Source organism: Setaria viridis, chromosome 8, assembly GCF_005286985.2.
Source record: "Setaria viridis chromosome 8, Setaria_viridis_v4.0, whole genome shotgun sequence".
In the NCBI taxonomy this organism is placed as follows: domain Eukaryota; kingdom Viridiplantae; phylum Streptophyta; class Magnoliopsida; order Poales; family Poaceae; genus Setaria; species Setaria viridis.
In genome coordinates, this window is record NC_048270.2 from 9,174,118 (window position 1) to 9,246,206 (window position 72,089).

The window sequence follows — 72,089 nt, forward strand, 5'->3', positions numbered from 1 at the left end:
CCAGAAAATATCTTCAACTTCAAAAATTCATAACTAGTTCATTGTGATTCCAAAATTTATGAAACCAGTTTCAAATTTTTTTTAAAATCATGCAACACGCGTTAGGCTAGGCTTTGATCTTGTTTGGTTCTTCTATGGATCTCTTTGTGGTTTACTTTGCAACTAGACCTCGGTAATTATGGTAATTGCGTAATTAGAAGCTGCCGGAGACTCGGAGCTGAACCCGAAGCTGGAGCCGTTCGAGGACTACTACGAGGAGGAAAACTACTTAGGCTCACGCCAATTCAATTTGAATACCCATTAGGCATTGCAAATTAGTATGCTAGCGCTTTATTCCTCACATAATGATGATAAACCCTGCATAGCCTTCTTTATGCCTTATACCCTTGTTTGACCTACTACTATGCTACTTATATATGCAATGTGCGATGCTTGCATGTGTATTGGATGTTGTGATTAGAATTCTTGGCGTGTGTGGAGTTAAAATCGGCAGGAGGTGTTTTTAGGATACTTCACAGGAATATGTTAAACATGCATGCCACTCGCCGAATTATGGGTTTAGGCTCGGGTCGAGACTGGCAAGTGCGGTACCATACCTACCGTAGGATAGAGTATTAGTGTAGGGGGGAGTGGTGTTGACCTTTTGCCCCCGATTGGCGCCGGTTGGAGTGCTTCACAGTTCCGGGGTGGTCCTCTGTGGGGGATCGCATCCCAGCCCGGATGCAGGATAGGATCATAACTCCCAGGTTCTTCGCTCGGTAGGGTGATGTTCAGTCGACTGATCTCCGGTTGTCTCACTCCGAGATGGGTCCAGGTGTACACACTCTACAGAGTAAAAACTATACGTATAGCTGCGTCCTTGGTCATGGACAACCTTGTGTCATGATGACTCTCCATTGTTTTTGGGAAATCTCTACCTCCCCTTTTAGCTACTTGTGTGTTGTGAGCCGCAATTGCAGTCGGGAAGAGAGGAAGTTGCTCCCTTTCCCTTTAGAATCCAACTGTAGTTGTTGAGAGGTGAAGAGAGGGAGTCTTCACCTCGACCCTAGTATGGAGTTAGGATGTTGGTGATAGGGACTCTATCGAGACAGGTGTACCCGATGTGCTGAGAGATTGGGATGATGGATATGGAGTTTTGTTCTTTATGCTTGCTGCTGCATAGGAAGCCCGAGCCTCTTCCTTGACTACATTTTTTACCACTAGTAATAGGCTACTTAAAGCTTGCATATAGGTGCTGACGTGAACCTGTCCCAATCCTTGGGGATAGCTTGTGAGTTTGCAGGTTACGAGTCCAACTTCGACAGCAACCACGACGGTTGGTACAATTGAGGATTGAGGTGCTACGCTCAAGGATGCCTGTGGAGGTGATCGTGATGATGGAGAAGCTTCCAGAAGCTAGCTACTGCTGCGTTGGTTTTGTTCAGGTCGTTTAGCCCAAGGGGCATATACCAGATCGTACTCTCACATTCTGGGATGTAATAAATCAAATTGTACTATTATCATGGTATGGATGTGATATTATGCTGAAATGAGTTCTGTATGTGATAGCTACCGATCCAGGAGCTATCACGAGGATACAGGGAGTCGGATTCTCCTCATGGAAATCTGGTTCGTTTCAACCACCTTGTTGGCCTTTGATTTCCGATGCCCTACACTTGCAGTAGATCTGACCTTAGAGCGTCTCCAACGGTATAAGTTTGTTGATAGCTCATAGTTGATATGGGTCCCATGTATATAGCAGATTTGAAGATCGTGTTGTGAGAGAGAGTTGTATCGAAAAGTGAGAGAGTTGTATCCAAAAGTGAGAGAGTTGCATCGAAAAGTGAACGATACTAGCTCTTCACTCCTAGCTAGTCTCATACTTGTTATCATGTTCAACAAATAAAAAATTTATTGAGTTAGCTCTTAAACACCCTCATTCCCCTTCCACATTTTTTCATTATTTTCTCGCACAAGCTGGCTACCAATTTAAAGGCGAGCTGCTACTGACATGAAAAATAAGGAGACTAATTAAGTAGCCACAGCCCACAGCCATGTACGTGTGTACTGGTCCGCTGGATGAGTAAGGGGGTGTTTGGTTCCCACCCCTAAACTTTAGCACCTGTCACATCGAATATTTTAATACTAATTAGAAGTATTAAACATAGACTATTTACAAAACCTATTGCACAGATCGAGGCTAAACGGCGAGACGAATTTATTAAGCCTAATTAGTCCATGATTTGACAATATGCTGCTACAGTAACCATTTGCTAATGATGGACTAACTAGGCTTAATAGATTCATCTCGCCGTTTAGCCTCCATATGTGCAATTAGTTTTATAATTAACTCATATTTAGTCCTCCTAATTAGCCTCTGAAGATTCGATGTGACATGGACTAAACTTTAGCTAAGGAATCGAACACCGCCTAAGTAACCTAATCGATTCATTCTCTCCACGCAAGCAGTGAATGAGCACATATTTTCTCTCTCCAGTACAAATCGCCATCAATCTACCCATTGCAAAATAAAAAACTATTTCCCTTCTTACCGCGTCCTTCTCACAGGTATAGCAGCAATCGTCCTTTTTTCTTTCTTTATTCAGAATGAATCGACTCAAAAATATGATTCGGATCTATCTCTCTCCTCCATGAATCGGCTGATTCCAGTGGTCATGATCCGATTGATTGGCTCCACATTGGCTCATGCACCGGCCAGTCTGCCATCGGAGAAGCCCTAAGATACGTCATCGACCAGGTATTCCATGTTTCACCAATTGCTAATAGATCTATTCATCTTGCTACGTGTAGTACATTAGCTAAATGGAGATTGTTCATCTTTGCACAAGGTGTTATGAGGACAAGAGGAGGATTCATGATCGGCACATGGTAATTGGTGTGAATCAATTAAGGCTGCACGTGAAACGACGAGATTTTATATAATTCTGTAATTACAACTCCTTTTTTTCCCTAGAACGTGGCCCCTGTAATCTTTCTAGTACTTTACAAACGTGTTGCAAGTCTTTAATCTAACCTTTGTATAGCGAATATGACCCTAACAAGGTTATATTGGGAATTTTGTGACTTAAGTAATAAGACAGTGATCAATAGTACTGTTATGAACAATTTGGCATCCGACAAGAACCCCCTACTGTGAGGGCCGAACCCATAAGGAGTTAGAAGATGAGTTCCTCAGGCTTCAATCATCTTACACTTATAGTCGAGGGAAAAAACTTGCATGGGAACGGAACCCATAACCATCGCTGTGCGGCCCCGTCTGGATTTGTGCCGCGTGTGATGTCCAGCGATTGTGCGCTCCAATCCGCCAGGGGCTCGCTCGCTCGGCTCCATGCACGTGGGAATCGCTCGCTCGGCTCCGTCCAGTCTCAGCTCTCAGCTTGGCTCCAGGCGATCGTGCGCATGGATCCGGGCGATCGTGCGAGTGGGAATGGCCCACTCAGCTATGATGTTCGTGCGCTTAGGCCCAACGCGTGGCTCGGTTCCCGGAACCCCTAGATGAGCACCGCAGTTCGCCGCCATCTGTATCCGTTTTGTCACCTCCATCGTCCGCCGCTGCATCCTCCATCATCCGTCACCGCAAAGAAGGACAGCCGCCATAGAAATCTTCGATGAGCATCGCAGATGTAGCAGCCATCATGGGAGAAGGAGACCAGAAGGATAGTAGTTTGGACTCCACGGCAGGAGAAGCCTCCCCACATATCGCAGCTGCAATGGCGATAGGAAGCTAGCAGAAGGACAACGTTCTCGACTCGTCGCCTATGGTGTCGTCTGTGCCTGCCCTAACACACAACGGAATGCAGCCAACGCAGATACATATTTTTTTTCACATTCTTTGATCATCATCAGTTTTCACGTGTGTGTTTGACCGTGTTACATGACCTCCACCTCCACTGATTTGTGACCATATATATGCTAGATTGCACATAACTACTCCGGCAATAACATCAGAGTTTGTTGCATAATACCTGAAGAAACAGCAGATGAAGCACAAGATAAGGTAACTAAATTACAAATAATTTATTTAACTGAGAGCGTAATTTATTTCGTATCGTAAAGGTAAGTCACATTAATTCTTGACTTAATGTACAACAGATGGCTGATGAAGTTGTGCAACCTATGATCGTTCCTGAAGTTGGAATGCCTTTCGAATCAAAGGATAAAGCTTATGAGATGTACAACATCTATGCTGGCAAGATTGGGTTTAGTATTAGAAAGAGCCATACATAGCGATGAGGAGATGGGACTACGTCAGAAATATTTGGTTTGCAGTAATGAAGGTCATCGAGAAACTGAGTCAGCAAGGCACACTACAAGGACGGATTGCGATACTCGTGTTCAGTTTAGTGTTAGTAAAGAGGTGATTTGGACAGTGCAAAAGGTTATACTTGATTACAACTATTACCTTGCTAGTCCAAATAAAAGGGACAAGCTGAGGTCCCAACAAAGTGTTCAAGAAGCGAACAGGAAGCTAATTGGGTAGATGAGGGAATCCGGGATGAAGCCAGCCTAGGTTTTTGAGTTTATGAAGGAGTTTTATGAAGGAGCCGACAAAGTGCCATTCTCATGGATGGATTGCAACAATGAGATTGGCCGTGAGCGTAAGAAGTACTTGGAATCCAATGACGCAGAAACACTACTGGAATACTTGAAGCATAAGCAGATAGAGGATCCAACATTTTTTATGCCATGCAAATAGACAAGAAAGATGGTCGGATAGCTAATTTCTTTTGGGCAGATGGCCAATCTATCATGGATTATGCATGCTTTGAAGATGCTCTGTCATTTGATACAACGTTTTAGACTAATAAGTTTGAAATACCTTTTGCTCTATTCCTTGGAACCAACCATCACAAGCATACTATCATTTTTGGGGCTGCATTGTTGTTTGACGAGACTATACCATCATTTGTTTCGCTATTTGAAACCTGTCTAACAGCAATGTCAGGCAAACGTCCTAGCACAGTCTTCATTGATCAAGATGCGGCCATGGCAGGAGCAATTGCTTATGTATTTCCAAGCACAAGTCATCGCCTCTGTTTATGGCATATTTACCTTAATGCTGCTAAGCATCTCGGCCATGTAATTCAAAAGCATCCTGACAAGTTTCTACCTGATTTTAAGAGATGTGTCTATGAAGATAGATCGGAGTTTTACTTCAAAAAGAAGTGGGATGAATTGTTGCGTGACTACAACCTTGAGGATAACAAATGGATGGCAAACCTATATGATTTGAGGGCAACATAGGCTGCTGTGTATCGTGACTCATTTACAGCTGATATGAACTCGACCCAAAGAAGCGAAGGTATGAATAATGTATTCAAGAAAAGATTTCGTAGAAAATTGGGTCTTTCGGAACTCCTTGAAGAATGTGAGAAGGTTTCCAGTAGTCTTCGTAATAATGAGTTGGATGAAGATTTAATTCACATCGAAAGAGCCCAATTACTCATATTCCTCTGTTAAAGACCGCAGCTGAGTCATATATAGGGAGGATGTATAAAGAGTTTGAGGAAAAATTTAACAAACAATTTCATTCTCTTGTAAGTTGTTGCAAGCCGAAGGGTCAATTTTGACATATACGATTACGCATATGCATTCTGATTATGGAGCAACTGTCATATTCAACAAAGCAAATAGTACCATTACATGTGCTTGCACAAAGTACGAATCCATAGGTACGTATATATTCAAATTTGAAATTGCAATAATACAACATCTAATACAAATTGATAAAACATGGCATTCATATCTGATAGGTATATTGTGCAAGCATGCCTTCAAAGTCTTCAATGTCAACGATGTTTTCATTTTTCCTTCGTAATATATCCATCACAGATGGACAAAATATGCAAAAAGAAGATTTTATATTCAGAAATAAGGATCTAAGGAGGAAAGTTTAAAAACCCATGCCGCGCGTATCTCACGGAAGGAAACATCTATTGCATTGAAGTGTTCTAAGTCAAAAGAACTTCTTGATCTTTTGGAGGAAGCCATGGATAAGTTGGATTTGGATGCAGATAATTGTCTAAGCAAGATGGAAGAACAATTCAATGAGGCTCCTCTTGTTTCAGCTGACTTCGCAACAGATACATTTAAAGGTACAATATCGTTTAGAGTTCCTGAGGTGGTAAAAGGTGCAAAGAGTAAATGAGGGATGATCTCTCTTGAAAAGAATACAAGCAAGAAGAAGAAAACTGTTAAAAAGAAAGGTATTGATTGTACCAATTCTAGCATTATTGTTTTATTATATGCTTGTATTATTAACTATAAGTGTTTGGCTATAGGAGAAGAATCAAAGAATGTAGCGGAAAATAGATATGAATGTGCTAGTCCAGATAAATTTATTGTAAGACTTTTAGCTTCGACTGCATTTATTTTTCATATTTATTTGCTTACATACTATTTTTATCAACATTTTCATATTCTATGACGAGACCTAAATGATGGTAGCATTGATGCTAACAGTACAATGCCACACTTCAATATGTACAGAAATTCTTCTGTCATGAGCATTCCATATATTAGAGGAGGATACACAAGTCTCTTACTTGGGGTTGATCAAAGCTGCCACAATGCAGCTGCTTGCTAGAAAATTGGATTTTGATGGACCGACAAATAAAGGAAGTACAATGCCACACTTCAATATGCACAGAAATTCTTCTGTCATGAGCGTTCCATCTAATATATATTAGAGGAGGATACACAAGTCTCTTACTTGGGGTTGATCAAAGCTGCCACAATGCAGCTGCCTGCTAGAAAATTGGATTTTGATGGACCGACAAATAAAGGAAATATGTAACCTTGTTGTGTTACAGCAGAAATTTATTTTCACTGATGCTTATTTTTCATCTAAGTAGCGTCGGTTGGGACATGTGAACTTATCTATAATGTTTTAGAAGAACCAGCCATTTATGGGATCATATAATTTGTTTTTTCAGATTACCATATTGCACTCTGTTCTGCTGTCATTTTTCTTCTTTTTTTATACCACATAAGAGGATTTGAAACAGCCATCACATTCCAGAATTTGAAACAACCATATATATATATTTCATATCAAAAGAAAAGGTGATACATTGATCATCTCAAGAAAAGGTGATACATTGATCATCTCAAGAAAAGGTGATACATTGATCATCTCTATACATCTGTGATTACTACAGAGTACAAACTACAACATCAAATATTTACACTCCGGACTGCTCCACGAACTTGACTTCCAACTAGGTGGTGAGCTCAATCTCGTCGAGGACAATATCACTGCAGACTAAGCCTAACAACTTGACCAAACTCCGGTGGTGTAAACGTCCCAGCATCTCAACCTCAGCCAAGAACTCTCGCTCACCCTGGCCATCATATCTCTTAAGGACCTTCACCACAACTGTCGTTCCATCTTCAAGTGTGCCCAGATAGACACATCTGAAGCCACCTTCGCCAAGTACTTTTGAATCATCAAAGCCGTTTGTGGCCTTGTCAATCTCAGCAAATTTGCATGTTTTTGCCTGCCCTGCGTACATTGCGATGCTTTAGCCTAGTGAACCAGACGGACCTGAAGGTGAACTACAGCGACCAACACCAGCTAAAAGCGTGTGACCTGTGCCTGCAATCATTTGAGACGGTTCAGAAGGAAAAACTAGTACTGGCTAAAGTGCACATATTATTCTAGCAAGGACATGTACATGATGAGATATTGCAGAGAAAGCCTTTGAACTGAGAAGTTATTGCAAGCACTGTTGACTGGCATTTCAAATAAATAATATTTTCTTATTGACTATAAATTCATGGTGAATTTCAATAGCAAATTGGCACCACTTCACTAGACAATTAGCAAACTATGGGAATTAGCAGGTTAGGTACACATACCAGATGACCTACAAAATTTCGGAAGTACACTATGTGGAAATCCTTGAGCTGTGTCACTTGGGCCCCTGAATCTTAGTATGAGCAACCATGCAGCAAGACAGCAAATAATCAATGCTATAACGGTAGACAAAACAGCAATAGCGATTAGGCTGCCATTCACTTTTCTCTTGGGTCTTCTTACATCAACCCCAAGAGGTTTCGTGCCCTCGCATTTCTGTTGTTGCCAAATGCCCCATCACCAACACCTTCTGGTGCTGAAGGTGGTGGAGGAGGAAGACCTGCATAAAGTTCATATTTCTTGGTGAGAACTAGTGGTGCAGAATTTCAACATGTTCAATAAATGAGATGGTGCATGACTTATTTGATGCTGCATTCTCCACTGTGTGCATATGCGATTGAATGTCAATAATAGATTTGATGGGCAAAAGATGCACTGATCAGCAACAGAATAACAAATGGAAAGAATGAATAAAGGTCAACACTTAGACGAATTCCAACTCTGATTGGTAGAACACATGCACATGGGGCTCCCGCAGGTGGATCTGTTAGAGGCTCAGGGCATGATAATGGATTGCAATCTGCATTTCACAGGCGCACCATGTAAGCAATCACCGATATCACACACCACACCGGTAATATTAGATCCAATTTCAAATGATAAACGTATGAGAACAAATATGCAAAATCTGTACCTGAATTAGGTGGTGGCGGAGGCAATGTCCAAATAGGATGAGCTTGAGGGAGACGGCGGCGGGGGCGGCTGGCGGCGGACGACGGAGGATGGCGGCGGCGGATGACGGGCACGAGTGGTGGCCCCTCGCGGACGAGGGAAACGGCGGCGGTCACGCCGGCAGCTTGGCGACGGCGGCGGCGCGGCGCAGGCTGGCGCGCGCCTCGTCGACCACCACGCTCGTATCATTACCACGGTGGCGCGGCCCGATTTCAATGAGCCTGGTGATGAGCCTGAGGTGCACGAGCTAACCGTTGAACCCACCGGAGGGAACACCAACATGGCAACATGGTCAAGTGCTTCCGCCCTCACCTTCCTGGTTATCTAGTGATTCTATCCACTGTAGGCAGGCAAAATAATGACGCATTCCATGAATTATCCTTTAAAAAACACATAGGAATAGGCAATGTGCTGAACAAAAGGCATATTGGAACTCCATGAGATGAACATTGCACGATGGATTCTTCGTGAACCACCATGAGAAACAAAATCAGCAGCCATAAAGAAATGAAAAGTTCTCTCCAAGAGCTGCAGCGGACACCTCAGAAGTTTATAAACGGCATTGGCAAGCAATGATACGAGAACGAATTACATAAACCTACAATCTACTGTTAACACTAGTAGGATAAAGAACTGAGCAGGTTCCTCTAATCATTTATGTGCCCTCACAACTCCACCGGGTAATTCTTGAAATGTCTGCTACAATCGACAGCTCATTTCACCTCGAGAAAAAAAAAATTGAATACTGCACAAAACAATCAGAAAAAGGAAAATCTTCTTCGTAGAATCTATTGTAACACATCTACATGGATTCTACGCTTAGAATCCATGTAGATGTGTTACAATAGATTCTACATGGATTAACGCTTAGAATCCATGTAGATGTGTTACAATAGATTCTACATGGATTCTTTTGTGGCTTGATGAGCCTTGCCTTTCCTTTTAGCATCTAGAGCCTGTCAACCATGAAAATCAAACAAAAGGAAACATGTAACCACATAATATAAACAGATATGTGACAGTTTGAGATCAGAAATGCCATATAAAGGGATACCTTTTTCTGGAAAGTTCTCATTACCAATACAATTAGGTCACGTAACCTACATCAGTCAGATAATCAGATATATGGTTTTTATTTGCTTTGCAAACATGAAAAAGAAAATGTGCTGTAGAAAAGTTTGATAGGGAGGTACGGTGATGGTACCTAACATCATAGGCCTCATTGTATGGGTCTGATAGTCCCTCTGTTTTAAATGGTAGATATGCGCCCGTAGAATTTACTAAAACAAATTGAGTAGTGCGCCCAAGCGGAAGTTTTGTCTGAGGACAAATTGAATATAGGACAGTCAAATAAACATGTTGGATTAATCAAATAGTTACTGTAGATTTTGTCAGCTAGCCATTCAGAATTACTAAAATGACCAACTTCGCATGGAAAAAGTATACCTGTAGATATGAAGAGTACTTCTCATCAATTATAACTTCACCAGTATGCTTTAACTTAATCTGATAGCTAGGTCGTGTAAGCACCAATGTAGCCAGTTCCCATCTAGAATATGCATGCTGCACAAAAGAAGGTAGAAATCAGCCTATATTGTTCAGTCAGACTTTCAGTAGAACATATGGCATGACACCACCGTAGTGCAATCAAGTATCAAACAATTGTTCAGCTAGCAGCACCAGATGGTTGCTAGGAGACAGAAGTGTAGGAGCTGCCCGAAGGAGAACAGGCGTACTTTTCCCAGAAAAGATCACAATATCCAAATACTCTACCCAACTGTTTTTCTTGAACAGTAGGTTGCATAAACTATTCTGCACAGGGAAAAAGTACACATCCAGACACCAACTACACAAACCAAACAATAAAATAAGCTTGAACATTTAATATCGCATTGCTGTCTTCCTAGCACTGTAAAGAGATCAAATTGAGTGCCTTCAAGTCTTTTAAGTATGTCAAAGAATACAAGATGTATGTCTTTTTAAATAGTAACTCAATAATTCATCACGGGCAAATTGCAGTAGTAAGCAGTATACATGGGAGTTACAACTACATTAGCAACAATATAATGCTTGTCACCATGATAAAGATTCTTGGAGAAGATGCCTTCCAATTAAACATCATGTTATCTTCATAGGGCAGTATCAAACACTAATTAGCACAGGCATATTGACGGAGCAATAAACATTTTAAGACATACCAGGACAAAAACTTCAAATTCAGCTTTCCCATTCAAAATGCATGCATCAATATGATTCTGCATCTCTGGATCTGCATATGTAAGATGGAACTTTAATTATATAGGAAACAAATTGCAAAAAAGATGATGGTTAAATACAGCTAAGGCTAATGGAGAGTTGGGGGTGGTTTGGAAACAGGGAGCACAGCACACTAAAATCTTCAGGATTTCAGCAACAGCCACGTGAAGCATCAGTCATGGCAAAATACACATCAGGCAAATTTTAAAGCAGCTATGGTGATATACACATTTTAAAATGACATCTGATAGGTAAAGAAGCAAGTAGAAACACTATTATAAAAGCACCTTCGTGCCTTTTTGTTCAAGTTGTTAAAGCCATGACTTTTAGAAACAACTGCATGACCTGTCCTTCAGGTAACTGTGACACGATTTCTCAGCGGATTAGTTTTAAAAATTGAATAACAAGAGAAAATGCATAGGTATTTGGAAATTTATATAAAAAAATCGAAATTACAGTGATATTTTCTTTTTCTGAAGCAATAGCACATGACAGCCCTACCTTGGGCCACATGAATAGCAAGGGATGCAATCATGCAAAAAGGTCAAAACCACAAATGCTGTCTATAGATAATTTTCCTTAGTTCAGGGTTGTACCGAGATTAATTTTATTATTATTAATTGATTAATGTAAGTAAAGATGGCCTTTCAGCTTTCTCCAACAGCAAAACTCTTACTATTACCTAGTAATAAATGTCTAACTTTTTTTGGAAAAAAAAATAGAGGAAACCCTAGCAATGTGTTGTTTCTCCTACAACCTTTTTAAAGCATGGCATGAGAATATGTAAGTTCTAATAAGTTAATCCAATTATATTGAAGAAATCATTACAATGTTGTAATCCATGAGATCAGCAATCAAACAATGCAGCAACATTGCAGTAAAAACTCACCACAGGTCACAAAATTCCCATTGTTAGCAAATTTTGTCACTAAATTACCCTGAAAAAAAAAGGAGACTTCTTACACTAGGATAATGGCACTGTAGGTGGAATTCTATTCAAAACAGGCCATATCAGATGCTCATCAGCTCAGTATTCAAAACAACACATGTATAAGGTAAAGATCTCAAGTACAGTCCTATTGTCTACATATTAAGCATGACATTCTCAAATTATGAAAAGGGAAACCAGTAGCCCATGTCTTCCAAATGTACAATTTAGCACATACTATTATTGAGACAGAATTGAGAGCAGAAACTTATCATAATAGTGTTTCTACTCCCTCCTGTATAACAAATAACACTTTAAAATGTGTTAAGTGAAAAACATTGGACCTGATCATTGACATATACAGAAAAAACTTAGATGAGCGTGCAACCTACAGCTAAAGAAACTGCTTAAATGTTTTATATTCTGAATAATAACCTGACGGTCATTAACATCCATAGGTGTGCAGTCTACAGCAAGAAGAGTGCCAACATCATCTGCAGTAACCACATAGTCATACATCGTAGCATCTGGATTTCAAAATATAAAGAACTAGTCAGCAAACTTAAATTTTCTCTGACAATATATCATATAATGTAAAACAAATTCCCCAAGTTACCTTCGATAGACTGCCTGGTACCATTTTCAAGATGGCGAACCCACTAGAATAGCAACATCATGGGATGAAAGGTTTTGCTCACAAGATTTAACCATTAAGAGCAATTACAAAGAAACATAATTAGAAGTCAGAAAACAACATACCTGAAAATTGCAAAGGGTAGTACCATTTGTAGGGAAACCACATGCTGTTAATATAGATCCTAGTCTAGGCTCGCCAACAATTTGAAAATCCTCAATACCAGGTAAGGGATCACCTAAATTAAATGCGCGAATACATCAATAGATATATTCTGGAATCTTTTTTAGTTATAGAATTAGCTCCGTAGTTACCATCAGCTGGGTAATCCTGATTTTCATGCCTGTACAACTGTGAGTCACCATCTACTCTTGCTTCTCCATTACGAACATTTTCCTCAAAATAATTAGAAGGTGTGCCCACAATATCCCTGAAATAAAGGGGCGGCCAAGAAACAGATGTCAAAATATTTTCATACAGAACACAGGTTAGAATGGATGGCAACAAATGATAATTAGATATTCAGATCTTGAGCATACTGCTGAAAATGGGATCCATGGTACATTTGCTCAACATGCCGATCACTTGAAACTTGAGCATACCGAAGAGTATTCCTATTTGCATCCTGTAAACAAGAACCAATTAACCAATTAAGTATGACGTTGTGGTTTTAGGAAAGTTAGGTACAGGACCACATTACCATATTATAAGATGGGGAAGGTTCATTTCTCGACGGAGTCATATCACCTAAACTGTCCTGGATCTGTACAATCAACTAAGTGTCTCAAAAAGGATAGCTTGAGTTACATCAAAATGCTAGCAATAGGTAAACTGGTTGTAGCAACATCCAACAAAAGACAAGAGCTATATGCAGTCGTGCAGAGGCATACTGGCACACAATCAACTACATGATACACAAGCTATACAGGTGGTTAACACACTGAAAAAGCAGTTGCCCGAATATTTCAAAGCACAATTCGGCAAACTCTTGAACATGTCAATTATCTAGTATTCTTAGTTTACTCAGGTAAACTAATGATCAACAGTGGAGTTATATCAAGAGACACGTATGTAAGTCCAAGCAATCATATAAATCATAGCTGCCCCCATTGAAATTATGTAAATTCTAAAAGAGAGATCGTTGAACATTTCTTTTCTTGTGACCCACCCACCCGAAACTGCATATGATTAAAGAAGATAGTTTAGGGCCTATTTGACATTGAGGAAACAGGAAAGTTAAAAAAATTAACGGAAAGGAAACATAATTCTTTATCTAAGCTGATCACAGTAGCCCATAAACTAAACCAAAATGAGATATATCAGTAGTTTCATTACTTTTTTTTGAGCCAAAATCTGTTGAGACACATTCAGTGGATCAATAGAATACAAAAAAGTGCATTTATAACTAGTTAGCTACCCATATTTAGAATCTAGAACGGCATGAGATTTTTCCAAAGTCATCTTGCCACTGTGCCACAGATATTATTTTGCAAGTTAAAGACCCAAAACAAAACAGTATCAAACATTTCAGTATTTCACAATCTTAAGGATGCACAATTGTGAACACTTACATTTAAAGATCTGATCTTCCAATACAACTGCTGGTACAAGCGCTGAAAATTGTGGCCAAAAGAAATTGTTACACCCTCATGTTAGACAGTGAGCACAAGGAACATAAAGGAACTAGTCAACAGGTGATTTTTAAAGACTATGTAGGCATACTGCAGCAACGATATGATTATGAACTGATCAAGGCACTAGAGGATAGGAGGAATGAAGGAAAAAAATTGAAGAATTGAGCTAACTAAACTGCCAAAACAACTTCAGTTCGGTACGAGATTATGATGGCAGCTAGCCATGTAATGAGCCATGGCAACCGATGTGTCTTTGATGGGGCCTCTCCAAGTGTTACCAGAGCTTTGTTGTCAGCCAGTGAGGAGTTACATTTGTGGGGTATGGCTGGAGTTCTAGGAGTTAATCACCTCCTTGCTCTAGTGCCAACTGAGGAGTGAAGGTTTAGGTTGAGGTCGGCTGTTTTTTCTATAGAAAAGGATTTGTTGGTATGGTTCTGTAATGGTGTGTGTGTGTTTGTGTGTTGTAAGGTTTGTTATCCCTTTTTTTCTTCTTAATATTATGATCCGCAGCTCTCCTGCGTGTTCGAGAAAAAAAAAGAAAGATTCTCAAAGGTCATGCCATGAAGACTCATTTGTAAACAATATAGCAGCTAGCCATTGCCACACTAACTAACATGTTATACAAAGTGTCAGAGTACATTCTTATCGGTAAGTCTGTGCAAGCAGGTCAAGAAGTCTATTAGAAAACGTCTTGCTCGTAGGGTACAGTTTTGGCAAATGAGTAAATCTAGTAATATTTGAGCAAGGAGAGATATATACAGTGAAAATCCAAATTTCAAATAAACTGTAATTTCATCAAGAATTACTGACACGGTTAACATTGTTACAAATCTTTGACTCTGTCAACCAGTAGCTAGATCAATTAAATTTTGTTTCTTCTCAGACCCAGATAGTATCATCATAAGCATAAACCACATTTATGTATGATTATCACAGAAGAAACAAAGGGAATGACTTGGACCACAACATAGTAAATGCTCCAGAGCAAGGACAATTCAAACATGTTGATGCAATAAGAATTACCTTTGTACCAGTTGTAATGGTGGAAGCATTTATTTGAGGTGGGCAGACATTGTATTCTGCTAGCATGCTAAGCAATGATGAAGTGAAAAGGTATAGCTCTTCTTCCTCAGCCTAGAAGAATTCCATATTAGTTTAGAAGTTCCCAGAAACACAATAGAAAAGCATGTAATCAATTCATACAAAGCAGCTGACAACATCAAGCAAAAGTGTAGCCAAATGCAGAAAACTAGAGGTAATATTTTACATGAATGCCACATAAAATCATGTGGTTTAGAAAAAAATTATACTTGATATCTCATTAATATGTAGGCCAAGGAGTTAGGAACCACATATTATATTCAGTGCAAAGCATTTTTTAATCAAAATCTTTGGAGTGGCGTGCAAATAAAAATCCCATGATGAAATAACATGAGAATAAAACATCTAAACAGGGCATTGCATACGGAGATTTTGAGCATACATTCTTGAAATGTACAATATATAGCACCATACTTTTAGATCATTTGCCAGTCTCATATTTCCCTCAATATGGTTTTTCTTCTGGTTCAGTTGTTTAGCACCAGATATAGCTTCTTCCTGCTTCTCGTCAACAGCCTAGCAAAGTAAGATTTAAATTAATGCATAGTTCTAGAAATGGAACATAAAGCAGAGTGACATGTCATGGTCAGCTGACTCTGACGAACTTTGGAAAATTCAAGAAAATTTTCTGTTCTTGGTAGTCCATGGCTTGTTTTTTCTTGTGGAGAAAACACCAATGGTCTATTCACCTACCTCTGCCATTGAGCATAAGTTTGTCATGATTATCACGGTCAGGCAAAAAGATGGATATCTCTCCTAAAGCAATGCCTGACCACTGTCTCTTTATACATCTTGCTTACTTTCTCCTCTCTCTTTTTGACTTGTGACATTTAGCCCGTTCAAAAATTAGGACAAGTTTTAGCCATGCATGAGAGTGTTAGAGATTTAGTCCCACCTTGTTTGGCTAGCTTAAACTTGATAAAAAATATAATCCTAGCTAGATACTCTTAAACTAGAAACTTAGGCTAAAACTTTCACACGAAGTGAGAGGATGAAAGAGTAAGCAAGATGGTATGAGTGAATGTGTGGTTTACCTAGCATGCCTGTGAATCTAGTACAGTTCTAGGTGCTCCAATACCACAAACTTAGGTTAACCTCTTTACATACAGGATAGAAAAGTGTAAGTGGGTTGGTGCGAGTATGTGATTTACCCAACATGTGGGTAAACTATACACTAATTTGGATTGTGGAGTGTTAAAAAGAGATGTGTTGTTTAAGTATTAGTAAAGACCTCCATTTTTTAATAGACTCTTTTTTGCCCTTTATAATCGGTCATATATGAGATATTTCTATATTTTACCTCTGAAGTAAAGTGCATCTTTCCAGGGTTCATCCTGCCAGGCTGCTGAATTGAGTTGGATCCCTACAAGGTAAGTTATAGAACCAAATGGAAATTTGCCAGTTGAGATCATGAAGGAATGACTGCACATGTACCTGTTCTAGTGAAGGCCTTGCATCATCTTTCATGCTTTCCTTCACATTAAGCATGTCAATGATATTATCTATAGTAGGTCTTCTTTGCTGATCGGGATCCACACACAGTTGTGCTATTTTAATGCATCTCTTCATTTGTGGACAGTCTTTATCTGCTGATTTATGCAACTACAAGATTCAAACTCAAGGTGAGAAACAAAGCTCACATATACTGTTTCAATTTCCTAGAATTTCTGCATGACCACTATACATACATGTAAAGAAAGCACCAACTCGAGTAATATCTTAATGAGAAAGGTTAATAGCAAATAAAACCATCTCATAACACTGCGTTGGGGCTACAAGTAATATAGAAATAACTGCGTTAGCCAACCTGGGTTCAAATTATCATGGTTCTCGCATCTAATCCCTAGCGTTACTATAATTTGGAGGGCAAGCATCGTCCGGGCATATCATAGAGAGAATCTAATCCCTAGCGTCCAGGTGATGCAAACTGGCCCTGCATCTTTGTGTCATACTTCATGCCCCATTGAATTGCAAAGATCTAGAGGTCTAGTTCTCTATTATTATAGCATGTAAGGTAAAAACTAACAACTTAATATGAGAGGAAAAAAGGGTTAAAATTTTTTCTTACGCCTTCGAAATCAAATAAATCATCATTCCTTCCCATCAATAGTTTCATGATTATGATCCCCAAGCTATAAATGTCGGTTTTGAAAGATATTTCACCTTTGTTTAAATATTCTGGTGCAATATATCCCCTGCATTGCAATAAGATAGTTTGAAGCATCGAGGCATAACAAACTCAATAGATTTAATGCTAGGAATAATATAATAGTTGAGAGTTATTGCTTACGGTGTTCCACGGATATGTTCAGTGATTATTCTTGAGTGTTCTCCACTAAATCTTCTTGATAAACCAAAGTCCGATATTTTTGGATCCATGTCAGCATCCAACAAAATATTTGATGGTTTGAGATCCAAATGATTAATGCGTTCTTTATTGTGAAGATAATACAAACCCTGGCAAACTCCCTCAATCAAGTGATAACTTGTAACCCAGTCACGTTCTCGAGATTCATCTGTAAAAAAAAGTGAGCACTGAAGAAATAAGTATACCTGGAGTGCTCGTGGTTTTATCTTCTCTAACAATCTAAACAAAAGACATAATATATTTAGAAGTCGTGCGCAATATATGTAAGAGCTACACACACAATGTTGCATCATTCATACCTTTGATGTAATCGTGAAGACTTTTATTAGGTACATACTCGAAGCAGAGGATCCTTATTCGGTATTCTGCCAGAACATAAGTCCCATTGTACTTTACCACTTCTTTTGGTGTTTCAGAGCAATAGCCCAGCAATCTAACTATATTTTTGTGTTTAACCCTTTTCAGACATTTAAGCTCATCCTCAAATTGCATCTCAGAAAAGTCATCTATTCTGGAAAGCTTCTTTATGGCTACTTTCATATTTCGTATAATTCCCTGTTCAGCATATACACATAAATATCTAATTAGCAATATTGACATCAGCATTTGGTTCTGGGATCAAATATCTATTTTTTTCTACTAGGCTATCTAGACCGATGCATACCATATAAACCACTCCAAACCCACCGGTACCAATCTCTCGATCTCTGGAGAAGTTCTCTGTAATACTTTCCAGAAATCTGTAAGATAGCATGATTGGCTCTGCACTTGCATCATTTAATATGCGCTCCAAGGCTTCATTTTCGTTCTCTTGACCATGCATCTCTGCGAAGCACAACTTATTACTCAGTGTAAATTTTCTTTCCATCTGGTGGTATCAAAACATGTAGAAGAACATATTATACAAAGTTGCCAGTTTTCTTGGAACCTGTATGACAGACAAAAATTAATTATGTTATGACTTAATATCTCAGATAATTCTTGTCCAAAGATATCATCATGAAGATTTTAATATTGATTTTTTATTATCATAGATGGATTTAAAAAGACCATTATAAGTTTTTATTCTCATATTTTTCGATAAAGGAAGTTTTATTGATCTTAGAAAATTACAGCAAGATAATACAATCATGCTACGACCAACCTCGGCTTTTGCATAGCCAGAATACACACAACCTATAATATTCCAAAGAAATAGAAAAAAAAACGACATCATACTAGATGTCATACCTCAGCAGCAAACAATAGCACACAATAGAGTGTTGTCTGCTTCAGCTACCATCCACCACAAACACTTGGACTTCAAAAAAAGGCATTCTAAAATGCAAAAGCCTCCAACAAATAGAGCGCACATGCCGTCATTGTTGTGATCCAACTGGTGGAGTTCAGAACATGAGTTTTTACCATAGAGGGCAAGTTCTTTGAACTCCAGACAATGCCATCAACAAGAAAGCAACAATCATACTGCCATGGCCAGGAACAACCAACACCATGCAGTAAGACCTAGGGAATTAACTCCGAAGTTGAGGAACCGGTACTTAGAGCCTATTTGGATTCAACCTAAGATTTCCACGCCTAAGCTTAGGCAGCCAAAATTTTAGTAGGCAGTGTTTGGTTGGCACCACAACATGGTTTTCCTAACTTGTTAGCATCCTGGCCGACTTGTCACATAGTCAAATTTCTTGCCTAACTTTTCCTAAGGTTAGTTGGTCATTTGTCTTGCCACAAAAGTGTGGTGAGACTAATGTTGGAGCTGCACAGAGATAGCAGCTCGATTCATGCGCACCATGAACATGCCTGGAACTCAAAGAACACAATGAACACACACAACGCAAGAGACAAGAGGAAGTATTTCGCTGCAGAACGTTGCAGCCTCGATGCCGAACTGAATTGTATATATGCACCGGATTGCATGGTCTTGAAGACCCACTACTAGAGAATGGAGCATTAGTCCCGGTTGGTAGGGCTTAAAGGTTCCGAAAATCCATCCGGGATTAATTTTTCGAGTCCCGGTTGGTAAGTTTCAAAAAAAATTAAAAAAAGCCACCCCGCCGGCCGCCCTCCGCCCGCTTGCCGCCACCCACCTCGGCTCCGCCGCCCGCCGCCTCCACTCCTAGTGAGGGGCGAGCAGAGGGGGGGCGGCGCAAGGAGAGGAGGTGGAGGCAAAGAGGAGGGAGAGGAAGAAGATAAGGATGAGCAGGAGCCCGTGGAGAGAAATTAAAGAGGGGCTGCGCGGATGGAGGAGCATCTTGTCCCGGTTGTAGCCACCAATAGGGATAAAATCCCCCTTTTATTCCGGTTGGAAATTCCAACCGGGATAAAAGCCCTCCCCCCTATCCCGGTTGGTAATTTCAACAGGGACAACTAGAACTAAATCTTTTGTCCCGGTTGGAATTACCAACCGGGACAAAATGAGGGGGGGCGTCCGTGCCAGATCTTTACAACCGGGACTAAACTTCATCCCATCGGTATCCTTTCGGTGTGTTATTGTTAATCCGGGACTAAAGTGATCCAAAATTAACCGGGACAAAAGGGTTGGCTGGAAGGTAAAAAGGATCGGATGGAACACGCCACACCACCAACGCTGCACGATGCGCGTTTTGCCCGCGACACCCACTACGTGCATGCCACGAATGCTGTGGCGATCCATTAAAACAGGTAGACTCGGCAACGATGTGAACCAAGCAAGTCTCAGGTTAACTCGTGACCTCTAAACACCTAACAACTATGCAATGCACATAAACAACGTGACAATGCACTACTGAATGAAAAGGAAACATGCATGTGTGCAACAAGTTATTCAACACAGAATATGTGGTAAAAATAGTGAACAATCAAACATGCTCTTAGAGAGCACCGCAGAGTCCAAATCCCTAGGTGCTGCTGGCTACCACCCCTACTTACGAAACCAGAATCATTGTGTACTTTTTATCCTTGGGTTGGGATCTTGACAAACAGCTACTAGACACAAAGCAGGACCTTATCAGCCACGCCACTAGCAACGATTCAGCTACAAAGAAGTAAAAAAGACACTCCAAAATCTGTAGTACTTGTTTGAGAAAGGTCGAAGAATACAGTAGAGTGGTAATACTCCAGGTGTCAAACACCAAGGTGACACCAAGTCTCTACACAGCATGGCCATGCTAATAGAGTTGAAGACTTCCCACAAAAGGTAGCCTACCAAATCAGGATAGCCTAGCCGCCAACCTTCAATTGCTCGTGCTACTAGACCATAATAAGAAGGAACATGAATGTGTAACAACCAAGTGGCTTAGATGAAAGCAAACTCAAGCAACAACGGCGGCGCGCAACCACACCAACGCCACAACTACACTTTGACCTGCACGGTGGCAGCAATGCCTTCGCCACCACGGTGCCACGGTCTCCAGAGTGCCGATCACCTCCACATTAACTGCCTCCTCCACAAGATGCCAATAGGTAGCGCCAGCTAGGGATGAAAACGATCGAAAATGATCAAAAATATTCATTATCCTTTCCTAACCATATTTTTTAGTCGGAAAGGAAACAAAAATGATACGTCCGGAAATGATAACGGAAAAGCTTGTACATCAGAAACAGAACCTTTGAATCGAAATTATGTCGATATCGGTCGATACCGGTAACTCAAATCGAAAAATCACGCAAACATAAATATATAAACGGAGAAAAATTTCAACAACCAAGATTCCACACGAGCCATTGTAAAAAATCAAAATTCCTAATCACAATATGTTTTTATTCTACACCTTGAGATTGTAGAATGATAGACAAACATTAATTTAATTAGTATTGTTTCCCTCTATCTGATTGTCTCTGTTACGGGCCAACGTGGGCAAAGGTGGTATTAAACCCACCAACTACAACCACAACTATGCCATATGCCATATGGGCCAACAACTTCAACTACTATGGTATATTGGGCAGGGATATTACAAAACTTCCATGGTCAAGTCAATTCAAGCCATGGATGTCCAATGTCGATTGATCCTAGCATGTTGGCCTTGTCTTGTCTCAACCGCCAAAAGGGGAGACGCAACCTTCTTAATCATCACCTTTGAGAGAAGAATCATGCGTTTGATTGGGCACCAGTTGCAGAAGGGCCGCATGTAGGCCTTACTAGATGGCAATAAACTTTACTCCCTAAGCTCCTATATAGGCGAGGCTCTTCACTTATTTGACGCACAACCTAAGGAGATAGCTTCCTGCTCATTTCTAGTAGTTAGAGCTGTGTAGTGTTGTCGGTACTAGTGATGAGTTGAGAGCTTCACCTCAGTTCCACAGACGTCTTCGAAAGTTTGGATAGGAGCTATCTTGTACCTTTTATTTTGCAAAACATTTGTTTTATCAATACAGTGGTCATTCTTATTTAGTTTATGTCAAGTTTTCTATATACAAATTAAGCATTTACTTTCAAGTACTTTCTAGCACTTTAAGATTAATGTGAGGAGCTCAATTGTTCCTCATCATCCTTTCCTCCTCTACTACATGTTTCTACTTCTCCTTGCTGCCACCGTGCTAGTGCCATTCTTCACCATTGAATTGCTTCTCTTCCGCTGCGTCCCACTTTTGGTTACGAACACCATCATACTTTACTTCCCAATTATTGCCAATGGCTGGATTATCAGGTCACATATAAGGTTTGGGTGTCTAGGTAGCCATATTTTGAGAGGATCTCAAGAATAGCAGGGTGGTGGTAGTGGATGCGAGGGTGCAGCAGTGAGGCAATGAGGTCACCGCTTCCCCAAAAGCAATAGGGGATGAATGGATGGGCTAGGGTGATGAAGGAGGAGGCTGACAAGGTAGGGAAGCATGACCGCATGACTAGAGAAGATGAAGACATACCAGTAAAGATGGTGACAGTGACTACGTCTTAGGCTAGATTCATGTGGCCAATGGTTGGCCCTTGTGGAGCTATATGTATCACAAAATAAATATATGAGATCCCTTTATCTAGAGGGAGGGAAAAGTGAAGGCAACTGCCTTTGGGCATTCCAGTAGCATATGTAAAACTGTAAAAGCAAAGACCTAAAATGAGTTTTACGTAGTGTTTGACAAGGCGCTAATCCGCATCCGCCTATGCACGCATAGTCGCTAGGCAGAAAGGTACCGCCTCACCTAGGGGGTAGGCGACACTCTAGGTGGGCTGGAACGTCGGGCGATGATGGTGGAGGCTCGGACGTTGGCCCGTGGCAGTGGTAGAAGTAGGGATGTCATCCTGCAGCAACAACAGGGGAGATAGGGATGGGTGGCAAGGGAAGCTAGGATGGGTGGTGGCGGAGCAGTCTAAGCCATCGGCCTGTGGTGGCGAGCGAAGTTGGCGTGGGCGAAGGAGGAGGAGGCGGAGGCGGAGACGCGTGGATAGAGAGGAGGAGCGAGCAAACGGCAATGAGCATGGCTGAGGGAGCACAGGAAGTGGTGTCAAATGGATAAGGTGGGAGGGTAGGGATAAGCTGGGGCTGTTGAGACTTAGGTTGGACATTTTTTATGGGACTTTGGTCCAACTTTAGGCCTACTAGTCCCCAATTTCCCTTTTCTTTTAGAGACATAATATATGTGTATGGAAAGGCATATGTATATGTATAACACCACCTAGGAAATCGCATTAAAACGCCTAGGCATGCCTAGACGCGCCTAAGCTATAAGCGGTGGGTCACCGCCTAGAGAGCGGCTAGCACCTAATGCAACCTTGTTTTTAGGTAAAGGAGAGAGAAGATTTTCTGGAACTTTTTATGTTCTTCTCCAATGGCATACCTTAAACTATGTACCATAATATTTTTAGGGACTAGTTCATAAATGGATATCGATTTTAGGGGCTAATCCGGAAATGCCAAACTCTTCTTCCCCAATTGCAGACATGCGGGGCCATCACGCCCCTACCCGCCTGAGCTCCGCCCATACTCAACTCATGGCGCCTGCCCTAGGCTGACTACCTTCACCCACTTCACCACTTCCCTTGCTATGCCCTGCCTTTTCCCACACCCTCAGCCCCAACAAGAGGAAGCAACAGACCCTCTTTGGCAGCGCTTCACTACTCCAAACAGCCATCAGCAAAATGGCTTTGGGGAATAAACTCCACAAAAACCTCTCGCTAAAGCCTTTTGAGGGTGTGAGGGGGGGAGGGGGGCAAAAAACTGACTCCCTGCAGCTTCACTCTTGGGTGTGGGGGCCATTTGACCCTTTAGCCCACCGGGTGATGGAGCAAAGGGTGTGGGACAGACTTGTGTGGCGGAGCACAATGGCCCACGTGCATGGGGATGGAGCGACGCTGCAGAGTGAGGGGGTGGAGCGGTGCAGGAAGGAAGCACGGTGGAGACCGAGCGGCGTGGGGAGGAGGCTCCGGATAAGGTAGACAGAGAATGGGAAGGAAGAAATGAGAGAGGAAAGAAAAAGAATGAGAAGCAAATAGAAAAAAATAAGGAAATGAAATATATGAAGAAAAGAATAAAATAAGATAGGTAGAGAGAGAATGGAATGGAAAGAAATAAGAGAGGAAAGAAAAAGAATGGGAAGAAAATAGAAAAAAATAAGGAAATGAAATATATGAAGAAAAGAATAAAAAAAAGATAAGGGTATGATGGGCATTTTACCTTTTTATCCATTTTAAACAAATAGGAGAAGCTATTTTACCAAACGTTCTTCCAACCAGACAAGCTAGCAAAAAAACCACTTCCTTAAAGGAGCCGTAGTCGCACCGTTTTTGCAAGAGCCGGAGCCTACGAAACTAGCCCTAAGAAACCCAAGGAGGTGTGTTGGTTGTGGTTGTGGCATGAGTTCCCCCATGTGGTAGAGCTTGCTAGCGCTTGCGCCAAGCTTCAATTTAGTCTTCGCGGCAAGTAGGAGCTGGAGTAGGCGGATCCATAGTACGATGGTCTTAAGCCTATCATCACCCCACGAGCCATCACACCGGCCTTACCCTTGACCTTGCCATTGCTCGCGAGCCACCATGGGCTTTCCATGGTAGAAAGGGTTCCATGGCAGTGTCTATGGTCAGAGATGATAAAGATGAGAACGGTGGGCGGGCTTGGGAAGCGCATGGAATCGGAGCAGCTAAACTCATCCTTGTTCATGCGCACGTGGCAGAGGTGGAGCTCGCCTGCCCGCGTGCAATGCAACGGTGCTGGAGCTGTGTGATGATGGCTGGTCCTAGTGATCAGAGGCAGTGCAAGCGGGGGAGGACTCAGTGGCAGGGCCAAGCGGTCATAGGTTGCAGGCAGAGGGTTTATTGGAAGTTGGCAAAAGAGGGAGGAGGTAGTTGGAGGATGTGACCAAGTTTAGGTTGGTTGGTTGGTTAGAATTGTATATTTGGGTCTAGGACAGTGAGAAAAAGATCCCAGCCTAAAAATTTAGGGATAGCAATCGAAATTTGTATAGTACTGGAGCCATTTTTAGGCTATTTGGTTGTTTAGAGATATCAATTCAATTTATTTATGCTTTTGGAGATGCTCTTAAGTACATCTTCCCCACCCACTATAGGACTAGCTTTGGTTCTGGACTCGGCCAGTTTGAGTGGACCACCGTTGGGCTTCACCGAAGAGGAAGATAGATGGGCCAATGCTTGCCAATTTCCAAAACGTCATTTATTTATGATAAGAAAGAGTATGTATTGTGCTAACTGTCATGTATGTAGCCAGGTTGTACGAAGATCGCTAAGTCCGCGGCTACTTGTCTCCCCACAAGAGTTTGCCACATTAAAATTATATCTCCATGTAGTCGATAAATTTGTTGTTGATTTGACTATCAAATTCTAATAACGGTTGTCTCCCGGTACTAGCTGATTACTAGGGTCTACTAGGGGACATTGAACTAATTACGTAAGCTAGCATGCATGATTAAGTAGAGAAAGGTCAAAGTATGTACAAGTAGTACTTTAAAAATGGTTCCGTGACACCCAATGCAAAAAAAAACCCTTATAATTAGGAAAAGAGAGCATAGATTTTTTCTGGTGGCGCTGACTTTGGAGGTGACCTTCATGATCTCCCTGCTGCTGCAAAACAGCAAAAGATCTCCCCCTTGTGCTGGCCATCCCTCCCCCTAGCGCCTTCCTTGCTGCTTGAATACTTGGTGCTCCTCCCTCCCTGCAGCTGCCATGGTAAACCACCAGCGTGGTTGCTGAAGGGTTGAGCTAGTTGTGCCCCCCCCCCCCCCCACCCCGCCCTGCCCACAGCCCAATCGACTTCTCCCAAGCCAATTCAACCTTCTCCTTGCGCAAATCGATCTTGTTGCTACTCAAATCGAGCTCGTTGTCATCCGTTTCTGCCTTTCTGCCGATCGAGAGAAGTGCGAGATGCTGGCGGTAACGAATCTGTTTCACCTCGTTGTGGGGGCATTTTTGCCTATTAACTAGCCCGGGATCTGATTCCACAGTGACGCTTTATAGTTTGCTCGAACCAAACACAAAACGATGTAATCGGCTTGCAATGCAAAAAGGATAAACCAAACAGCACATAGTCTGTGGCACAAGCGACAGTAGAGATCGACCAGTTGATTTTTCCTTACATATGCTTTAATTTTGTGATGGGTCAAGTTCGGAGCATGGGCTCAATCAGATGCACAGTCAAATCTGCAGGTTTCTAAAAACTGTATAGGCAGGGCAAAATCGATCACTAACCTGTAATATCTGCATGCAAGCTGCTGATGTGTGCCTTCCGGATCGGAGGAGGCGACCACGGCTCTCCAGAGTTGGTGAAGCTTGCAGCTAGGCGGCTACCAGATTGTTAAACTCCATGATTTGTGCTGCGGAGACTTAGGCGCAGGGGCGGCAACCATTAATAAAGTAACACTAGGAATATCTTTCTGAGCGCGCGCGGCCGCGCTTGACTGGACCCGGTCCACGAGCACGTCGCGCGAACCGCTCTCCAGCCTGGCGCATCCACCGCTCGCCGCCACCCGGGCCCCACCGCGCAATCACCGCAACAACCTCGAAGCCAGGGCATCCGCCGCGTGGGCCCAACCCACCACTAGTGTTCTAGTGTTACATTATTAATGGTTGACGCCCGTGCGCCTAAGTCTCCGCAGCACAAATCATCGAGTTTAACAATCTGGTGGCCGCCTAGCTGCAAGCTTCACCAACTCTGGAGAGCCGTGGTCGCCTCCTCCGATCCGGAAGGCACACATCAGCAGCTTGCATGCAGATATTACAGGTTAGTGATCGATTTTGCCCTGTCTATACAGTTTTTAGAAACCTGCAGATTTGACTGTGCATCTGATTGAGCCCATGCTCCGAACTTGACCCATCACAAAATTAAAGCATATGTAAGGAAAAATCAACTGGTTGGTCTACAAAGTTTGAACTACAAAAGATCTCGACGAGATCTACAATTTTCATATAAAGTTTATCCTAATCCTAATTCATATGAATTAGTTATGATTTTTTAAAAATGTACTGTCGAGGGAAGGTAAATTCCGCCGGTTCAACTAGTAGGTTCCGCCCGGTTCAAACAGCGATATATATATATATATATATATATATATATATATATATATATATATATATATATATATATATATATATATATATATATATATATATATTTGTAATTTTTTTATTAGAACATATATTTTTGCAAAATAAGAAAATAAAAAATATAAAAAAATCGCAAACAAGGATGTATTATATATAATCTTTAACTGTGTGACAATTCTAGCGGCCGTCATCAGCAGTAGGGATCCATGATTGTGCTGTCTATAGACCCCATTATGAATAGACAGATTAATTAATATAGCTTTCGAAAAACCATACGTACGAACATAACGCAACGGTAATCACCAAATAAGGAGGAATCTATAGTTTTAGTTTGTGACCAACTTTTCCAAGCTTTGTTTTGCAATTAGATGACAATAGAAAACAGGTACTTTACATAATACTAGTAAATGCCCCTAGTAATACAAATCAACAACTAAAAAGTAAGACATGAGTATGCAATAATGAGATTCCCTATTGTACGATCATTGGCCCATATAAATATTAATTCTGTTGAGGCAAGCACAGTATAACTTTGGCTCCAGTAAGGAGAATTACACAAAAAAAAACATGTTTATGCAAATGATCAAGGTCTCCATCTTATTGTACGACACTTGAGGAGCACACGTGTTTCCCATCCTTCTTGAAAAATCTTACTAAGCATGATCCAATGATCAAAACAATCGTTAGATATATGGAACTTGCAAATTGGGTGCACAATTAGACCATTCATTTCATAATTGGAACACCAACTGAAGATGTTTCAGTGTGAATACAATTAAGTTAAATCGTTCAGGGCTAGCACATTGAGAATCCAAGCTAGCTAATTGTTCTCCACACGCCTTCAAACACAGCAAATTCAGAAAACTCACTTTAGTAGAGGTGGTGGTGTTCGTGATCGAAATTGGCAGACGTGGACAGACCTATTCTGAACTGGTCTCTTAACCGGTCAAAGAGGTTTGACCAAAGTTCTCAAAATGTAAATTGGACTTCGCCATTATGTACCTCTCGTTGAGTAGATCAAAATGCATATGCAGAACATCCGATTTGGAGTTCGGATGAGAGGATAATGACCTCGGGAAGATCTGCACCCAGGAAAACCGACCGGTTTGCCAGAGCATCAGACTGGTTCGGTTTGTGTAGTTCGAGTTAGGAGTTGTATTTTGACCCGATGAAATTTGTAAGGGTTTCGACTCCTAAAGGGGCAATACCTTCCCTCCCTATAAATATAAAGGGCCACAGCCGATTGAGGGTATCTAATCGATCAAAAACACATATTTTATCTTTTTTACCTTTTTTCTTTGCCCTAACTTTTCCAATCTACTATTTGGTGTTCCTCCTTCGTCTCTACGTCGACTGAGGGTGCTCTAGGTGGCCTGCCAATCCAATGGGATCCTTCCCAGGAGAGTGTTCATTGGTTCGTCGTCAGGTTGCCCCGGTGAACCGGTCTAACTGGTGTATCAAACCGGTCTGACCGGCCTATGCAGAGGCGCTGCAAGGTGCACCCCTGCCTACTTGCAGGTTCAAGTGCGTTCGTGTGTTGGCCCGATTTTAGCGCCAACACATTTTGGCGACTCCGTTGAGGAAGAAGGAAGATCAATCAGTTGCCATGGCTGGTAGATACCTAATCCTGCCGAGATTGACGCTGAAAACATTTAAAGGCCGAAGGTTGAGCAATTGTCGGCCGAGCATCAGAAGGCACTTGATGAAATTAGGGGGAAGATCTGTGAGAAAAAGGAGCGAGAGCAGGAAGAAGAAGCTATGCGGAAATATATATCACAATTTTCCATAGATTGACAAGGGAATGTCACGAAGATCAAGGATGTCACCATCGATATTCCCCAAGCTGAGGTAAAATCTAATGCATCTACTGTCATTAATTCAGAAATTGAAAATTTAATTGATACTAGTGCTGCTGCTCATATGAACAATAAGTTTGATGCTATGAGTGAAAAATTTGCAAAACTTGTTGGTCAGTTAGATGCTAAAGTTAACCAATTGATTTCTAGGAAAGATCCTAATGCTTCTACTTCTAATGCCAAAAACAATAAGGTTAGTGACATTTTTGATACTTTGCAAATACCTAAAGTACCTATAGGACCTGGATCACCAATAAAAGAAATACATAGCCGAACTGTTGTTGATAGCTCGGTTGAAACAGGAGGTATTGTAGTTACATAAAGTGAACACCCCCCCCATCTGCTCAAAATATAGGTGTTGTACCTAACTCATCACATGCTTTTAATAGTTCGTTGCAACATTCAATGCCGAATCAATCTCAACAGCATGTTTATGGTTCACAACAGTACACATATAGTACAACACCTCCTATTGTTGCTAGTACCCCAATTTAGCTTCTAATCGGCCTAGGGCTGATATGGAAGCATTAAGAGGGGAGATGCTCTTGAGATGTTCACGCAAACTTTCGGTAGAGATCCTAGGATCCCAAAAAGAGCATATCAAAAGTCTTACCCTCAAACTTATGAGTTTGTTCAATTTCCACAAGGGTTTAGGACTCCAGAATTTACTAAGTTCACCGGTGATGATAATAGAACCACATTAGAACATATAGCACAATTTGTCATACAATGTGGTAAGATTAGCTGCAATGATATTTGTAAAATAAGGTTATTTCCTTTATCCTTGTCGGGTGCTGCATTTACATGGGTTGTTTCATTGCCACCCAATTCTATTCGTAGTTGGCCTAATTTAGAGCAAAAATTCCATGATTATTTCTTTACTGGTGAATTTGAATTAAAATTGCACATCTTATATCGGTTAAGCAAAAGTTGCATGAAACCGTTTCTAAATATATTAAAAGATTTAGAGATAATAGAAACCGATGCTATGGTTTGACAATTTTTGATGGAAATTTAGCTGATCTAGCTTATTCTAGTTTACTTGAATTTCATAAAGAAAAGCTAGAAGGGAAAGAGTTTCTAGATGTTGGTCAAGTGTTACAAAAGGCTTTGGCTAATGAAAGCTGAGATAAAGACTCTAGAAACTCAGAAAAGGCTAGTGAAAAAGCTAATCGTCCTATTTATACCATTAGTTATGAATCTGGTCATTCAGACGATTAAAGCAATGATGTTTTAACTACTGAATTTGCATGGTCACACAAAGATAAACCTAGTACTTGTGCTTCTCTCAAGCCGGTCCATAAGAATGGGCAAGAAGAAATTAAGTATACTTTTGATGTAGCCAAGTGCGATAGGATTTTTGATGAGTTGCTGAAAGTTGGGAAGATCAAAGTATCTCATACTATACCACCACTTGAGGAATTGAAACAAAATGTGTTTCACTAGCAAATACAATCGGCCATTAATGAAGGTCATTTGGCTTTTCATGATATGCAAATTGATCGTAATCCTTTTCCCGTGCATGCTGCTGAGTTGAATAGTCCAAAAGTGCTAGTTCGGCCAGATCAAGCCGAAAAAGCTAAAGGAAAGAATGTTGTCATTGGAGAGGAAAGGCCAATAGTTCCAGAGGTGATAAAGGTGCAGAAGAAGTTGCTAAAGAAGGTCCCTTAAGGTATATTGAAGACTTCAACGCTCGGGGGGCAAGGCAAAAGTAAGGACGCTGGTGCTGCAAAGACCGTCTCAGAACCGGTCTGACCGGCTCATCCAGGAACAGTGGATCCAAGCGTGATTTGAAGAACAAGGAGAGGCCGACCTTCAAGGATCTGTTGGCCAAGTATGAAAAGGAAGGAGCTAGCTAGAAGCAAGGGAGTCGGCCAAATAAAGGTAAAACATCAAAATTTTCACCAAAACATCGAAAACAGCCATGTTCTTGTGAGTCTGATCTAAATTGTGCTGCTGCACCATATGCATATTTTGGACCGACTACACCATGGTCTTGGTCATATCCTTGCTATTATTCATCTTTGGATTATGGTAGTTTACATATGCAACCATATATTATTCAATATCCTCCTACATATTCAAATTATAGTTCATTGCAAAGACCGGTTGTTTCTACCAATGATCTGGTCAGAAGTGCACCTATTGCTACTAAAAGAGGTGATAAAGACAACAAGAAATATTCAAAAATCAAAATACCTAAGCAAGTATGGAGGCCAAAGCAAGTTGTTCCTTGAATTAAGAGTAAGTTTTATGGCCAATAAGATGATTATCACCCTTAGGAAAAATATATGGCCGATGCATTGTTCATCATCATCCTTAGGCAATTTTGGTCTAGAAGAGTGTTTTCAAGGGGGCATGTGTTCGTGACCGAAATTGGTAGACCTGGATAGACCTGTTCTGAACTGGTCTCCTAACCGGTCAGACCAGTTTGACCAAAGTCCTCAAAATGTAAATTGAACTTCACCATTGTGTTGCTCTCATCGAGTAAATCAAAATGCATATGTAGAACGTCCGATTTGGAGTTTGGAAGAGAGAGTTATGAGCTCGGGAAGATTGGCACCCAGAAAAACCGATCGGTTTTCTAGGTGGTCAGATCGGTTTGGTCTGTGTAGTCTAAGGAGTTGTATTTTTACATGATGAAATTTGTAAGGGTTTCGACTCCTAAAGGGGCAAGACCTTACCTCCCTATAAATTTAAAGGGCCACGGCCGATTGAGGGTATCCAATCGATAAAAACACTTTTTTTAAAATCTTTTTTACCTGTTTCCTTTTCCCTAGCTTTTCCAATCTACTATTTGTTGTTCCTCCTTCATCTCTATGTCGACTGAGGGCGCTCTAGGTGGCCCGTCGATCCTAGAGCAACCCTGTGTGTGCTTGCCCCGACAGGATTCTTCCCGAGCGAGTGTCCGTTGGTCCATCGTTAGGTTGCTCTGGCGAACCGGTCTGACCGGTGTAAACCGGTCTGACCAGCCTATGCAGAGGCGCTGCAAGGTGTGCTCCTGCCCACTGCATGTTCGAGTGCGTTCGTGTGTTGGTCCGATTTTAGCCAACAGGTGGTACATTGAAATTATCAATTCTCTCGCTGATAATTTTGGCATAAAGTAATGACAATGCAATCATCGACCTGTGTGCTGTCATGGTTGCAAATTAAAGTGGAATTAGATGTGTACAATAGATATGGACGTTATACTTGGATCATCTTTGTTTGACTTGTAAGCAGAACTGCTCCATGGCTGTTGCTCTCTCTCTTTTTTTTTCCGAATAATGTCGCTGCTGCTTGTTGCTCTCTTGCTTACCTTTCTTCGAATCATTTTTGGCAACCACAGTCCACAGCCAAAGGATTAGCAGCAAGGTTCTTTGCAGGTTTCCTTAATCTAAAGAAGATGAAATACCATCTCAACATCCTCCAAAAAACTGCGTTCAAGTATTAAATTTGATGGCTGGTGATTTTTGCAAAAAAATTCAATTACCTCATCAGATTCAGAGGTCTTATTGCTGTCTTCAAGGACCAATGGTGGTCACACTTGGATGATGAGTGATTGATCGATTGATGTATCTTTTGGCTCGTGATGTGCAGGTGTATGATGTGACATGGCGGCTAACGGTATGCGGTGAAGGTCAAGCGAAAAGTTCATGCCGATGGACCAAGGGCGGTGAAGGATGGATGTGAGTAGGCTTAGACCGAGGGACTCGAGGAGTCCAAGCGGAGTCATGGGCAATCCATATGGTGAACTGAAGAGCAAGAGTACTGGAGATGGCATCAGTTGAGTCAAGCGGAACAGAGGAGTCAAAGGCTGGGCAGAGGTCAGACACACGTCGACATCGAGGAGGTTGCGTGGCGGCCAAGCTAAGATGGACGACTTAGGTGGTTTGGGCCTCAAAACCAACATGTAAGTAGGTTTGCCAGTTTGGACCTCAAAACAGGGGTGCGTCCAGTGCGGTGGGATGATCGGGACGAAGAGCACGTCGCATCATCACAAAGCTTACGTCGAGACGAAGCAATGTCATGAAGGTGGCATGTCCATTTCATGCTTCTACAGAAATGTTGATCAAAACACCCCTTTGTGGGGTAGTTTTGTCATTTGCGCAAGACTTATAATTAGGGGAGATGGCTGGTTGAAGAGGAGGTACTCTTCCCCCATCCTAACCCTAGCTCATTTGCTATATCCTAGAGAGTGAGGAAGAGAGAGGAGAGGAGAGGATGAACCTTAAACTCTAGATCTTGCTTGTACAGGTGAATTCATCGTGGTACTAATGAAAGATGTGTGAATACCATGCTCCAATCTTCTTCTCCTTTTAGTTTCTTTCTTTGGATTCATGATTTTCTTTTTCAGGTTTTTCGGGCTATTTTGGGGTTTTTTTTCTTCGTGTGTGGCTTCAAATTTCGTGAAATTTGTTGGGGTTTTGTTACTATTATCCTTGTGAGCAACTATGGTCGTGAATTTGGCTTGAATTTGAAGTTTTCTCCAATTTATTCTTCAGCTAGGGTTCCCACGAAATTCTGAAATTGGAGTTAAATTCTTAATCTTTTATGGTGTTTTCGGTTGGATCTGTTTACTCATGATCTATGAGAGTGTAGTCCAAATCTTGTGTGGATCCGAGCTGTTTTGATCGAGTTGTTGGATTTCAGAGGGAGGCTAGAGGTGCTGTTCCTGTTCTGTCTCAGAGAACAGTAAGCTATGATGCTGGTTCTGATCTCAGCCACCGGTGTTGGATCTCTATTTTGGTGTTAGATCTCTATTTTCTTTTGCGCCAAATCTTTGAGTACTTGTTGAGTCCTCTCGCTATCAGAGAGCTTGCTGATCGATTCACTTATCTGATTCCGTTTTCCGCTCAGCACTGACTTTACCTGTGACCCGTGATTGCTCAAGCTTTTGATTTTGAGAGAATTCCCTGTATGCCATTAAAAATTTAACTCATCTCTATGCCATCCAAATTTAGATGATCCCTTCGGTGCCATCAAAAATTTAACTCCATCCCCTGCCATTCCCGTCATAAAACAGTTATGTGGATGTTAAGTGAAGGTGAAAAAGATAATTTTACCCATAGAGGAGAGAAGAGATGAAGTATTTTTCTTGCTATCTCCTCTATGCCATTGTAGTTAGGGCCCTAATTGTAGTTAAGAACAATACTATGTCTGTGCACAAACAAGCAACCACACCAATACATGTATACGTAGACCATACATGTTATTTGGTTCACTAATCAACAGACCAAATCAAAACACAATCACCGGTCATCCCAAGTTTTGATGTTCGTATACGTATACACAGAACAAGCATCCATTGATGTCTAGACAAGTAGTCATACAAGCAGTCAATTATGACAATATAAGCATCATTGCTGCTACTGCTAGGTCGATGCAAGATGCAGGCGGACGAGAATTAGGTCGATGCAGGTCGGCCGCTACCTCTCTTGCCTCCTGCCCGCGGGCGCCAGGCCGGGCAGGCACTGTCGCGCAGCTCGAGGGTGCAGGGAGCGGGTCGGGTGACGAGCGCTGCGCCGTTTTTGAGGGAGGCCGGGCAGGACGACGAGCCTCGGCGTCGATTCCTGTGGACGTGCGGGTGGGATCGACACATCAACGAGCCATGCGTCAACTCTTGAGCGGGAATAGGCGGGACGACAAGCCCCTGCCGATTCTTGTGGCCGCCTGGACGGGCGGCGGGCAGGCGCCGCGGTCTGTCTTGACCGAGCCCCTGCGGCGGTGGCTCGACCGAGGGCCTGCGATAGTGGCTCAACTAGGACTCATGGCTGCCGATTTGGGCAAAGAAACGACATGCGAATGTACGGGGAGGTCTAAAATCGGGAAAACTATACAATTTAACGCCGTTAGGGTCAAAAGATAACAGTAATGCCCCTAAAGTTAAATTTCTGATAGCACTGAAGGGATCATCTAAATTTGGATGGCATAGAGGGGATGAGTTAAATTTCCAATAGCATATATGGAATTTTCTCTTCGATTTTTGTTCTGTGCCGCTCGCACAGCTGCTGCTTCTCTGGTTCTTGGCAGCAGGGCAAAAGCAGCAGCTTATCTCTGTTCTGCAGCTGCAGCTCGGGCAGGCCAACGACGATAGCAGCTCAAGCTTGCGTAGCATTTATTTGATTTGTTTAATCCTTGTGCCTTGTATCTTGTACTGTGCTTGTCTCCTTGAATGACGTTGCTGAGTAGATGTTAGCTCATAGCTAGTTAGTTTGGCAAGTTTGCTTGGTCCTTGTTACTTGCTTATCGAGAAAGCTCTAGCTTTTATTTACTGCTTGCTACAGCCAAATACCCTCAGGAATGCCCGGAAAACGATTCCTGACGGTAGTTCCTGACGGTCAGGCTGAGGGCAGAAAAGTTGACCAAAACTAACTAATCAATGCAAAAACAATATATGCAGATTTGCACCTGTTATTACAATGTCCCAGCTGCCAGCTCCATCAAAACCAATTTGTTTGATAGTTCCACATACACATTACATACAGATCACATTGGCATCCATCAAAGTATTGGAATAAAATGAACAAATGAGTACTCCATGCATTCTTTTTTACATCTAAAGTCTTCATAGGACAGATCGCATGAGTAACCCACCAAATATACATTGTCAAATCTAAAGTCATCATATGACAGATTGCTTTAAACTCTATAACTCCTAGTGCATATATGACTCCCAGCATTGAACTTGAAGACAACTCAATATATCTTTCAATCAAGTAAACTAAAGAGATCAACTGAAATTCACCTTGAAGTTGAACAGAAGCAAACGATACTTGCTATCTCCATCCCATTGTATTTTTTGTACCTAGTACCTGACCAAGTGGCAAATTAAACTGAGTCAGATGGCTAGTCATGTTGAACTTGTCAAAACTGAAAATAAATAGTAATGATGGAAGTATCAATTCACTCTACTGCGTATATCTAGTTCAATTAGACTTTGCTCAAGTAAACTAGAGAATCTTTTGGTCTTAAATTGTCATTTGAAAATTATTGAACTATTAAAGGTGGCCTCGATGAATAAATTCAGAATCTGAGTAGAAATCATACATGTACAATATGATGCCACATATATAGATTTGCTACCACACCTATCAGGTTTGTGTAGAGCAGCTAGATAGCAGTGTTCAGACTTCCTGGAAATTATCATTACGAAGAACACTTGAGCTAGTTGTCTCCAAGTAAATTCTAGGATATATGAAGACCGGGCGTAGTTCGGGTGGCTGCTGGCGAAGGTGTTCGCCCAGCCCGCCTAGGTTGGATACCTGGGATCGGACCTAGGTGCTTCACTGGGGTTTTTCCCCGGTAGCACCTAGGATTTGTTCTGGATTCGCTAGGATACACACGCGTGCGCGTTCAGTGGTACTGCACGTTTCTCGCGCACTGGAGGTATAGGCCTCCCAATCTCTTCCATAAGCGTGTGTATGGACGCGCACGCGTGTGTGTGCGTGTGGTGTGAGTGTGGATTGCCTAGGTCGTGTGCGTCCTTGTTATACCCTCTTAAAAAAGTTCTAGGATATATGAAGTGCCACCAGACTTGTATGGTTTCGAAATCAATTCTCTACTCGGTCACCTAGAGAGAAGTTTTTGTTTGATCAAATACTAATATTGTAAATATTATATATAGAAAACCATTGATCTCATAATCTTCTAGCTGATGACATCCTTATATACACAAGAGTTCTACCAATTCAATCATATTGTGTTTTTTACCTGATGAAGTGATGAGACGGCAAACCACACTTGTGCCAGAGCTATCAATTTGCTGACCTGAAATTAAATTGAAGGAGTTCAGATATTTGAATGAACATGTCATGCATGTATATTCTAGGATATATCATGTAAGAACAGAACAAGAGTCAGTTCTCATGCCATACTAATACACTTCCTCCCAGGAAAATTACAATGCTTCCTTTGCCACCTTGGTACCGAGTTTATTCATTTCACAAACTAGACTATCACAAACTAGGCTAGAACAGCCATGAAATCAATTAGTTGGTCATGGACCTTAAGAAATAAAAACTCATGTTCCCTTTCCATAAACACAACTATTTTTCAGAGAATTACATGAACTAATACATGACTCAAGGCACACCTAGTAGTTAAGTGCAGCTGTACGGTGTGATTACTTATCAATTACAGTAGTGTTGCTATTTTTAATTACCTCTGATAGACAAATAATAGGTCAATCATTTTCTATTTACAAACATAGAAAAACTAGAGCAAAGTCTCATCAGATTTGTGCTTCCAAATCAATCTGTAAAGGAGAAAAACCAAACAAAGAAAATTTTGAAGACGAATCAAGAAACATTAAACTGATGTTGAAATAGATGGGGTGAGAATCCTACCACATTCGGCACCCGAATCCACGTGCGCCGCCTCCATCCGTGAGGCACGCGCCCCCTCCACCATCAGGCTGTGCACCGGCAGCACCACATCTACCTCCCGCTTGGCTGGCGGCCCCGCCGTGGGCGGCGATTGTTTCTCGAAGGAGCGGCAGGGACGAGAGGCGAGATGGAGGGCGGCGCGATTGGATATCGAAGAAGAAGCAACGACGAGGGGTGAGAGGGAGGGCGGTGATGGCAGCACCGGAGGGCGAGGTACAGGAGATGAGGCCGGATGTAGGAGGCGGCGCTTGCAGCGGGCAGCGGCGTCCGGACGTGTGGGTCCATGATGCAGCTGCGGTTTTTTTTTTCTTTTTTTGCGGCTGCAGCCAGGATAGGTTTTGGATGAAGCGAGTGATTACCGTCGGTTCTTTGGGCCGGGCGACTTCGGAGGGGCTAGCTCGATTGGGCTCCTGTCGGCCCACAATGCCCCGTCAGGGCCTCCTGGTTTCTGGCAGTGAGTGTCTATGTCTTGCAATGGTGAATCAATTATTGGACGCTTGAAGAGAGTACTTGTTTATTCTATTTGTTGGGTTTTTTTTAGAATTGAGCGGTCGAAAGTAAATAAGACACGAGAGATAAAAGTGAATGGATAGTTGTATTGATCTCACGAAGTATGCACATATATATACATGGTGATGGGTACCACAAAGGGACATATCCAGTAGGACATGTAACCATCCACACCCTTTGGAATTAGATCACATGGTAAATGTTCTCTAACACTCCCCTTGATCAATTCCAGCTTCATTTGATTATCCTTCAATTATGTTGATAATTCCTCCATGAAAAATCCTGTGGGAAAAATCTGAGAAATATATGAAGGTAAATATGCACTTCACGGTATCATTCTATGGCGCAAATGCTACATCATCATCCCCGGCAAGGAGGCATCATTTCTCCCCATAGATCCCCCGCAGCCACCATCTCCTCAGAACTCAAGACTGTCATCTCCAGTACATCCATCTCCAGGACCATCATCACCACTGGGACCGTCGTATCCTACTCGATCATCGTCTCCATCTCCATTGAATCCTAGTGGTGCGAGCGATGATGACCAAAACACCCCTCCCCAATCATCATCGCCGGGACTAAACTCTAGTGTGATCAAGGAACTTGCAGCACCTCTCAAGAAGTCGCGACCACCGCCTTCCAAGCCAAGGGAGCCAAAGGCAAAAGGACCTATTAAGAAATCAAAGAAGTTTGAACCCATTCAAAAGCTAGTAGACGATGTGACTCCTAAGGAATTGTAGGAGGCATTGCAAGCATATGTAAGGGAGTGGTTTGGAAAAAATACTGCAGAAAGAAAAGCAAAGGAGATGGAGCCTAAGCCAATAGATCCAGAAAAATTAACATTTTTTAATGGCATGAAAAAAGAAGTAAAGAAGACTTTACTATTGAACTATGAGCATTCGTTAGGTAAGTCTTATCAGAAGAAAAAATGAGGAGAGTCGTCTTCTAGTTGTACTATCCCCCAGCTCAGGGAGCAAGCAGATAAAGATGCTCAAGCTATAGCAGCAATGCCCTTAGAACAACAAATCCAATTCATTACGTTTATGGAAGATATAGGTTTATTGCTTGCAGAAATTCTAGGGCAAGCTGAACCGCCAACTCCAGAAAAGATTGTACCTAAATGGCCTTTTGAGGTAGGCAAGCCTCTAGTAAGGCCTGAATTAGTATGGAAGCTCTTTACAAAGATGTATGAATTCCATCAATGGTACATGGAACAGTCTGCCAAGAAAAGGCTCATGTTCACTCTTCATGTTAAATTGATTGATTTTTTCGGCGGAGGTGAGAAACTCCTGTGGTTACAACTCAAGGATATATATGAAGTGTACAATTAGGATGCCCTTGACGTCTCTCTCATCAGCACCTAGGTTCTGTAAGTGTCTGGTTATCAAGATGTAAATTTTGGTTCAGATCTTTATTTTGTGTGTGTGCGTCGCCCTACTAACTTTATCTTTCATTTTATGTAGGATGCTAATTCGGAGGTGCCGAAGAGGTACTTCAACGTTGGCTTCATGGATCCATCACTCGTTAACCAAGATCAGATACGGGATCAACTAAAGCCTACATTAGATGCAATATACAATTTCTTGGAGTAACAAAATTATAAGCAATACGTACTACTGCCATACAACTTTAAGTAAGTGTGGGTACCATCTATTTTCATTATTCTTTTCCTTACCTAATTAATGTTAGCTAGTTCTAATATGAACATTTACGTACGCAGTTTCCATTGGATTCTCCTCACAATTATGATTGATCACAGTGCATGGAAACAATTCCGTAAGACTCACCGTGATGAATTCAAAGAAAAACTTACATTCAATACATCATTCCCGGTACGTATGAAGTTTGCATATTTTACATTCTATAACATGAATATTTCATAACTTCTTTTTTTTACACTAAAGTGCTTGAGACAAGAACAAGGAAATAATTTATGTGGATACTACGTCTATGAGCACATGAACAGTTTTGTGCGGGACAAGGTGAAATCGTTGGAAAATATACATGTACGTGAAATAAAACTATTAATAATTAATTGTTTTCTAGCTCCTTATATTCAATTTTTCATGTAACATTCACATATTTTAAAATTATAAATGATGCATATTAGAGAAGAACTCTTGGAGAAGGAGATGCTTTTAGCAATCCAAGAAGCTCTCGTAGGATTACTAGTGGATGAGGTGATAAATCCTGTTGGACAATTTTATTATGATGGACATTCAATAGCCGAACCGAGCAACACCACGATGGGAGGATCCTAAGAATGAAGAGAACAAATTATTGTATATATATTAGTTTGATGTGTATAATATACTAAGAATTGTATATATATAGTACTATCATGAAATATATATACGACTTGCATACAATAGGAGCATATATGTGTAAGTAGTGTACGCCAAGGATGTATACGTGTATATATATATATATATATGTGAAGCAACAATTAGCATTAATATGGAAAAGAATTAAAAAAGGGTCTTTAGTACTAAAGGAGCACGTGCTTGCACCTACCTGGCGGCCCCTTTAGTCCTGGTTAGTTTTACCAAACGGACTAAAGGGGGTCTTTAATCCTGGGTGAATGACCTGGGACTAAAGATAGCCCCCTTTTATCCCAAGTAGATATTTCCGGTTGAATTTTCGGGATCCATGACCCTATCCAACTAGGACTAAAGCTGGGTTTTCTAGAAGTGAGTGATTGAGGATGAATGGAGGGGATCCCGTAACCGAACAAACCTGAATGAGAGTGGAATAATATTCCATAATCGTAACCAACATTAATGCCACAAATACAATATACAAGCATGCAAAGCAGATTGTGCCCTCGTTGTACCCAAAGAATTTGCACTACTAGAGAGAAAGTCGCCGCTGGCCCATCACTGCTGGTTTTACACGATCTGATGGTAAAAATATGTCACACCCAGTTTTAAAGGGAAAATCAAGTGCATCTCATATGTGTGTCAAGATCAAAGTTTCACACATATGATACACTTTATAAGTGAAACCACAACCACATCATAACGAAAGAGTATTAAAGTATTTATTACATCTCAGGGTGACTCAAAAGTCTTAACGGAAGAATAAATGAGCGCTTAACTATGAAACGTAAACAAAAGTTCCAACTCCACAGGCAGCTGACCGGGGAACTCATATCTGGGTCTGAGCAGTAATCTGGGTATTGTAGATGCAATATATGAAACATAGGTATGAGCACATACCGTACTCAGCAAGATAAAGGAAAATATATGACATGGAAGGCTTTATATGGTGGAAGGTCGACAAAGTTAACTACAATTAGCAATTTTAATTGGTCAAGTTTTATTCAGCAGCTAATTACTACCAAATGTAAGTTTATACCAACCCACGAGCAACAATATACCCAAGCATGAACATAAATAAATAACATCAAGTTGATTCATCGTATTCAAGTCAATTAATAAAGTGAGGGTCCGGGCCACTCAAGACCGCGAGCACGGCTGTTATAATAATTTTTGGACACAAGTCACGTAAAAGTTTAGGAGAACTTTAGAGCCAACCATGCTGTGCGGGTTAGGCACTTATCACACTACCAAGGTGTGACTGCATCAGGACACTACAAGAACTTTACAAAGTTTCACACTATCGAGGTTTCGGTGTCTGGTGTGTATAAATCTCCTTAATGGGCATAGTGTCTTAGTAAAGCCCACTTGAGCAAACTAAGCATAATGTACCATCAAGTTTAATTAAACAACCTGACTACTAGGAACTCATCATATTAATGCAAGCGATAAATAAATATTGTGAATAAATTGTATGTCGTTTATGTATAAACGGAAATGACCGAGGACACTTGCCTTCCTCAAAGCCTTGCTGCTGCTCGGAGTCTTCAAAACCTTGGTCTTCAGGAAATCCTCGAAAGGCACGTACTTTACACATCACACAAGCACATGCAAAGAAAGCAATACAATAAATAAGGAAAAATATACCAAACATCACTAACATAACTAAGAAGCAGTACAAAACTAATCTATACGTGAAGATGAGCATGTGAGCGAAAGAATAACTGAAAATGGAGCTAGAACTCAAAAGATATGACTTAAGTAAGCGTTAGGGACTTGCTGGTGAGGTTTTAGAACTTCCAAAAGCTTAACTGCGAACACCGAGGTCATAAATGCATTAAAAACTTAGACTTTACTGGATTACAAGATTAGAACTTTCTTCTGGGGTTGAGTCACAAAACTAACCTCTTCCTCAGATCGATCCATCCGGTCAAACCCGTGGCCAATGGCAGCCCGGCCAGTGGGTGGCTTCAGCACGCGAAGCGGCGGCGGCGTGGCGCGGCGCGCTTAGTGGCGGCAGCGGCGCTGAAGCATCGCAGGTGGCGGCGCTCGGGAGGCTGGCAAGTCCTTAATTGGGAAGGACAATGATGCTGAGCTGCTTCAATGCATGAAGGTTGCGTGCTCTTTTGTGCTTCCTTCTGCGAATGGAAGACCTACAATATTTGACATTTACCAGCTTCTGAGAGCTGTTGGAGAGAAATATCATTTCAGCACAGCTGATGATGAATTGACGATGCAACCTGAAAATGCCAATCCTGAAGATGAGCTTATTGTGGCAAACTAGTTGAGCTTATGTGATGAGTAGGTGCGTGTCAGATACCAGAAATTGTAGTAGTTGTTGTAACTTGAATAATCAAGTCAGTCTGAAAGCATTGCTCTGTATCCTTTCAGCTTCCTGCACTACCAACCATTAGCAGGCTCTAGGATATGCCGTTTGGTTGAAACGTCTGTACCAATTTGTGCTGTTCATGTTCTGTATATCCTTTGCTTTGTATATTCAGGATAGCTGTATCCTTGTCCAAATTTTAGCTGTAGCGATAACTTTAGTAATGTGAAACAATGTTGATGGATCATTTGACTACAGTTTGGCCTTTCACGTACCATTTTTGTTTATGTTTTCATGTTCATTTGTAGTTTCAAATGTTCCAAACCAGTGTTGATTGGTTTCGGAGTTGTAAACTTTTTAGTTTCCAATTTGATGTCAGTTCTGCATTTAATGAAGCACAGGGAATGCTGGTGCCCGATGATATAATGGCGCACAATTATTTTTTGAGGTGTATGCTTCTCGCTACTCCCTAGTCCCTAAAACAAAATGACACCGGTGGGCACCGTTTCTTAGAGCATTTTTGTAGTCAGTACGTGCAACAAGATCTCTGATTTCATTTATGTGAGCTATACTGTGTTTAACTCTATGAAAAAGCCATTCCACTACCGAGCTAATGCTCATCCCAAAAACGTGTATTATCTTGCATATAGAGATGCGTCCGTTTGATTAAAACATATTTCTTCCCCAATCCTACTGGCAAAATACCGATTTCAAATCCAAAGCTCCATAACCTCTATTGCAAACAGTTATATTTGAAAAGTATAAGTGAGCGCGTTTCATGCCATTATTGCTGCTCATTTTCCTTAGAATATTCATCATGGGCCCTATTAAGCCTAATAGATTCCTCATCAACCCAATGAAACTTACAGGAAATCCAATTTGGAAACAAAATATCACTCATCTGCTCAAGGTTGACATAATCAATGTTCAAAGTACATAGTTCAGTATTACATGGAACTCCGAATTACCAAAATAAAATTACTAGCCTAAGATCATTCAACTCACACTACACCAAAAGAACTATGTGCTGGTGGCTACAAAAGGTTTGTGCTGGCGGGTATCGCACCCGCCAACAACCTTGAGCTAACACAAATGCCGTCTGTGCTGGCACGCACAATGTTCTTATTTTCTTTTTCAAAATACGAAAGTTGCTGGAACCAATAACAAAAGGTAGAGATATTAGACCATATCAAGGAGCTCAGACTGAATTTCCGACCCAGCCGAAATCTCAGTTTCAAGATGGGCCATTCACCTAGAAGTTTAGTAAGGATGGGCAATAAACCCGTCAGAACACAAAGCGTAACAGCCAACCATAGGAGATGTGGAGCTAGAACAGTGTATAAACCAGTTGCGAATGCGGTGGTGGTTGCGATGTACGCAAACCACATAAGCTTCTTAGTAAAAGATCTGTAGTAATGCAAGAACTCAAGATCCTCCCACCTTGCTATGATGCATATGAAGGCAACAACAAGTGAAGTGCACATTGCTAAGGTGTGAGATATCAAGAATGCTTGAAATGCAGCCTTCCTTGCCATAATGGGGAGTCCCAGTTGGCTTCCGGCATCACTGCTGTATCCTCCTGGCAAAGTAAAAGCAGCAGCAAAGGTAATTGTGGCGAGGAGGATTGCCACTAAGGAAGTGTTGCCTGTGTACGTTTGAGTCAGTGACTTGATATCCTTTCTTGATAACTTTGTCACTTCATCCTTGGCATCCTTGTGGAGATTATAAATCGATCCTGCGTCTTGAGGATTAGCTTTCAACATAAGCATGGACACTTCATTCTGCAAAAATCCAAAGAAGCATGCAAATAGAACTTGTAGTAATTAATATAATACTATTGGACAAATGAAAATTTACAATCACGAGGTCAGTGCAAAGAAGCATGCAAATGGAACTTTTAATTAATATAATACTCTTGGAAAAAAATAAAAATCTACAATCACAAGGTTGGTGTAAAGACTTTTTTTAAGTTCTGTTCCCTTCGGTTTCAATGCTGCAATGGCCTTCTATATAAAACAATCCTACATTGTTACAGCGTGCTTAAATGGTATTGAATTCCATCTAGATTTCACAATCGTTCTGCATGGGTACCAAAGGGATGCAACCATTTTTTGTACAACTCCATTCCAAATTATATGTCGTTTTGGCTTTTCTAGATACATAGTTTTTACTATGTATATAGATTTCGCGTGTAGTTAGATACATAGCAAAATCCATGAATCTAGAAAAGTTAAAACAACCTACAATTTGAAACAAAGGGAGTAACATGTAAAATCATTTCATAATAATATGAAGTGTCCAATCAAACTAAAAGGTTTGTTGGCACGGTTGTCAAAATCAATAGTAAATTAGTTTTAAAATCGGTGTTGTTTGCGTAAACTAGTTAGAGAAATTTTAGAATGATCGGAAAAAATAAGAACCGTTGCTTAAAGCATCTTAGGTGGGGAACAATAATATGACGGTGATGAAGGCCGGCATACATGCTGATTTAGTGGACCAACAACAAACTGAGCAAACATGTATACGTACCCAGTTTAAAGTCTTGGCATGATCAGTGGCACCATATAATGTCCAGTTTGCTGGGGCACCGTTGTTGTTAAGCACTGTGACGTCCGTATCTTGGTGAAGCAGTAAAGAGGCGACTATCTTCGGATTGCACTTTTCGACTGCCACATGCAGAGCAGTATTTCCGTTTGAATGTTGCGTGTTTACGAGTTTACGAAGCTGTGGCGAACCGAGTACAAATTCTACGAACTCCGTCTGTTCGTACCATACAGCTACCTCCAGACATGTACAGCCATTTGCATCGCAATAGGGAGCATCTGGACAATGTTTTAGAAGCTCTCGAGCAACACCAACATGGCCTCGATATGCAGCAGAAGCTATGAGAGGGGTATCTTTATTTGAGGAGACTACATACCCTAAAGACCGATCATGTTCCAACAATACTCTTAGCACGTCAATCTTGTCCCAAAGTACAGCTAGCTGCATCGGAGTAGTCTTAGACTCGTTTTCTTCTCTGGCAAGCCCAGGACGTGTCTCCATAATGTTTTTAGCGATGGCTGCAAGCAAAGGCAGTAAAGACATGCAATAGCCACGAAATGGTAAAGAATACGCGAGTGCCTCGCATAGCATTAAGCCCTTGTTTACTTCCCTCCAAACTCCCAACTTTGACACTATGCAAAAAGAAGATTCCACATCACATCAAACTTGCGGTACATGCATGGAGTACTAAATGTAGACGAAATCAAAAACTAATTGCACAGTTTTGTTGTACTTTGCGAGACGAATCTTTTGAGCCTAATTAGTCAATATTTGGACAATAATTCACAAATACAAACGAAACGCTACAGTGTCGCATTTATGGCAAAATGCCAATTTTGCAACTCCCAACTTGGAAAGTAAACCCGGCCTAAATTTTGTTCCGCCAGATACTACGCATTTCTCACCAGAATTACCGTTTCTCACGGCAGCATGCAGAGCATTCCAGCCATGGGCTCCCACATGAGCTGAATCAGGAATCTCCAACAGTTTCTCGAAGACATCAGCATAATTTCTCATCACTGCCATGAACATGGGTGACTCGTTGTGCTTGTTCACAGCGCGCGACAAGGCAGGCTCTGCTGCAATCAGTTCGAGCGCGAACTTCCTGTGTCCGCTGCGGATGGCGTTGTGCAGTGCGTTGAATCCGTTCTTGTCTTGCTTCAAGATCGCCTCGTCCAGCCGCTGATCGCGGCAGCACACATGTAAAACAGAGGCTACAGAAACACGTCCGCTTGTCACGGCGCTGAGAAGCGGCGTCTCGCCGTCTGCATTGATGCCAGCGAGGAGTGATGGGTTCAGAGCCAGCACGGCCTTGCAGAACACCTCGTGGCCATGGACAGAGGCGATGTGGAGGCAGGTGTTCCCCTGCGGAGTGGTGCCAAGCAGAATGTCCGGATCGTGTGAAGCCAGGTGCTTCATAGATACCGCGTCACCAATTATGGCTGCTTCCATGAGACGCCAGTCCATCTGTCCTCCTGGCGAACTGGTTATAGCTTTATCATCATCTTCAATCTGGTAAAAGGGAAAACGATACGTTTAACAAAAAACTATTTTTGAACAAATAAATTTAATGTTTCACTGAACTTATGCACAGTCCGTTGTAAAAAAAAGGTAACAGCGTGGCCCTAAAAGGTCAACAGCATGTTCTGACTCAAATGCAAGTTGAAACATGGAAGAATTTTAGATTCCCAACAATTTAGTTCTTCAATATTATATTTTAGAGGGTTATCCAGACTTTGGTTATACTTGAGGGGAGTAATTCGGACTTTTTCCATCTGGTAAAGAGGAAAACGATACCTTAACAAAAACTATTTGTGAACAAATAATTTTAATGTTTCACTGAACTGATGCACTGTCTGTTGTAAAAAAAAGTAGTAATAGCGTGGCCCTGAAAAAGCAACAGCATGTGGTGACTCAAATACAAGTGGGAACATGGAAGAATTTTAGATCCTCAACAATTTTTAGTTCTTCAATACTATATTTTTGGATCCATGAATGTTTTGTTTAGATTTCATACCGATTCGACGTGGTTGAGATGTGAAATCTGGTGCCCCTCCTCCGAAATTACTGAGAGCTGCTCGCTTGAATCAGGTGAAGCAGTTTCCTGCATTGATCTAGCATCACCATATATGGCTTTCTCCAGGAGTTGTTTGTCAATCAGTGCTCCTGCCGATGAACTGTTGCTGGCTGTTCTTGATGCCATCTAGCTTTCGCTCAAAGATCAAACCAATAGCAGGTCGTTTCTTGTATTAAGTGGCAAGTCCACAGAGGTTCCGCAACCAAGAAGTTGGTCCTGGCTGGATTGTCTGTTCTGGAAAACAAGAACAGTTCAATATTCTGATGATCAATTCTGAAAAACAAAAACGGTTCAAATGCTATGTAGGCATGGGCCCTTTTCCTTATTAAGTGAACTAACTAATACGGCAATAACTGGAGCCTAGTAAAGTGAAGCACGCAAAAGCAATTGATTCTCCATTAGCTTAGCATTTCCTACAATTTATATCATCGTCTGCCTGCCAATGCCAAGAAAATTTGATGGTACAGAGATCTCAGCTAAAGGATACTCTGCTCGTTTCAAATGACAGAAAAATCTAGCTTTGATGTCACTAACAAACGTAGATTAGTTATTCTGGCCTGGCCTGGGCTCCTGGCTTGACACAGTGTCAAACAGGAAATTTCTACCCCAAGAACAGATGAACACTGAAATGTTTTATTGCTGAATGAAATGTGAAACGATTTCAAACCATCAACTGTTCACAACAGAACGAACCGGGAGGGAGCTGGAAAACAGCATTGGTTCCAAGAGAAAGATGAAGATGGAGTACCTGATAATCCTAGCAGCACCAGCAACAAGGCGATATCCAGTCAAACTGAGAAACATGTGAGAACTGAGAAATACAATGTGAGTCGATGAGGGAGTGGTCTGGCGGCGGCCAGTAGTTTATATGTGATGCCTAGCGGGCACTGGCTGCTTTTCTCCGATCCCAAATGTGTGGCACCTGTATGGTAGTTGTTTCCCAGTCTACTACGCACCGCAGGTTTCACAAGGCGTTTTCCTGCAACGCCTTCGATGAGGTGTTTTTGCTAGCTGTACCAATACGCTTACTCGGCTAACGATTAGTGTCCTGGACTCCTGGTTGACCCCAGGTCAAGAGAACAAGCTAGGCTTCTGCCCTTTCGCCTCGTTCTTTCCCATTTCTAATGTCCAAATAAAGTCGAAACAAATTTTTAAAATTCCAAAATTTTCCACTGAATGGCTAGCCAACTTCCTATTGTCTGGGTGGATGGCCAACACGAGGACTAGCCAATTTCTAGTAGCGAGCATGTCAATTCCTAGAAGCACGAACTTAGGTTATTGGTCCAGGCTTATTTGAACTTTGAAACCTCAGAAGAACCTATCTGTGCCATACCGAAACTACAAATGAGCTACAAACACTAATGGAGGTCAAAAGCTACAAATACACAAGATGTAAATCGAAAGTTAATAATATAAATATGTTGTTCAGAATAAATTAGACTTCCTTTTGTTTTTTAGCAGCGAGCTGTACCAAATTCTCATGTAGCGTCTCTAACCATATATGTCTGGATAAAAAGATACTACGTGGAGTGATCAAAAGATACTTCAGACAAATAAAACGGGTAGAGAACATATCTGGATTCCAAGACATGATCAGTGCACGTAGGCCTGCTAGTGGGGCGGGGGCAAATGGGGATTTCGGGTCGGGTTCATGCGTGGGGCTTCGTTTGTATGGGTAGTTGCGGGTTTAGAGGTCAGCGGGTCGGGGCGGGGTGGGGTGCTGCATTTGCGGGTCGGGGTGGGTTAGAACACCCACGCCCGCAAACGGGGCACTTGGATTCCTCGACTCCTTGCGCAGCTGCTCACGGAGTCACGGTCGCGGGGGCGTCCAGGTTGGGGGCGCAAGAAGAAGTGACAACGCTGCCGGCTGCCGGCGCCACTGCCCCTCCCGTGCAAGGTCCTCCTCCGACGGCCACGGATCCTGCGGGAGAGGTGCCGCCACCGCCCTTCTTCTTCTTGCTAGATCTTTGTGCATGTGTTATTTGTGCATACGTTATTTGTTTCCAGCACCATTGTTTTGCCATGCCGTACTATCATCATGACAAATTCAGCCCAGTGGTTCTGTTTGTGCATGCGTTGTGTCATGCGTTGTTTCTAACCAATGGCCCAGTGCTAGTGCAGCTGCCGCAAGCAACTAACTGATGGAATGATGGATGGGACGAGACAGCAACTAACTGATGGAATGATGGATGGGATGAGACTAAACTGATGGATGGGACGATGGCACCAGGCAGCTGCAACCATTACACCCGCACACGGCGGGGCGGGGTGGGTAGATAATTAAGTTAAATATATGGGGTGGGATGGGTCAACAGAATTGCGTAATTAATTGTGGGTAGGGGTGGGTGTGGAGCGGATAAACCCCCATTAGCAGGCCTAAGTGCACGGTCACCTTGTTCCCATTTCCACGTCCACACTATTACAGCGGTACCTGTTACAAAGGGTTGCTCCGTTACAAAGCGTAAGAATCTTAGTAAACAGTAATCAGCACGGTCACCTCTGTTCATCAATTAATCCAGTCCGCATTTCGCAGGAATGATCCCGGCAACGACGAGTCGACCTCTAGCATGGTGCAATTGGTGTGCGCGGAGCAAGATATTGACCTGGGAGCTCGCCCTACGACCTATCTGTAGCCCTTGCCACTGAGATGATGACTTGACTGGCCACGAAGCCACGGCCAGGCTTTATTACCCAGAGCGGGTCCCTGTGCTAGGTCAAGCGCTGCCGCCATGCTTTGCTCTCGAAGGCTGACGCAAATTTTAAATTTCGACACGATATCCGTACCAAGCGAAGGAGCAAATTTTGATCGTGCCCAATTAATTTGGACTTGCATTAATTGGAGGCTAAATTTTAGCCGTGGTTCAATGAAAATTCCTATTGAAAATTTTGTTTTAAGCGAACCAGATCACATGGTGCTCATTTGTATGGATAGAGGAACGAAAAAAAAAGTAGTAAAGCCTTGGAACGAAAAAGGAAAAAAACATGACTTGGCAATAAAGAAATAGACTGTGTGTAATAAAAGCTACCAGCCAACCACTTTCAGTGCTTGAGGATGATTGGAGGGGATCCTGTAACCGAACAAACCTTAACGAGAGCGAAATAATATTCAGTAATCGTCATCGACGCTGAGGCCACAAATACAATATACAATTATGCAAGCAGTTTCTGCCCTTGTGGTTGTGGCCAAAAGAATTTGCACTACTAGAGAGAGAGGAAGTCATCACCGCCGGTCCATTACTGCCGGTTTTCGGTGAACTACATGGTGATGAGTTATCAATGTCGGATTTTTACACGATCCAACGGTGAAAATATGTCACACCCGATTTTAAAGGGAAAATCAGGTGCGTCTCATATGTGTGCCAGGATCAAAATTTCACGCATACGATAGACTTTATAAGTGAATAAACACAACCATATCATAACGAAAGTGTATTAAACTATTTATTAGATCTCAGAGTGACTCAAAAGTCTTAGCGGAAGAATAAAAGAGCGTTTAACTAAGAAACTTAAACAAAAGCTCCAACTCCCTCCACATGCAGCTGATTGGGGACTCGTCTAGAACTCACTACTAGGGAAATGGCCTTCTATACCGGTTGGAAACCCCCCTTTAGTACCGGTTTCACAACCGGTATTGTTAGTTCGGTACTAGGGGACCTGTTGAAATATTCTTTTTTATTTCTTTATTCTATATTCGTAGTTCGTATTTGTTTTCTTTACGTATACTAGTTCTATATTACATTTGAGATACTATTATATATATATAGACATATTGTGCATACACATATATGAATAATATTACATTGCCTCAACTTTCAGAGTTCAATAGTTTGTATCAACTATTCTAAACCCGAGTCCTGATGGTGATGAAGATTTGATCCATCATTGTGAAACTCCCCCGCTGGATTTACTACCTCGTTTAGAAAAAATCTAGAGAGTTGTTCTTGAATTGCTCTGATGCAGTTCATGTCGAGGACTCTTTCCTTCTTGTACATCATTTGTATCATTAGCAAATGTTATTATATATATAGTAGATCAATGGGTTTGCATAATTAGAACTAATTTATTGTTAAGAATTTTGTATACGTATGCTTAATTCGTGGTCGCTCATACACTTCGGACCTATAAAGCTATGGATGAACTCACATATGTAGTATCACATAAATTATTCCCCGGCTCCTCTCTCCAACACTATATATATGGCAAAAAATGTTATGAAATATTTGTTGTGTTCAAGGAAGTGTCACGAGATGTGAAAATTCAATACATACCGGTAATTCAGTCTTCAAATAAAGTTCCTCCTTAAATTCACCCACATGATTTCAACGGAATTGAGCCATTGCTTTGTTCAGAACGTCTATGAGGTCTTTGTATTCATCTCTTGGTTTCCTCAAAGAGTCCATGAAAATTACCGCGCTCATATCAGATACGAAAACAATGAGTATCCAATGGAAGTTGTACAGCCAAATCTAGTTAGTCTTATGTTTAACTACTAGTTCGAAATAGAAAGAGATGGGAAACACACTCGAAGTTGGACGGTAGTAGTATGTACTCCTTGTAATGTAGCTTGTCGAGGAACTTATATATATTCTTCAATGTCCGATTTGGTTTATCTTTTAGAGTTGACTCGTTTAGAACATCTGGGTCCATGAAGCCTACGTCATAGTATCCTTTCCTCTGACAAGTTTCAATCTCCATCATGCATGATACAAAATCGAATAGGAGTAAAGACATCCCACAATGACTAGAACGGGGATTTTGAAGTTAGAGCAAATTAAAGACTTACATAACCAAGGAGCTGATGAGTGACTTGTCAAGTGCGTCTTGGTTGTAAAGGTAATATAGTTCTTCCAGCAACACATTTATAATGTCTTCCCCATGGAAATAATGTTGATCTCCCGTCCAAATTTCGAGCATGAAGAAACCATTGGCTGAAGCCTCCATGTACCATTGGTGTAACTTGTACATCTTCATTGGAAGATGGTCCAGCAACTGCAGCCATGCAAGCAGTTTCCCATAATCATATTTCTATTTAGCAGCTCCAGGGTGCTTTGGGATGTGATCCTTCCCTCGAAGTTGAGCTGGGGTGAGATTTGTATCTTTGGCGAATTGTAGCAGGTTCTTATCAAACTCCGAAAGCACCTTGAGTGAGGCAATCGATTGGTTGGATTGGGTTCCGAGTTGTGGAATAGTTGACCCACTTTTCTTCCTCTTCTAAAAAGTCTTTGTTATTTGTCTATCATAGTTAGATAGCGGTGGTTTCTCTGTCTGTTTCCTTCACTCCACCTCCATGCTTCCGATGAAAGCCCGAAGTTTAGCCTTATCAAGTGGTGGATCTTTCTTCAGCTTCTCCCTTGTGAAGAAAGCTTTAACCTTAGCATCCACTACTACATGGAGTTCCTCATCTGTCATGTCACATGGGTACTTGGGCTCTGGTTCCTTCTCCTTCGGCTTTTTCTGCTTCTTCGTAGTCACAGTAGGTGGAACTAAAGGAGTCTTTCGCCATGTAGCAATGCTCATAGCAAAGGGAGGTGGACTCATGCTAGGATCTCTGTCTGGTAGTGGACTCATGCTAGGATCCCTATCTAGTAGTGGAGAGAGTGCCCTGGCAGATGGTGTAGGTGATATTACCCTTGAGCCTTAAGGAGATGATCCCAAGTTGGGGGATTTGGCTGCATAATCCTTATGTTGCGCTTGGACCATAGAATCCAACCACGGATGGCTTCTCCTAGATTCTTTTCCCCGTCACCTCCAGGGATCTCCAGTTCCAGGTCATCCCAACCGTCGACCACTCGGTCCACCCAACTTTGATGTAATTGCAAGCAGGAATCTCCACGCCATGAAGTGTTTAGCCTTGCGTCGATTGCTCAGCCACACATAAGCCACCACGATGAGCTTGTTTTTCACGGGAGTAAGAAGCTCACTAGGGAATCTCCCAGTGATGTCATCCACGAGGTGGTGTTAGTTGTCCTCAAGTAGGTCAGAAGATCCTCCAGCTGGGGCTTCCGTGGAAGAGACACTGCTTCGACACTGAGAGGGGCTTACATTGACATTAGCCCCTTATGCTGCAGTTGTTTATTCACTGGCTTGTTTTCTAAGAGCTAGAGCCACACGCCGATCGATTGCTTCCTCCATTCTTGCCTCTGTCAAAGCTACGTATTCTTGAAACTCTCGCAGTTGTCGTGCGTGTTCAGCCTTACTTCTTTCGCGACTTCTGTATGAATCAATGTGCTCACGAAAGGAAAACTTCCATGGAATTAATCCTTTGCATTACCAAGTGCCATAATCAGCTCGTCCTTCTCTCGATCAGGCATGAAAGATCCATCGGCCGTTGCCTTTATTAAGTCAACAAGCCTCGTAGCCGCTTCTCTTAATTCTTGGCCGAACACAAATGATCCATCTTCGGGATTGAGCGTGGTACCATGAGCATAATACCAATTTTTTGCTTGCTCCGACCATTCGAGAGTCTGCAGTACTATTCCCCTAGCAATTATGTCATCTTCCATCCTCTGCCATTTCATGATCCCTTTCTTGTAACCTCCTGGCCCAAGACAATGAAAGTATTTCCTCTTCTAAGCATTGTCGGTGTTGGTCTGAGTTGTCTTAGTGCCCTTTTCCGATTACTTGAACTGTACAAATGAATCCCAATGATCTCTTAACTTTGGGTGCTTCGTGAAATCAGGTGTAAGCCCCTTCTTTATGTACTCTTTGTTCAGGTTTTCTTGTACATCTAGAAAGCAATTGCACCCTTCTTGAAATCCTAATCTTTCACTTTGTCTTCATCTACAAATTAAAACATGAAGTTTTCTTTTATCTTATCTCTTATCATCTCCTTCTCTCGGTCAGGTACCGTGCTTATGGGGACCGTGCTTGTGGAAGCGATGTTGTCATTGATTTTAGGGCTTTTCCAATTCTGCAAGCTTATTGGGATGTTATCTCTAACAAGAAACCCAATTTGATTCACCAATTTAGTCTTAGCATTGGAAGGAGAAATTGGTTCACCATTTTTAGCAATTTCCATGATGATGATACGGCCCTCTAACTTCTTGCCTCATTTCCGTTTAGGCTTGCTGCTCGATCCAGATGGCTGAAAAATGAAAGAACTATTAATTTCCAGTAATCTTGATCAGTAGAGAATTCAAATCATGTTTACATATAATAATTGCTATACCTCGCCTTGTTGCCCACCATTGCCTACCTCGGCAATTGGTTGCTCCTCATTGCCATGACCAGACATGTTGAGGTTGATGTTAGTTTGGCTATGATCGACCTCTATGTTTGGTTGATCATTGGTGCTACCTTCAGCAATCAACTTCGTTAGGTATTCCACATCCAATCGGGCTTGCTCATCCTCTGATCGTGCTATTGTAACTAGTATAATATAAAAAGAATTATTTTAAGAAATAGTAGGATTTAATCTAAGAATGACTAGAACTTATACAATTATGTTAGAATAAATGACTACCAAATGAATGACTAATACTTATACATTTTCAAAAATAATGAAACACTTATACAATTGCTAATATTTATACATTTGGTAACAATAAATGACTACACTTATACAATTTGTTACAATATAAATGACTAATATAATATAAAAGGAATTATTCTAAGAAATAGTAGGATTTATTCTAAGAATGACTAGAACTTATACAATTTTGTTAGAATAAATGACTACCAACAATATTTATAGTGAATTGCTAGAAAATGACAATAAAAAAAAGAATGAAACACTTATACAATAATTGACTACAAAAATATTTTCAGTGAATTGCACATTTCTATAATAGATTGAACTATTTGATGAATTTTGTTACAGTAAATGACAACATGAAAAATTACTTGGTAATTTCTAAAAGTATCAAAGTAATTTTTACTTATTTTAATACATTTTAAGAATTAACAGGATATGGCTCTTTGCCTTACCAAATGAACTGATCTAGTATCCTCAGGTTATCAATGATTTATTAAGTCATAGGTTCATTCTTTAGTTCTAATGGTGTGGTCAAGAGAAACTTTTGATGATGGTGCGACTCATTGCATTCTTCGAACTAAATTGTTCAGAAATATGATTAGATGATTTTGATGAACAACCCAACTCAAACCAAACAGTTCCTATATATCATCTAGATATGATACGCATCAATCAAAAAAATATATATGATGCCATGTGACTGCTAAATGTCATTGTCAATAAAAAATGTACTATCAGCTAAATGTCATTGTGAATGAAAAGTTAGTTCATTCTTTTTCATTTCAGATAATAATTGACTATTAGTGGAACTAAGCATTAAAAATTACTTATTTTACAAATGTGAAGTGGATAACAAATGTGAAAAAGGTAACATATTTTAATTTGTAATGCTGCAGAAATTAAAAAAATTGATGACATCATGGTGGGTAGCAGGATTACGTCAGCAGAAGAAGCGAGCCCGCGGCCGGCCGCGCGCGTGTGGTCGTGTGGATCAGAGGGGCTGGGGCCTTGCGGCAGTGGAGGGGCCAGGGTCGGTGGCGGCGGTGGTGGCGGTCGATGACGGGGGCGGCGACGGGGGCCAGGCAGCGACAGGGGCGGTATTGTACGAGGGCAGTGGTGGCGACCCGAGGGCGGCATCCTTGGGGGTGGCGTCAAGGGGGCGGCTACGTCGGTGATGTACAGGGTGCGGCATCCTCGGAGGCGAGGTCTTCAGGAGCGTACGGGGTGTGGGGTTGGCGGACCGAGGGCAGCGGCGTCAGGAGCGTACGGGGAGCAGGGGCGCGGCACCGGGGGGCGGCGACAAGGTTGCGGTGGCGGATGTGGCGACAGGGGGCATGGCGGCGGCGGCGGATTGACGAGGCAAGGAGGCAGTGATGGTGGATCGGAGGAGGCGAGGAGGCGTCGGATGTGGCTAAGTGATGTGGAGGATGAAGGGGAGCCGGGCTTTAATCCCCCCTCCCCCCCCCCCCGCGCCTTAGTACCGGGCAAGAAGCCCACCCGCTACTAAAGGGGCTTCGCGCTCGGGAAACACAATGGACCCCCTTTAGTACCGAGTGTACCAACTACCCGGTACTAAAGAGGTTGCATACCACTATTTTAGTTCTTGCCTAAACATCTTTCTATTTTTTATTTCTTTATACAATTGCTATTGTATTAATTTATTGCATAGTAAATCAAATAACATTCATAAAAATTGGGAAAATAATTTGGTAGCTTCATGCTGATTAGATATACACGGTAAAAATATTAGATGTGGTCAAATATCAAACATGGTAAAGTTATTAATTTTAACTTAGTAATAGGTTATAATGGTCATAATACTTATGTTAACTTTAAAATTCAAAAAATAGATATTTTGACCATGCAAAAATTTAGAAGAATAGTGCCCGTAGTGTTATTAACATGTTTACCATGACTTAATCATGTACTTGTTTAATTGTACAAAATTAATTGTTTAATATTTAATGGTGCTACAAAAAATCGAAATATTAAATATTTTAACCATGCAAAAATCAGTTCTTGTTTAATAGGGTGAGATTTTTGCGAATAGTATTCTTAATAAACCAACCAGATACATGACATATCATTACAATGCGTTATTACATAATGGTTCTAATACATTACGCAACATCATCTAATGGAACGTTAATAACCTTTCTCTTGATGGTCCCTTGGTTGTGATCGCGGCGTAAGTATGGAGCATCCTCTTTGGCTAATAAGATGCTTGGGTCAACCTTGACTGAAATTGGAGGAAGATCATCGAACTGATCATAATCTTCTGAAATGTCAGTCTTGTCCTCAACTCCAACAATTTTTCTTTTCCCTGGAAGAACCATGTGGCGCTTTGGCTGGTCATCTAACTTATTAGCACCCTTCCTTATTGGTTTGCTTGACATGTCCTTCATGTAGAAAACTTGAGTCACATCATTGGTTAGGACGAATGGTTCGTCTCTATATCCCATCTTTTTGAGGTCCACTATTGTCATCCCATAGTTGCCTGTTGTTATGCCTCCTCCAGTAAGTTTTACCCATTGGCACCAAAATAGAGGGATTTGCAAAGGTCCATAGTTGAGTTCCCATATCTCCTCAATGACACCATAGTATCTGTCTTTTTTTCTATTGTTGTCTATTGCATCTATACGGACACCACTATTTTGTTTTGTGCTCTTTTGGTCTTGGTCTCTCGTGTAAAATGTGTACCCATTTATCTCGTATCCTTGAAATGTGGATACTGAGATAGATGGATCCATAGCCAACCATGCTAGTTGTTCTTCAATAGTGTCATCACCCATCAATAGTCACCGCAACTAAGAGGCGAAAGTATCAATGTGATGATGTGTAATCCAGGCCTCAGTCTTCGCTTGGTTTGAGGACCGTACAATAGCCCTGTGCTCCTCCATATATGGAGCGACTAGGGATGATTGTTGCAAGACTGCGAAGTGTGCTTTAAGAAATATATCATCATCAATGTCCATCCAAGCTTTCCTCCCTAGTGTTCCCTTTCCCTTCAATCTCCCCTCATGGCACGATACATGGACTCCAATCGAACTCAGGTCGTCAATAAAGTCAACACAAAAATCAATGACCTTCTCTGTTCCATATCCCTTTGCGATGCTTCCATCCGGATAGGCACGATTATGAACATACTTCTTCAGAACTGCCATAAACCTCTCGAATGGGAACATATTGTGTAGAAATACAGGATTGAGAACAAAAATCACTTCAACAAGGTGCACTAGAAGGTGGGTCATGATATTAAAGAAGGAAGGTGGAAAGATCATCTCAAAGCTAACAAGGCATTGTAGCACATCATTCTGCAGCTTTAGTACATTGTTTCGATGGATTGCCTTTCTATGTTGTATGTGTGACTTGTCCCCACTGGCTGAAATCACCATCGGGGCTAGTCGTGTGCATAGTGAGGAGATTAAGCCAACAGATCGAGGTCATATGTTGCGGTCTTCTCATGTATAACTGTCGCATTAATCAATAGGATTGATCTAGTGAAAATTAAGGCATTGTGAATGGCTCACATTTAGGACCGCCATTGCTATCTGCTATAGTGATATCCTAGCATCGTGTCGGTACAAGACGTTCAACACTTAACTTGTTTTTGTAGGGTATGATATAAATGGTGTGGCCTCAATATATCATGTGATAATTTGTGTGTAATATTTGAAACGACTTGAATTCCCATTTTTGAGAATTCAAGCCTACGCACCTCCATGATAGTCCCAGGAAGGCTATTATGTGCGAATCCCTGTCTCAGATAGTACAAATCCATACCAATACAAAAATATAGAAAAACAATAGAGTATAAGTATTATAAATATTGGGTACATCTCTTCGGCACATGTCGATACAAGTCCATCAGGACTAAATCAAGAAAGGTAAAACATCTATGCAGCGGAAACATAAGCTATGGCGAACACCATCTCCAGAGGCGACTCAAGTGAAGGACCACCCCTAGTCTTCCCACCCATCATTGTTGAAGTCGTAGTCGGGCTCCGATCCTGAGAAGCCACCATCTACTCGAGAAGCGGGTAGGCCATGTCAACTCCCAAAAGCAGCAAGCCAAGGAAATGAGGAAATAATTCTATATGCATGGATAAACCTAATATGGCTGCACGAGTTTATACAGTAGTAGCAGCACAATCAAGGAAGCACCAAAGCAATACCATATCTGAGGTCAACACCTCAAACAAGGAAGTCAGCACAAATCACCGGATCCTTCACCTAAGGATCCAGCACCCAAACACACTAGGCGATGTGAGAGCTCCCTCCCCTCACATCTCAACGGCAAACATCGGCCTATCACAAAAAGGGGAGATAGAAGAGTAAAGAAAGTCTAGTCAGAATTAGCAGTAGTGAACAACACTATCCATAACTAGTGGACACGGACTATAACTATAGATTTATGCACTCTGCAGAGGTTGTAGAACTGTACCCGCACGAATGGAGCCTGAACGGTAGTGATCCATTGAAACCCCACCTAACAGCTGGAGCCCTAGTAGGTGGATAGCTTTATCCTATTTGCTCGAGTCTAGAACTGTCCTCCACTCCAGGGCATGCCCTCACCAGTGAGGACCTCGAAGCTGTGAAACCTAGCTATGCCGGGGTGCAGTCTGGTCAGAGCAGGCCAATGCCTCGAACTCCTTACACTGATCCTCTAATCTGCCTACAGGCTGAGCACTATCCACCACTAGTCTCGGACCAAACCCTGCCCATAACATAAGCGAGCGTTATGTACGTAAATAGCTGCTGAGACTGGTGGTAAACTGACTCGGTCCTTACGGGCCGAGAGCGAGCACTCTACTCCACAAGTATGTGCCGAAGCACCTGCAACGTACAAGTACGCCACTTGCTCCTTATTAACAAACAAGGTACCCACCATAGGTACTGGGGGTAGAGAGAGTCCAAAATGCTCTCTCCTAACAAGGCACTCCTCAATACAAACCATGGCTCGCTCCCACCAAAACATGTTAAGGAGTCACACTCACCCAAAACACACGCGAGAGTGTTCAAGGAATCTCATCACCAAAACCATGGCATATGCCCATCCATTACTCAAAAGCATGTATATGGATATATGTGTGGTGGACTAGCTAGGGCTGTGTAGCTAGTCCATAAATAAGTAACAAGAAGAATATAATAAACAATTATTAAGGCATGGCTAGAAACATTTGCTATGCAATCCATCATAAAGCATCATAAATAAAGCCTTAACAACAAAGCATGCATAGGATCTATATGATTGGGAGTGACATGACACCTTGTCCGTAGTCGTTGGGATCTTCCTCGGCGTAGTAGGGGTCTTGAGGGTCTTTTAGGTTGTAGCTCGGGTCTGAACAGAACGAGATACAGCGTAAAGAAAATTAATCGGCATTACCTCTTGGAAAAAACTGCAAGAAAGCTAAATTTAGAAGATCGAAATAACACCAAACTAGCTACAAATAGCATGGGCTTGATTTTACAAATTTAATGCAACTGGTTTCATATTTTTCGGAGTTCAAATGATTTAATTATGAATTTTTAAAGATTAAAGGATTTATTTAATTAATTTGGAAACATATTTTATTAAGATGACACATGTCATCTCCTTGTTGTGCCACATGGCAGCACGGGAGTGCACCACATGTCAGCTGACGTCAGCGTTGGCCGATCAACGGTTAGTGTTGACGCAGTCAACGTTGACCATTTAGCTGTCAACTGGCCCCCACCGGTCAGCCAGTGGGCCCCACAAGTTAGTGGGCCCCTTTGTCAGTCTGTGGGCCTAGCCCAGGCCACGTTCGTGGCACGTGGCTCAACGTGGCGCACACGTGGCTGTAGAGGTCAGTCCGGTATCCGGTGGGCCGACCGGATCACGTGCGCCTTGTGCGTGTGGCCACATGTGCTGCGCGAGCTCATTAGCTGCGGCGGCGGGCGCACGATGTCGCGGCGGCGGGCCACGTGATGTCGCGGCACGACATGAACTGGCACGCAGCGACAAAAACTTGGCGGGCGGCCTAGCATGGCATGGCGGTGGGCGGTGAGGTTGGGGCACGTGCGGGTGCTTGTGCATGGTCAGAAGGTAAACCCTAGTCGCAGCACAGCCGGCTACGTGAGCAGCATCCTAGAATTCCGAGGCCGCGGTGCAAGCACGGCATCTTCGGACGGTAACAGCGGCGGCACCTGCAACCGAGGGGCGAAGGAGAAGATGGAGTGAACTCCTCTACTTCGACTTCTAGCGACGGCGGAGGCAGCGGCGGCTCCTGCTACTTGGCGACGGTGGCTCCTCCGGCACGGACTGCTCCTCCTCTTCTCTCCTCCTTCCCTTCTCCTTTCTCTCCTTTCCCTTCTCCCTTCTTCCTTCTCCTGTTTCCCCTTCTCCCTTTTCCTCCTCTCTGCCCTCCTTCCCTTCCTTCTTCTAGCAGTGGCATAGAGGAGAGGCCATGAGCTTGGGATGAGTGGAACGAGGCACCGGGCGGGGCTATTTATAGCCCGTGATCAGGCTAGAGTTTCGTGCGGCGCGCACCATGGCTGTGCGCCCGGGCATGGTGTGGCAGCCATCAAGTGGCTCTGAGCTAGGGTTTTGGGCATGGCACTGGGCTAGCGCGGTCATTTCTCCGTAGCGGAAGACTCCATTAGCGCACGCGGGTGCGGTAGTGCACGCCAGCTCAAGCCAGTGAACGCACACATGTCCTCCGCGTGATGCGGAGGAAGACAAAGGTAGCATAGTGTCGTCTTGCAGGTGGGGCCTTCTGGCAGTGAGAGAAATAGAAGAGAGGGGGTGCGGTGGCTCTTAGGTGGGCCGACTGGGATGGCTGGGCTGGTTAGCAGCTGAACCGCAGACGGCGAGGGAGAGGGACTTAGTAGGCCAAGCCAGTGGGCTATGGCTGGCCTAGTAAGTTAGTTTAGGTTAGTTTGGTTTCTATTTTTATTTATTTAGTTTTAATTTTGAATTTGCTTCAAAATTCAAACACACTCATATTTGAGATCCAAATAAAATCCAAGAACATCCAAATTCAATACGCACAAGTTTGAATTTAAATTGGGATTTAATTATTAGCATTTGCTTTCTATTTTTCAAATAAGCACACAATTCAAACGAAGTTTTAAATTTTTGAAAATTTCACTCAAATTAAAATTTCAAAATTTTGGAATATTACAATATTGGTGCAACCTGTGATGTTGCAAGTTAACACAACCGGGTTGAGGTTGTCCCATTATTGTATAACGACCTGCGTGTTGACTCGTGATGCTTGATCCCTCGTGTAATTTATTTATCAGCTATTAGATGTAGTAGCTTTACATATATTCATGGAGGCCTTTTAAACATGGTGGCGATGGTGATCACCACAAGGTAGGAATGATGGCGATGGAGATCACGGTGGAACCATGGCAGTGGAGACCAGTATGATTCCAATGGCCATACTATTCATAACATGATATGATTGTATGCCTATGATGTTTATTTTCTTATCTTACTATTCTATTCATACTTTACATGCAGTGGATGTTTTTGTCATGATAGAATAGCTTCCCTCAGAAAAGTTGAGGTTTTTATGCCTTTTACCAATAGCTGCACCTATAAAATTTTGATCGTTGTGTGGTAGGTTTGCTAAAGCGAAGTACCATCGTCTATCATTATGAATAGGGTGGATGTTGGACATCCGCAAGCATAGTATGGCCTTACTCAGCAAAGCTATCAAAATGGTTTTAGGCTTTATGGCATGGAGTTGGGAGCCGGGGCATTGGATGCCACCCAACAAACAAGAGTCATATAGAGATATGATTAACAAAGTGTTGTTTACCTATGTCACTAAGTTTCTAGTAGTGAAGCCAAAGCTCAGTAGGATTTTAATGAATATGGATCTTGAACCACTATATGTCGTTAGAGGGAAGATGATGTTTATATAGTGGAGGTGTCTTTTATTAATCTTGTTAATAGAAGATTGGTACATAACTTAGTGCTAAAACTTTGCATTTTTATCCTATGTTGTAGATTATGTCTGCTAGTAATAATTCCAGTTTCAGTTTGTGATCTGTGCTTGAGAACGAAAAGCTCAATGGAGCTAACTTTACTGATTGGTACCACAACCTGAGAATTGTTCTCAGGCAAGAGAAAACTAAGTCTGTTCTTGAGCAACCATACCCAGATGATCTCCCTACTGATGCCGATGCTGGAGCCCGCAGAGCTTATTAGAAGTACTATGATGATGCATTCAACATCAGTTGTCTCATGCTTGCCACCATGTCCACTGATCTGCAGAAGCAAAATGAGCATGTGGATGCTCACACTATAATTGAGGGGCTGCGTGGAATGTTTGAGAACCAAACTAGGGCTGAGAGGTACCACATCTCAAAGTCCTTGTTTGTGTGCAAGCTGGTGGAGGGTAGCCCGGTTAGTCCCCATGTGATCAAGATGAGTGGTTACGTTGAGACTCTAGCCAAACTTGGTTCTGAACTCAAGGATGACCTAGCTATAGACATCATTCTCCAGTCACTCCCAGCGAGCTATGAGCTGTTCATTCTAAACTATTAAATGAATGGCATGGAGAAAATGTTGGCTGAGTTGCATGGCATGCTGAAGATAGCAGAGGAAAGCAATAAGAAAAACCCCACTCATGTGATGATGCTTCAGAAGGAAAACAAAAGGAGGAAGTGTTGGACACGGGTGCTCGTGCGTTGTCAGGGGGTAAACCTCGAACGTGGCATAGCCGGCTACGTGCACGGCATCCTAGAATTCCAGGGCCGCAGCGCAGGCATGGCGGCTTCAGACGGTGGCGGCGGCGGCTACATGAAGGCTGGACAGGCAGCAAGGGCGGTGGCTCGATGGCCGGACTAGCATGGTTAAGATGGTGCTAGCAAGGCTCACCGAGGGGCAGAGGAGAAGTTGGACACTCACACGGGGTGGACTTGCAGTGTAGTGGCGGTGAACTCCTCTGCTTTGGCTTCTAGTGACAACGGCAGCAGTGGCAGCTTCAGCTCCTCGGCAACGGCGGCTTCTCTAGCGTGGACTGCTCCTCCTCTTCTCCCCTCCTTCCCTTCTCCTTTCTCTCCTTTCCCCTTCCCTTTCCTCCTCTTCTCCCTTCCCCATTCTCCTCCTCTCTGCCTTCCTTCCCTTCCTTCTTCAGGTGGTGGCGTAGGGGAGAGGCCCCAAGCTTGGGATGAGTGGAAGGGGGCACCGGGCCGGCCTATTTATAGCCCACGGCCAGGCTAGGGTTTTGTGCGGCACGCGCCACGACTGTGCGCCGTTGATCCTCGGCGAGCATGCCCAGGCATGGCATGGTAGGCATCGAGCAGTTGCAAGCTAGGGTTTGGGGCACGACATGGGGGTAGCACGGTCATTTCCCCGCAGCAGAAGACTCCAAAAATGCCTGCAGGCGTGGTAGTGCGCGCCAGCTAGGACGGCGAGCGCGCACGTGCTGAGTGCGTGATGTGGAGGAAGAAGAAGGTGACATAGTGCTGTCTGGCAGGTAGGGCCTGCTGACAACGAGAGAAAGACGAGAGAGGGGTGTGGTGGCACTAAGGCGGACCAACTAGGCTTGCTGGGCTAGTTAGCAGCAGGTCTATAGGTGAGCGAGGGAGAGGGAGTTAGCGAGTCAAGCCGGTGGGTTGCGGCCGGCCTGGTAAGTTAGTTTAGGTTAGTTTTGTTTCTATTTTTATTTATATTTAGTTTGAATTTTGAATTTGCTTCAAAATTCAAACACACTCATATTAGATCCAAATAAAATCCAAGAAGATCCAAATTCAATCCACACAAGTTTGAATTTAAATTGGGATTTAATTATTAGCATTTGCTTTCTATTTTTCAAATAAGCACACAATTCAAACAAAGTTTTAAATTTTTTGAAAATTTTAGTCAAATTAACATTTCAAAATTTTGCAATATTACAGTCTTCTCTCCCTATGGGAATCTCGTACTCAAGATTAAGCTTCAACCTCCTCCTCAAACAGGTTTGGAAACTCCTTCTTTAGATCAGACTCTTTCTCCCAAGTTTCATCTCTCTCGGTATGTTTGCTCCAAATAACCATACAATAAGGAACGGATGTCCTCCTTGTCACTTTCTTTACATGAGCCAAGATCTTGACTGGGTGTTCTGCATACTCCAAGGTGTCTTGTAGGTCCAAAGCTTCAACGTGATCATCTTCCTTGGGGACTCTCAAACACTTTCTGAACTATGATAAGTGGAACACCGGGTGTACTCCAGCCATGCTTTTCGGTATGGTGACCTTGCCGGGTGACCTTGTAAGTGAGATCTCCAATTCGCTTAATCACTTGGTAAGGACCTACGAATCTCGATGCAAGCTTTCCTTTAACAAGAAACCTCTTGGTTCCACAAAGCGGTGAGACTTTGAGGTATACATGATCCCCAACTGAGGGATATGGGTACCCCATGGGTCCCCACCGACCAGGATACTGGCCGGACCTGACAAGTGGGCTCGCCCGACCAGGGCGTGCGGGCTAAGGATATGAAGTTACTTGGAGTATACGACAAGGCAACAAGACAGTTCAAATCTACCCAGATATCATGGGACGTGTATTGTAATCCGACTCAGATTACCTTGCATGTAACTACTGAGTAGAATAGTTTCAAATTGACTTGTAACTCTTAGTCGTCAGCCTATATAAGGAGGCCAAGGGCGCCCCCTGAGGGGAGATCAAATCAATCTCGAGCAATACAATCTAGCATACAGGATGTAGGGTATTACTCTCCAGAGGCCCGAACCTGTCTAAAATCCCCATGTCCCCTTCGTGTTCTCATGATCACCTTCGAGTTCTTGGTTTCTCAATCACCCTCACCTACAAATCAACCACTTGGGTAACCCCTTGGTGGACTGCAGGGCTTATAAATCCAACATTTGGTGTGCTAGGTAGGGGTGGTTGTGAGATCCTTTTTGCGACCTCGATGGCACCCTGTCCTAGCATAGTTTTCCTCGAGAGTATGAAGGACTTCCTCGCCAACCCCATCCAGATTCAATTTAGGACCAGGGTGGTGGATCCTGATCTGACCACTTCTTCCATCGACTCGGCGACTTCCGACAACTCGGCATCCAGCGCTCGCTCGGCTTTTGTCGGATCTGTTCCAGTAAAACAAGTTCTCCATCCAAGGTTCGTCATGCTGCTTGCCCAGCAAGTCAGCGAACTCTCTCTGTCTCTCCAAGAAGGTTCCAGATCTACTCGTCGGCGCCCGCCCACCCATGCCCAACGATCTGATCGTGGGGCTAGGTCGCATCAACAGCACTATTGCTAAGTGAATAGAGTTATCTGAGGTGGTGCGACGCTCAACAAGGTCGGCATAGGGTCCGTCCGATCTATGGAACTCGGCCGTCGAGTACTCCACTAAGCTTGACCAGGTTTTCCAAATCAAATTTGGAGACCCTCCCAAACCCGCCGAGTTTCTGGACTGCAGTAAATTCCAGATACCTCGCATCATCCTGACGCCAAATTCCTATGGAAGCAACGATGAGAGCAACTCCTCCATGCTAGATCGAGAAGCTTTCATGGTATCCGCTGATGAGCCACCCCGGGATGGTGAAACGGAATCTCAAGAAGAAGGTCGTAACACCAGGAACCAGAATTGGGCAGCACGGTGCCAATAGGAGTAAGACAACGTCAAGCGGCAACCTGTTGCCAACGCCGACGCAGCAGGTGACCGGCGTCATCAGCCATGCGACGAACTGGAGCAAGAGGAGTGGGAGTGCGTTGATTACTGATTTCACTGGAGACTGCGACAATCCCGACCAAGGCGGTGCTCGGGACAGACGCAGGCGCTTTGTATGCACCCGCAATCTACTAGCCGACCTCGAGCAGGTAGGCCACAACATCTTCGCTACACCCCAAGCCAACCTAGGGGTTGCTATCGCAGACCTGGAAAATCTTCCAGACTTGGACCAGGTCTGACGGATCCAATGCCCTGATCGAGGAGTAGATCAACATTCAATCCACACATTCTCAATCCACAAATTCCTAGCACTCTCGAAGCAAGTTTGGGCATCACAGATCCGACCACCACCAAGGCGACCGCGCAGGTGGTCGGATGGAGCCAATCTGCGAAGAGAAGGTGGAGCAAAATGCCATCCAACCGGCCAATCCACCTGCCAACATCAATGCCAACCTACTGGTCAACATCAATGCCAACCCACCGGTCAACATCAATGCCAACCCGCCCGGCAGCAACAACATCAACAACAAATGACAAAGCGACAATAACGATAACTAGCATCATGGTGGGAGAGATGATGGTGATGACCATGGCTGACCAGAGACGCAATGTGATCTTTGTGATAAGTTGTGTGACCTTCGTCAGAACTGAGACATCCATGCCGACCTCAATAATCGCCACAACGAGAGGGACAAGAATAAGCTTCGCCACCACCCGAGTACGATCGCGACTATGGTGCTCCTATACCCAACCGTGATGCAAAGTGCGAGGATCGCCGTCACTAGGAAAATGAGATGCGCCACTGCGCCAACTACAACCACATGTACGGCGCCCCTGAAGACACCTACAACCCACCCAGGCGTGACTATGACTACATGTATGGTGCTCCCGAAGATGCCTACTACCTGCCCAGACGCAACTACGGCAGACGTCACAGGGCTCCACCCATCCAGTACTACCTTGACGATGACTACGACAACATGGTGATCAATGACTTCGCTACTTTCATACCACACCTCAGGGCTGTCGATTGGCCGGCCACGTTCAAGCTGGCCATCAATGAAAAGTATGATGGTCACTATGACCCCACCATCTGGCTCAACACATATAGTACTGCTGTAATAGCTGTCAATGGCACCTACGACCAGATGATCGCCTACTTCCCGGTGGTGATGGGACCCGCTCCGCTCCTGCGGTTGGAGAATCTTCCTCCGAATAGCATCGACAGTTGGGGTCAGCTCGCTAGAGCTTTCACCCAGAATTACCAAGCCACCTACAACCGACCTGGTAACAAGGAGAAACTTGGCCAAGTCCACGAAAGGATAAGCAAAACTATTCAAGAATACGCCAACTGCTTCTTCGAGAACCGCAGCAGGCTGGCTAGCATCGAACACCATGATATCATCTGGTATTTTTGCTCCGGCTTGATGAACCACCCCATGTTCTGCAAGTTGTATGAGCCTGCCCCAAAGACGGTCAGGCAGATGATGGAAGTTCAGTTCAGTTCTAGAACGTCAAGCACTGCCCCGCCGACGACTATGATCAGCCAATCCAAGACGAACCCCAACCACGCTTGGAGTCCCAACTTCAAAAAAGGGCCCCAGAGGTCTATGCTGCTGAAGGTGATCCCGAGAGGCCGACCACTTTCAATCGGGAAGAATTTGATGGAACCCTTAGTGCTTTGTGCCTCATCCACAAGGACGCACATCATACTCTTCGGGATCGCACAGTCCTAAAGAAAGAGCTCGGTGCCCCAGTGGAATACAAGTGACCCCGCCGCAATGACTATCACCGGGATAACAACAAGTGCCACTACCGCAGTCGTAACGATCGCTACAATGACAACCAAGACCGCCGCCACAACGACCATGACAGCCTCAATGGTCACCACCGTGACAACCGCAACGACCACGACAATCACAGTAACAGTAGACACGACAACCGCGACAACTAGCACCGAGGGAAATGTCATGACCAGCCACATCAAGATGCCCAATGACCCGCTGCCAATAGAACGGGGACTTCCAGTGACCAGAGCGCCAAGTCAACATCATCATGGGCAGCTGTAACACCTTTTGTAGCAACCGCCAGCAGAAGTTATGGTAGCGAGAGCTACACTTTGTCTTTGTACAACCAGTCCAGTATCTGCGCTGGTCAAAGCTGTCTATCACCTTCTCAAGGCAAGATCATGGGTCCACATCCTAGATCCCGGGTCCTACCCGCTGGTGGTATTCCCGACCATAGATCGGACACTACTTCCCAAGGTGCGGATTGACGGTGGCAGCGGCCCCAAATCATCTTCATAGAGATCTTGAAGTGCATGGACTTTGATTTTGAGCGGTTCCAGCCCTGTGAAGAGCCCTTCTACGACATCATCCCCGGCAAAGGGTCTTATCCGTTGGCGGAGTTTTTTTGCCAGTCACCTTTGGCACACAGGCAAACTACCGCTCGGAGCACCTTACATTTGAGGTGGCCAACTTCAAGACTTCCTACCATGCCATCCTTAGCAAGCCCATGCTAGCGAGGTTCATGGCAATCCCGCACCACACCTACCTTATCCTCAAGATGCCGGCACCAAACGGAGTCCTCTCCGTCTCTCCTCCTTTTGTCTGCGTAGCTCTTCTAGCAACTCTGGACAATCCTTAGGTTCTCTCTAACCTTGCTCACATTCTCTTCGACCTCCTTAATAGTTGCTGGCTCAAAGAGGGTCCTTTCTCTAACATCAGACCACATCAGTGGTGTTCTGCACTTTCTTCCGTAGAGGACCTCCAAAGGTGACATCTGAAGACTGGCTTGATATCCGTTGTTGTAGGAAAACTTAGCAAAAGACAAGTTGCTCTCGCAGTCAGTGTCGTAGGTAAGCACACAAGCTCTCAGCATATCCTCCAAGATTTGGTTCACTCTTTCAGTCTATCCATCGGTCTATGGGTGAAACGTTGTACTGTACTCCAAGGTAGTACCCATAGCCTTGTGAAAAGCTCTTCCAAAACTTGGTAACAAATTGCGGACCCCTATTGGACACAATACTCTTAGGTGCTCCATGTAGCCTCAAGATGTTGTCCATGTATAGATCTACGAGCTTCTCTATGCGGTAGTTGCACTTCACAGGTATAAACTTTGCGATCTTGGTGAGCATATCCACAATCACCCAAATTGAGTCATTCCCCTTCTGAGTCCTAGGCAAGCCCACAATGAAGTCCACAGAGATGTCTTCCCACTTTCTAACTGGTACCTCAATGGGTTTAAGTAGTGCTGCCAGTCTTTGATGCTCAGCCTTCACTTTTTTGCAAATGTCACAGCAAACGACGTAGTTGGCTATGTCGACATTCATATCTTTCCACCAGAATCTCTTCTTCAAATCTTGGTACATCTTCGTACATCCTGAGTGAATTGAGTACCTCGAGTCGTGGGCTTCCTTCAGGATGGTCTCATGTATAGCTTGATCCTTGGGTACACAAATTTTGTCCTTCAACCAAACGATGCCTTTGTCGTCCATTCGGTAGTCGGTTGCCTTGCCTCCTTTCAACAGCTCCCGCAGGGTCCCAATTTCTAAACATCGGGCTTGTGCTTGTTGCATACGATCTTCTAGGTCATAGGTCACTTGTAGTTCACACAGTTATCCTTGCTCAACAATTTCCAGCTTAAGTTTCTCCATCTCTTCATATAGGGTGGGTTGTTCTTCTTTCACCAGCAGGCTGTTGCAGTAAGCCTTCCTGCTTAGAGCATTAGCCACTATGTTGGCTTTACCGAGGTGGTAGTGAATCTCCAATTCATAATCCTTGATCAGCTCCAGCCATCTTCTTTGCCTCATGTTCAGCTCAGACTGAGTGAAGAAGTACTTCAAGCTCTTGTGCTCAGTGCAGATCTTGAACTTATCGCTAATCAGGTAGTACCTCCAAATGTTGAGAGCATGCACTAGTCGTGCGTTGGGTAGTTTTCCTCATGCTTATTTAGTTGTCTAGACATGTAGGCCATGACCTTTCCTTCCTGCATCAACACACATCTTAACCCTTGCTTGGAAGCATCATAATACACCACAAAGTCTTTCTTGATGCCCGGTAAGGTTAGCACTGGGTGGTGGTAAGTTTTGACTTTAACTCTTAAAAGCTCTTCTTGCAACCTTATAACCACACAAATCTCACATTGTTCTTAAGTAGTTCGGTCATGGGCTTGGCAATCTTGGAAAAGTTCTCAATACACCTCCGATAGTAACCTGCCAATCCAAGGAAACTCTTGACCTCTATCACGTTGCGAGGTTGCTCCCACTCTATGACTGCCTCAATCTTAGCGGGGTCAACGGCTACTCCCTTTGCTAACAACACATACCCTAGGAACACAACTTCCTCCATCCAGAACTCACACTTGCTAAACTTAGCATAAAGTTGATGTTGTCATAACCTCTCTAGCACAATCCGAAGTTGCTTCTCGTGCTCTTCTGCTATCTCTGAGTAGATCAAAATGTCATCAATGAATACTACCACAAACTTGTCCAACTCTTCCATAAAGATCTTGTTCATCATGTTCGTGAAGTTAGCTAGTGTGTTGGTCAAGCTGAAGGAAACCATTGTGAACTCAAACAATCCGTACCGGGTGGTGAAGGCAGTCTTGGATATCTCACTTTATCAAATCTTCATTTGGTGGTATCCTGACCTCAAGTCAATCTTGGAGAAGTACTTAGCCTTTCTGAACTGGTCAAGCAGATCGTCAATCCGTGGCAACGGGTACTTGTTCTTGATGGTCATGAAGTTGAGCGTTCGGTAATCCACACACATTCTCATTGAACCATCCTTCTTTCTCACGAACTGAACAGGAGAACCTCAGGGTGAAGCACTCGGTTGAATGAATCCTTGCTCTAGCAACTTCATCGGCTGACATCCGATACGGCCTCAGTGCTACCAGTCCTGCGCCGGGCATAAGCTCAATCACAAACTCAACATCCTGGTCTAGGGGTAGTTTTGTCAACTCTTTTGGAAACACATCCGGGAACTCACACACCACGGGTACCTCTTTGACAGTCTTAGGGTTCAAGTTGCATAGCATAGGGGCTGCCTTGGGGTATAATGGTTCAAATTGTACCTGAACTCCGCTTGGGTGTTCCAACCTGATAAATCAAGGGTTACACAAGACCAGTCCATTGTGCTTGGCCAACCAATCCATTCCCAAAATCACATCAATACCTGAGGACTTTAGTACTATCAAGTCTGCTAGGAACAGCTGCTTTTCAATTATCAACAGAACTATCTTGCACTGTAGGGTGCTCCTTACTTCTCCCAACGGAGAGCTGGTTATAATAGGCCTTGTTCGAGGCATAGTGGGGTAGATCGTTCTTTCACAAACTTGGTTAAAATATAAGAAAACTTGGCACTAGTATCGAACAAAACTGTAGCTTTGACTCATTCAACAAGAAACTCACAGAGGGCAATGTTTGGAGCTATTGCATCATCCTTGGCCGTTAGGTGGTTCAGGCGCCCTCGAGTAGGTGGCGGTGCGGTCCTTGTCGTGTTCCTCTACTGGGGTCCTTCGGGTGCTGGTGTCTTGGCTGGCGTCTGGTACTGGTTGGTGCGGTTCTACCCTCTGGCCTGAGTCTTCTACGGACACTCAAACGACTTATGCCCGGGCCAGCAGCACGAGTAGCAGACAACTGACTTTGCACCCTCAAGAGTGGTAGACTGCTGGGGTCTTGGCTTCCAAGTGCCAAAACTTCCACTTCCTCCTCCTAGGTTCCTATACTATTGCGGCTAAGCAGAGTAACTGTGGGGTTTCTACTGCTGGAACTGTGGAGGTTCTGTCCTCGACCTCTGAGATGGCCCTGAGCATCCAAACTGGTCGTGATGCTTCCTCTTGTTCCCTCACACATCCTCGTACTCAAGTCTCGACTTCTCAACTTGAAGTGCCTTGCCTACTAGAGCATGTAGAGTAGGACAGTCGTGAGTCGACAATTGCATCTCCATGCCTCATTGAAGCCCTTTGCAGAAATAGTACATCTTCTTCTTCTAAGG

The 72,089-nt window shown here is 42.9% G+C and overlaps 1 protein-coding gene, 2 long non-coding RNA genes and 1 pseudogene across 11 annotated transcripts; 1 reads left to right on the top strand and 3 right to left on the bottom strand.

Moving 5' to 3' along the window:
- Nucleotides 1-9,119: 9,119 nt before the first annotated feature.
- Nucleotides 9,120-26,278, bottom strand: LOC117833447 (uncharacterized). Of its 8 annotated transcripts, none has more exons than XM_034712938.2 (22): nt 26,120-26,278; nt 18,176-18,336; nt 17,811-18,066; nt 17,434-17,659; nt 17,212-17,338; nt 16,578-16,745; nt 16,444-16,506; nt 15,558-15,659; nt 15,066-15,176; nt 13,980-14,021; nt 13,109-13,171; nt 12,948-13,033; nt 12,723-12,838; nt 12,534-12,646; nt 12,391-12,433; nt 12,210-12,301; nt 11,736-11,784; nt 10,789-10,859; nt 10,037-10,153; nt 9,795-9,910; nt 9,645-9,690; nt 9,120-9,546 (listed from the first exon to the last, which is right to left on the bottom strand). In XM_034712938.2, exons 2-22 carry the CDS (start codon nt 18,332-18,334, stop codon nt 9,490-9,492), a joined length of 2,223 nt encoding a protein of 740 aa, XP_034568829.1. In that variant the 5' UTR covers nt 18,335-18,336; nt 26,120-26,278; the 3' UTR covers nt 9,120-9,489. The 8 variants fall into 8 exon arrangements, 6 of the variants coding, with proteins under 6 accessions (XP_034568829.1, XP_034568828.1, XP_034568827.1 ...); XM_034712937.2 differs by having other exon boundaries at nt 16,444-16,485; nt 18,176-18,439; nt 26,120-26,277; XM_034712936.2 differs by having other exon boundaries at nt 16,444-16,488; nt 18,176-18,439; nt 26,120-26,277.
- A 244-nt stretch (nt 26,279-26,522) lies between these two features.
- LOC117866840 (uncharacterized) lies at nt 26,523-33,115 on the top strand. 2 transcript variants are annotated; one of them, XR_004643012.2, is made up of 4 exons: nt 26,523-26,651; nt 28,343-28,822; nt 30,372-30,714; nt 32,410-33,115. It is a non-coding gene; the product is annotated as an uncharacterized lncRNA (long non-coding RNA). The 2 variants fall into 2 exon arrangements; XR_011899084.1 differs by having other exon boundaries at nt 28,343-30,714.
- Nucleotides 33,116-35,205: 2,090 nt separating this feature from the next.
- On the bottom strand, nt 35,206-37,498 carry LOC117866843 (uncharacterized). Its single transcript, XR_004643014.2, has 3 exons — nt 37,158-37,498; nt 36,523-36,579; nt 35,206-35,624 (listed from the first exon to the last, which is right to left on the bottom strand). It is a non-coding gene; the product is annotated as an uncharacterized lncRNA (long non-coding RNA).
- A 6,031-nt stretch (nt 37,499-43,529) lies between these two features.
- On the bottom strand, nt 43,530-47,964 carry LOC117833627 (protein ACCELERATED CELL DEATH 6-like; annotated as a pseudogene).
- Between the last annotated feature and the right edge of the window lie 24,125 nt (nt 47,965-72,089).

Coding starts and splice junctions, on each gene's coding strand:
- LOC117833447 (XM_034712933.2), bottom strand. CDS start 18,379: ATGGAAAGAAAATTTACACTGAGTAATAAGTTGTGCTTCGCAGAGATG. Junction 17,339..17,433: donor GAACATATCCGTGGAACACC/GTAAGCAATAAC, acceptor ATTGCAATGCAG/GGGATATATTGCACCAGAAT. Junction 15,177..15,557: donor GACTGGCAAATGATCTAAAA/GTATGGTGCTAT, acceptor GAATTCTTCTAG/GCTGAGGAAGAAGAGCTATA.